Below are 65,743 nucleotides of genomic sequence, written 5' to 3'. Positions count from 1 at the left end.
TAATATGTTTACTGAGAAATCAGTTCTATCATTAAACTTAAAAGAGAGAATGGATATTGACTCAGCACCATCACTGTGTTGTTTACAGATAAAGAAACTAAAACTTAGCGAGGTGAATGACCTGCTGGAGGCAACACAGCCAGAAAGAGGTAGAGCTTGGATCTTCAGTCCCTGGGCCCTTTGGAGCACCCGTGGGATCCCCACGACGTCTTGGCAGCCGAGGTCTCAAAGGTCCCCTTCGGCTTGGCTTCCTAATAAGGCAAGACCCAGCCCCCGCCCAAAGGCCAGAGCGTGAGTGTGTGAGAGTGTGTGTGTGAGAGTGTCAGGGGGCAAGGGTGTGGGCGGGCCGACTGGGGTCGGGGGGGGGGGGTGGGGGGGGCGGGGAGGGGGGGGAGGCCGGGGCGGGATACCCAGAATGGAGGGGGAAGGGTGTGGAGCTGGGGGGTTGCATATCATGTGGGGTCCAAGCATACCGGACGGTCATCTTGTTTCTTGCAATCCGAATGCGGAGTGGCCCTCCGGCCTCTTGGAGGCAACCCAGGTCTGCGTTGGGAGTCGGGGCCCCCGTCATCCTCCCGCAGAGGGGCTATGGCCGTGGCGATCCAAAAGTTGGCACGCTGCTACCCGCCATGCCCGCTGACTGGCTGGCCGGCTGGCCGGCTGGCCAAAGGCCCTGTTGGCTGGAAGATAGGCTACGGCTTGAGGGCGTTCGGGTCATATCTGGTTTTATTCCGATGGTGTGCCTCATCCTAGTGTTACTTGGTTGATGATAGGAGAATCTCTGAGTGACACTATTTCCTTGCTTTTCAATGGATCCCTTTTGTTGCAGAACCTTTCCCTTGAAAGTGAAGGAACCTATGTCTGCACAGGCACTAATGCTCTTGCAAAGGCAAAAGCAATTCCGTCCTCCACTAGCTTGGTAAGCACCAAGTCCTTCTTGTCTTCAAGTGCTTCCTATAATACGTGCAAAGGAGGACCCGGTTTTGTGGATTCTGGAGTCAAGGAGTTAACAAGTGGACGTTACATGGTTTTAAGCATTGCTGTCACTGCCCACTTACAAACCGCCTCTAAATTTAACCCTCTGTCTTACCTGTTCTTCTCTCAGAAGGCTGTGACTGCCTTGCTGCTGCTTGTCTGCCTAAGAACCCACAATGAGATATTAACTTTCTGCCCAGAATCAAGATCCTTCATACTCTGCCTCTGTGTGCATGCTTGTGTGCCACGTTGCTTCAGTCCTGCCTGCCTGACTGTTGTGACCCCATGGGCTGTAGCCCGCCAGGCTCCTCTTACTGTAGGAGCCTCCAGGCAAGCATGCTGAAGTAGGTTGTCATGTCGTCCTCCAGGGGATCTTCCCAACCCAGGTATCAAACCCACATCTCCTTCATTCCCTGCATGGGCAGACAGGTTCTTTACTGCTAGCACCACCTGGGAAGCGCATTCTGGCTCTACATCTCCTTAATTTATAACTAAACTCTCTTCTAGGCAACGCAGCTTCCCGCACTCTGATCCAACACCACACACACGCGCGCGCGCGCGCACACACACCCACACACACACAGAGGGAGACACAGCGACTGACGGACAGAAGACGGGAGGCAGACACAGGAGCGAGGATGGCATCCGATCCGAGACAGACACAGTGGCACAGTCCCTGACCCACCTCAGAGAGAGGCCAGGCTGAAGAAGCAGCTTCCCCAAGGGAGGGGGCGTCAGCCTTGGGCCCCGGGCCCCAGCTGCACGCGGTGCCCTGGGGCTGGCAGAGCGCCCCCGTCCCCCACCGTGGCGTCCCCAAGACGTCTTGGCAGCCGAGGTTTCAAAGGTCCCCTTCGGCTTGGCTTCCTAAGGCAAGACCCAGCCCCCGCCCAAAGGCCAGAGGGTGAGTGTGTGAGAGTGTGTGTGCGAGTGTGTCAGGGGGCAAGGGTGTGGGCGGGCCGACTGGGGTCCAGGGGGACACCCAGAATGGAGGGCCGAGGGTGTGGAGGCCGTGGGTTGGGAAGCCTGTGTGGTTCTCTTGCTGTTTCTCTCTCCCTCTTTCTCCATCTCCCTTACCTGTGGTTTCTGGCTCCTGACCTGTCTCGGCGGCGGGGTGGGTGTGTGGGTGTGTGTGGGGTGTGTGTGTGTGTGTGTGTGTGTGTGTGTGTGTGTGAGCCCGCGGGAGAGCACGCGCAGTCGCGTGCGAGGATGGCACTAGGGTTGCGGGTGGGGCTGGGGCGTGGGGCAGCCGCCCCCCCCCCCCCCAGGATTACCTGAGGCTTGCCTAGGGAGCCCCAGACGGAGACTGGCAGGTCATCTGGTTTTTTGGAAGGCGAAAGCGGAGGGGCTCTCGGGCCGCACGGAGGCAGCCCAGGTCTGTGGCGGGCGTCGGACCCCGCCCCCCAGGCCCGGGTCACCCACCCGCGGAGGGGCTGGGGCCGGGGGGATCCAAGAGATGGGACGCCCGCTGCTGCCTGCGAGGGCCGCCGGCTGGAAGGCAGGCGACCGACGGCTGTGAGCGCGGTGGGGTGCGAGGGGCCAGGGTTGGGGCGGGGGCTTGCGGTGCAGGCCACGCCAGGGGTGGGGCTGGGGGAGGTGTGGGGCGGGAGAGGGGGCGGGGGCTAAAGGAGAGGGGAGGCAAAAAGCCTACAGCACCCGGTATTCCCAGGCGGTCTCCCATCCAAGTACTAACCAGGCCCGACCCTGCTTAGCTTCCGAGATCAGACGAGATCGGGCGCGTTCAGGGTGGTATGGCCGTAGACGGAGGCGGCTGCCTCCAAGCGCCCTAAGGGCCCCGCGCCGCGCCGCGCCTCCCTTTCGCTGTGACCTGCCTGCCGGGCGGGCCAGCCGGCCGCACCTCTCCAGGGGCCGCGCGCTGTACCTGAGCCGGACGACCCGCCACCGGACTCCGGCCGGCCAGGGCCGGCAGCCCGGCGGCCGGCCGACGCCGCCCCGCCCCCGCCCACCATCCCCGTGCGTGCGTGCGGGGGCGGGACGGGCGCGGAGGTCTCGGCGCTCTCCCACCCCGGGCCTCTGCAGGCCCGCCCCCGCTGGGCGGCGCCCCACAGGGCCAGGTGGCCCCGGAGGTCTCTGGCTTCCGGGCCCGCCGCTGCCCGCTGCCCGCTGCCCGCCGCCCGCGGGCCTCTGAGCCTCCTCTGGGCCTCCTGCGCAGCCCAGCTGGAGCCCTGAGCGCCCATCCTGCCCGGCACCTGCCCGGTGCCCAACCCCACGGGGAGCCAGCAGCGCGGCCGACAGGAGCGCGTCAGCCCCGCCCCTTCGCCCTATCCAGGCCCCACTTGCCCCCACGCCGCCCGCCAAGCACAGGACCGTCCTGAGAGAGCAGACGGCCGACAGGCAGGCACACGGACAGACACACAAGACACTCGCCTCACGCCCCCACGCCAAGTGAGACAAGCCGGCTGGCGCAAGCTCGTCAGCCAGAGCCAGGGCCCCAGCAACCTGTGAGAGGCCGGGTGTCAGGAGACACAGAGGCAGAGAGAGACTGAGGTTCAGAGACAGACTCGAAGACAGGGAGAGGGAGATGCAGCCGGACAGACAGTCGGGCGCGCGCGCGCACGCAGACACACACAGACACACACACACACACACACACACACACACACACAGAGGGAGACACAGCGACTGACGGACAGAAAACGGGAGGCAGACACGGGAGAGAGGATGGCATCCGATCCGAGACAGACACAATGGCACAGTCCCTGACCCACCTGAGAGAGGGGCCAGGCGGAAGCAGCAGCTTCCCCAAGGGAGGGGGCATCAGCCTTGGGCCCCGGGCCCCAGCTGCACGCGGTGCCCTGGGGCCGGCAGAGCCCCGTGGGATCCCCAAGACGTCTTGGCAGCCGAGGTCTCAAAGGTCCCCTTCGGCTTGGCTTCCTAATAAGGCAAGACCCAGCCCCCGCCCAAAGGCCAGAGCGTGAGTGTGTGAGAGTGTGTGTGTGAGAGTGTCAGGGGGCAAGGGTGTGGGCGGGCCGACTGGGGTCGGGGGTGGGGGGGCGGGGGGGGGGGCGGGGAGGGGGGGGGGAGGCCGGGGCGGGATACCCAGAATGGAGGGGGAAGGGTGTGGAGCTGGGGGGTTGCATATCATGTGGGGTCCAAGCATACCGGACGGTCATCTTGTTTCTTGCAATCCGAATGCGGAGTGGCCCTCCGGCCTCTTGGAGGCAACCCAGGTCTGCGTTGGGAGTCGGGGCCCCGGTCATCCTCCCGCAGAGGGGCTATGGCCGTGGCGATCCAAAAGTTGGCCCGCTGCTACCCGCCATGCCCGCTGACTGGCTGGCCGGCTGGCCGGCTGGCCAAAGGCCCTGTTGGCTGGAAGATAGGCTACGGCTTGAGGGCGTTCGGGTCATATCTGGTTTTATTCCGATGGTGTGCCTCATCCTAGTGTTACTTGGTTGATGATAGGAGAATCTCTGAGTGACACTATTTCCTTGCTTTTCAATGGATCCCTTTTGTTGCAGAACCTTTCCCTTGAAAGTGAAGGAACCTATGTCTGCACAGGCACTAATGCTCTTGCAAAGGCAAAAGCAATTCCGTCCTCCACTAGCTTGGTAAGCACCAAGTCCTTCTTGTCTTCAAGTGCTTCCTATAATACGTGCAAAGGAGGACCCGGTTTTGTGGATTCTGGAGTCAAGGAGTTAACAAGTGGACGTTACATGGTTTTAAGCATTGCTGTCACTGCCCACTTACAACCCGCCTCTAAATTTAACCCTCTGTCTTACCTGTTCTTCTCTCAGAAGGCTGTGACTGCCTTGCTGCTGCTTGTCTGCCTAAGAACCCACAATGAGATATTAACTTTCTGCCCAGAATCAAGATCCTTCATGCTCTGCCTCTGTGTGCATGCTTGTGTGCCACGTTGCTTCAGTCCTGCCTGCCTGACTGTTGTGACCCCATGGGCTGTAGCCCGCCAGGCTCCTCTTACTGTAGGAGCCTCCAGGCAAGCATGCTGAAGTAGGTTGTCATGTCGCCCTCCAGGGGATCTTCCCAACCCAGGTATCAAACCCACATCTCCTTCATTCCCTGCATGGGCAGACAGATTCTTTACTGCTCATTAGCACCACCTGGGAAGCGCATTTCTGGCTCTTATCATTTCTTCCTAATTTATAAACTAACTCTGTTTCTAGCAACGCAGCTTCCCGCACTCTGATCCAACACCACACACACCGCCCGCGCTGCGCGCAACACACACACCACACAGCAGGGAGACCACAGCGGACTGACGGACAAAGACGGGAGGCAGACACAGGAGCGGAGGATGGCAATCCGATCCGAGACTAGGGACACAGTGCGCACGGTCCCTTGACCCACCTCAGAGGAGAGGCCAGGCTGAAGAAGCCAGCTTCCCCAAGGGACGGGGGCGTCAGCCTTGGGCCCCGGGCCCCAGCTGTGCACGCGGGGTGCCCTGGTGGGCTGCAGAAAGCCCCCCCCCCACGTGGCGCGTCCCCAGACGTCTCGGCAGCAGGTCTCAAAGCCCCTTCGGCTTGGCTTCCTAATAAGGCAAGGACCCAGCCCCGCCCAAAGGCCAGAGCGTGAGTGTGTGAGAGTGTGTGTGTGAGAGTGTCAGGGGGCAAGGGTGTGGGCGGGCCGACTGGGGTCGGGGGGGGGGGGGGGGGGGGGCGGGGAGGGGGGGGAGGCCGGGGCGGGATACCCAGAATGGAGGGGGAAGGGTGTGGAGCTGGGGGGTTGCATATCATGTGGGGTCCAAGCATACCGGACGGTCATCTTGTTTCTTGCAATCCGAATGCGGAGTGGCCCTCCGGCCTCTTGGAGGCAACCCAGGTCTGCGTTGGGAGTCGGGGCCCCGGTCATCCTCCCGCAGGGGGGCTATGGCCGTGGCGATCCAAAAGTTGGCACGCTGCTACCCGCCATGCCCGCTGACTGGCTGGCCGGCTGGCCAAAGGCCCTGTTGGCTGGAAGATAGGCTACGGCTTGAGGGCGTTCGGGTCATATCTGGTTTTATGCCGATGGTGTGCCTCATCCTAATGTTACTTGGTTGATGATAGGAGAATCTCTGAGTGACACTATTTCCTTGCTTTTCAATGGATCCCTTTTGTTGCAGAACCTTTCCCTTGAAAGTGAAGGAACCTATGTCTGCACAGGCACTAATGCTCTTGCAAAGGCAAAAGCAATTCCGTCCTCCACTAGCTTGGTAAGCACCAAGTCCTTCTTGTCTTCAAGTGCTTCCTATAATACGTGCAAAGGAGGACCCGGTTTTGTGGATTCTGGAGTCAAGGAGTTAACAAGTGGACGTTACATGGTTTTAAGCATTGCTGTCACTGCCCACTTACAAACCGCCTCTAAATTTAACCCGCTGTCTTACCTGTTCTTCTCTCAGAAGGCTGTGACTGCCTTGCTGCTGCTTGTCTGCCTAAGAACCCACAATGAGATATTAACTTTCTGCCCAGAATCAAGATCCTTCATACTCTGCCTCTGTGTGCATGCTTGTGTGCCACGTTGCTTCAGTCCTGCCTGCCTGACTGTTGTGACCCCATGGGCTGTAGCCCGCCAGGCTCCTCTTACTGTAGGAGCCTCCAGGCAAGCATGCTGAAGTAGGTTGTCATGTCGTCCTCCAGGGGATCTTCCCAACCCAGGTATCAAACCCACATCTCCTTCATTCCCTGCATGGGCAGACAGGTTCTTTACTGCTAGCACCACCTGGGAAGCGCATTCTGGCTCTACATCTCCTTAATTTATAACTAAACTCTCTTCTAGGCAACGCAGCTTCCCGCACTCTGATCCAACACCACACACACGCGCGCGCGCGCGCACACACACCCACACACACACAGAGGGAGACACAGCGACTGACGGACAGAAGACGGGAGGCAGACACAGGAGCGAGGATGGCATCCGATCCGAGACAGACACAGTGGCACAGTCCCTGACCCACCTCAGAGAGAGGCCAGGCTGAAGAAGCAGCTTCCCCAAGGGAGGGGGCGTCAGCCTTGGGCCCCGGGCCCCAGCTGCACGCGGTGCCCTGGGGCTGGCAGAGCGCCCCCCCCCCCACCGTGGCGTCCCCAAGACGTCTTGGCAGCCGAGGTCTCAAAGGTCCCCTTCGGCTTGGCTTCCTAAGGCAAGACCCAGCCCCCGCCCAAAGGCCAGAGGGTGAGTGTGTGAGAGTGTGTGTGCGAGTGTGTCAGGGGGCAAGGGTGTGGGCGGGCCGACTGGGGTCCAGGGGGACACCCAGAATGGAGGGCCGAGGGTGTGGAGGCCGTGGGTTGGGAAGCCTGTGTGGTTCTCTTGCTGTTTCTCTCTCCCTCTTTCTCCATCTCCCTTACCTGTGGTTTCTGGCTCCTGACCTGTCTCGGCGGCGGGTGTGTGGTGTGTGTGTGTGTGTGTGTGTGTGTGTGTGTGTGTGTGTGTGTGTGTGTGTGTGTGTGTGTGAGCCCGCGGGAGAGCATGCGCAGTCGCGTGCGAGGATGGCACTAGGGTTGCGGGTGGGGCTGGGGCGTGGGGCAGCCGCCCCCCCCCCCCCCAGGATTACCTGAGGCTTGCCTAGGGAGCCCCAGACGGAGACTGGCAGGTCATCTGGTTTTTTGGAAGGCGAAAGCGGAGGGGCTCTCGGGCCGCACGGAGGCAGCCCAGGTCTGTGGCGGGCGTCGGACCCCGCCCCCCAGGCCCGGGTCACCCACCCGCGGAGGGGCTGGGGCCGGGGGGATCCAAGAGATGGGACGCCCGCTGCTGCCTGCGAGGGCCGCCGGCTGGAAGGCAGGCGACCGACGGCTGTGAGCGCGGTGGGGTGCGAGGGGCCAGGGTTGGGGCGGGGGCTTGCGGTGCAGGCCACGCCAGGGGTGGGGCTGGGGGAGGTGTGGGGCGGGAGAGGGGGCGGGGGCTAAAGGAGAGGGGAGGCAAAAAGCCTACAGCACCCGGTATTCCCAGGCGGTCTCCCATCCAAGTACTAACCAGGCCCGACCCTGCTTAGCTTCCGAGATCAGACGAGATCGGGCGCGTTCAGGGTGGTATGGCCGTAGACAGAGGCGGCTGCCTCCAAGCGCCCTAAGAGCCCCGCGCCGCGCCGCGCCTCCCTTTCGCTGTGACCTGCCTGCCGGGCGGGCCAGCCGGCCGCACCTCTCCAGGGGCCGCGCGCTGTACCTGAGCCGGACGACCCGCCACCGGACTCCGGCCGGCCAGGGCCGGCAGCCCGGCGGCCAGCCGACGCCGCCCCGCCCCCGCTCACCATCCCCGTGCGTGCGTGCGGGGGCGGGACGGGCGCGGAGGTCTCGGCGCTCTCCCACCCCGGGCCTCTGCAGGCCCGCCCCCGCTGGGCGGCGCCCCCACCCCCAGCCCGTTCGCTGCACAGGGCCAGGTGGCCCCGGAGGTCTCTGGCTTCCGGGCCCGCCGCTGCCCGCTGCCCGCTGCCCGCCGCCCGCGGGCCTCTGCGCCTCCTCTGGGCCTCCTGCGCAGCCCAGCTGGAGCCCTGAGCGCCCATCCTGCCCGGCACCTGCCCGGTGCCCAAACCCACGGGGAGCCAGCAGCGCGGCCGACAGGAGCGCGTCAGCCCCGCCCCTTCGCCCTATCCAGGCCCCACTTGCCCCCACGCCGCCCGCCAAGCACAGGACCGTCCTGAGAGAGCAGACGGCCGACAGGCAGGCACACGGACAGACACACAAGACACTCGCCTCACGCCCCCACGCCAAGTGAGACAAGCCGGCTGGCGCAAGCTCGTCAGCCAGAGCCAGGGCCCCAGCAACCTGTGAGAGGCCGGGTGTCAGGAGACACAGAGGCAGAGAGAGACTGAGGTTCAGAGACAGACTCGAAGACAGGGAGAGGGAGATGCAGCCGGACAGACAGACGGGCGCGCGCGCGCAGACACACACACACACACGCACACACACACACACACACACAGAGAGGGAGACACAGCGACTGATGGACAGAAAACGGGAGGCAGACACGGGAGAGAGGATGGCATCCGATCCGAGACAGACACAATGGCACAGTCCCTGACCCACCTGAGAGAGGGGCCAGGCGGAAGCAGCAGCTTCCCCAAGGGAGGGGGCATCAGCCTTGGGCCCCGGGCCCCAGCTGCACGCGGTGCCCTGGGGCTGGCAGAGCCCCCCCCCCCCCACCGTGGCGTCCCCAAGACGTCTCGGCAGCTGAGGTCTCAAAGGTCCCCTTCGGCTTGGCTTCCTAAGGCAAGACCCAGCCCCCGCCCAAAGGCCAGAGGGTGAGTGTGTGAGAGTGTGTGTGCGAGTGTGTCAGGGGGCAAGGGTGTGGGCGGGCCGACTGGGGTCCAGGGGGATACCCAGAATGGAGGGCCGAGGGTGTGGAGGCCGTGGGTTGGGAAGCCTGTGTGGTTCTCTTGCTGTTTCTCTCTCCCTCTTTCTCCATCTCCCTTACCTGTGGTTTCTGGCTCCTGACCTGTCTCGGCGGCGGGGTGGGTGTGTGGGTGTGTGTGGGGTGTGTGTGTGTGTGTGTGTGTGTGTGTGTGTGTGTGAGCCCGCGGGAGAGCACGCGCAGTCGCGTGCGAGGATGGCACTAGGGTTGCGGGTGGGGCTGGGGCGTGGGGCAGCCGCCCCCCCCCCCCCCAGGATTACCTGAGGCTTGCCTAGGGAGCCCCAGACGGAGACTGGCAGGTCATCTGGTTTTTTGGAAGGCGAAAGCGGAGGGGCTCTCGGGCCGCACGGAGGCAGCCCAGGTCTGTGGCGGGCGTCGGACCCCGCCCCCCAGGCCCGGGTCACCCACCCGCGGAGGGGCTGGGGCCGGGGGGGATCCAAGAGATGGGACGCCCGCTGCTGCCTGCGAGGGCCGCCGGCTGGAAGGCAGGCGACCGACGGCTGTGAGCGCGGTGGGGTGCGAGGGGCCAGGGTTGGGGCGGGGGCTTGCGGTGCAGGCCACGCCAGGGGTGGGGCTGGGGGAGGTGTGGGGCGGGAGAGGGGGCGGGGGCTAAAGGAGAGGGGAGGCAAAAAGCCTACAGCACCCGGTATTCCCAGGCGGTCTCCCATCCAAGTACTAACCAGGCCCGACCCTGCTTAGCTTCCGAGATCAGACGAGATCGGGCGCGTTCAGGGTGGTATGGCCGTAGACGGAGGCGGCTGCCTCCAAGCGCCCTAAGAGCCCCGCGCCGCGCCGCGCCTCCCTTTCGCTGTGACCTGCCTGCCGGGCGGGCCAGCCGGCCGCACCTCTCCAGGGGCCGCGCGCTGTACCTGAGCCGGACGACCCGCCACCGGACTCCGGCCGGCCAGGGCCGGCAGCCCGGCGGCCGGCCGACGCCGCCCCGCCCCCGCTCACCATCCCCGTGCGTGCGTGCGGGGGCGGGACGGGCGCGGAGGTCTCGGCGCTCTCCCACCCCGGGCCTCTGCAGGCCCGCCCCCGCTGGGCGGCGCCCCCACCCCCAGCCCGTTCGCTGCACAGGGCCAGGTGGCCCCGGAGGTCTCTGGCTTCCGGGCCCGCCGCTGCCCGCTGCCCGCTGCCCGCCGCCCGCGGGCCTCTGAGCCTCCTCTGGGCCTCCTGCGCAGCCCAGCTGGAGCCCTGAGCGCCCATCCTGCCCGGCACCTGCCCGGTGCCCAAACCCACGGGGAGCCAGCAGCGCGGCCGACAGGAGCGCGTCAGCCCCGCCCCTTCGCCCTATCCAGGCCCCACTTGCCCCCACGCCGCCCGCCAAGCACAGGACCGTCCTGAGAGAGCAGACGGCCGACAGGCAGGCACACGGACAGACACACAAGACACTCGCCTCACGCACCCACGCCAAGTGAGACAAGCCGGCTGGCGCAAGCTCGTCAGCCAGAGCCAGGGCCCCAGCAACCTGTGAGAGGCCGGGTGTCAGGAGACACAGAGGCAGAGAGAGACTGAGGTTCAGAGACAGACTCGAAGACAGGGAGAGGGAGATGCAGCCGGACAGACAGTCGGGCGCGCGCGCGCACGCAGACACACACAGACACACACACACACACACACAGAGGGAGACACAGCGACTGACGGACAGAAAACGGGAGGCAGACACGGGAGAGAGGATGGCATCCGATCCGAGACAGACACAATGGCACAGTCCCTGACCCACCTGAGAGAGGGGCCAGGCGGAAGCAGCAGCTTCCCCAAGGGAGGGGGCATCAGCCTTGGGCCCCGGGCCCCAGCTGCACGCGGTGCCCTGGGGCTGGCAGAGCCCCGTGGGATCCCCAAGACGTCTTGGCAGCCGAGGTCTCAAAGGTCCCCTTCGGCTTGGCTTCCTAATAAGGCAAGACCCAGCCCCCGCCCAAAGGCCAGAGCGTGAGTGTGTGAGAGTGTGTGTGTGAGAGTGTCAGGGGGCAAGGGTGTGGGCGGGCCGACTGGGGTCGGGGGTGGGGGGGCGGGGGGGGGCGGGGAGGGGGGGGGAGGCCGGGGCGGGATACCCAGAATGGAGGGGGAAGGGTGTGGAGCTGGGGGGTTGCATATCATGTGGGGTCCAAGCATACCGGACGGTCATCTTGTTTCTTGCAATCCGAATGCGGAGTGGCCCTCCGGCCTCTTGGAGGCAACCCAGGTCTGCGTTGGGAGTCGGGGCCCCGGTCATCCTCCCGCAGAGGGGCTATGGCCGTGGCGATCCAAAAGTTGGCACGCTGCTACCCGCCATGCCCGCTGACTGGCTGGCCGGCTGGCCAAAGGCCCTGTTGGCTGGAAGATAGGCTACGGCTTGAGGGCGTTCGGGTCATATCTGGTTTTATTCCGATGGTGTGCCTCATCCTAATGTTACTTGGTTGATGATAGGAGAATCTCTGAGTGACACTATTTCCTTGCTTTTCAATGGATCCCTTTTGTTGCAGAACCTTTCCCTTGAAAGTGAAGGAACCTATGTCTGCACAGGCACTAATGCTCTTGCAAAGGCAAAAGCAATTCCGTCCTCCACTAGCTTGGTAAGCACCAAGTCCTTCTTGTCTTCAAGTGCTTCCTATAATACGTGCAAAGGAGGACCCGGTTTTGTGGATTCTGGAGTCAAGGAGTTAACAAGTGGACGTTACATGGTTTTAAGCATTGCTGTCACTGCCCACTTACAAACCGCCTCTAAATTTAACCCTCTGTCTTACCTGTTCTTCTCTCAGAAGGCTGTGACTGCCTTGCTGCTGCTTGTCTGCCTAAGAACCCACAATGAGATATTAACTTTCTGCCCAGAATCAAGATCCTTCATACTCTGCCTCTGTGTGCATGCTTGTGTGCCACGTTGCTTCAGTCCTGCCTGCCTGACTGTTGTGACCCCATGGGCTGTAGCCCGCCAGGCTCCTCTTACTGTAGGAGCCTCCAGGCAAGCATGCTGAAGTAGGTTGTCATGTCGTCCTCCAGGGGATCTTCCCAACCCAGGTATCAAACCCACATCTCCTTCATTCCCTGCATGGGCAGACAGGTTCTTTACTGCTAGCACCACCTGGGAAGCGCATTCTGGCTCTACATCTCCTTAATTTATAACTAAACTCTCTTCTAGGCAACGCAGCTTCCCGCACTCTGATCCAACACCACACACACGCGCGCGCGCGCGCACACACACCCACACACACACAGAGGGAGACACAGCGACTGACGGACAGAAGACGGGAGGCAGACACAGGAGCGAGGATGGCATCCGATCCGAGACAGACACAGTGGCACAGTCCCTGACCCACCTCAGAGAGAGGCCAGGCTGAAGAAGCAGCTTCCCCAAGGGAGGGGGCGTCAGCCTTGGGCCCCGGGCCCCAGCTGCACGCGGTGCCCTGGGGCTGGCAGAGCGCCCCCCCCCCCACCGTGGCGTCCCCAAGACGTCTTGGCAGCCGAGGTTTCAAAGGTCCCCTTCGGCTTGGCTTCCTAAGGCAAGACCCAGCCCCCGCCCAAAGGCCAGAGGGTGAGTGTGTGAGAGTGTGTGTGCGAGTGTGTCAGGGGGCAAGGGTGTGGGCGGGCCGACGGGGGTCCAGGGGGACACCCAGAATGGAGGGCCGAGGGTGTGGAGGCCGTGGGTTGGGAAGCCTGTGTGGTTCTCTTGCTGTTTCTCTCTCCCTCTTTCTCCATCTCCCTTACCTGTGGTTTCTGGCTCCTGACCTGTCTCGGCGGCGGGGTGGGTGTGTGGGTGTGTGTGGGGTGTGTGTGTGTGTGTGTGTGTGTGTGTGTGTGTGTGTGTGTGTGAGCCCGCGGGAGAGCATGCGCAGTCGCGTGCGAGGATGGCACTAGGGTTGCGGGTGGGGCTGGGGCGTGGGGCAGCCGCCCCCCCCCCCCCCAGGATTACCTGAGGCTTGCCTAGGGAGCCCCAGACGGAGACTGGAAGGTCATCTGGTTTTTTGGAAGGCGAAAGCGGAGGGGCTCTCGGGCCGCACGGAGGCAGCCCAGGTCTGTGGCGGGCGTCGGACCCCGCCCCCCAGGCCCGGGTCACCCACCCGCGGAGGGGCTGGGGCCGGGGGGATCCAAGAGATGGGACGCCCGCTGCTGCCTGCGAGGGCCGCCGGCTGGAAGGCAGGCGACCGACGGCTGTGAGCGCGGTGGGGTGCGAGGGGCCAGGGTTGGGGCGGGGGCTTGCGGTGCAGGCCACGCCAGGGGTGGGGCTGGGGGAGGTGTGGGGCGGGAGCAGGGGGCGGGGGCTAAAGGAGAGGGGAGGCAAAAGCCTACAGCACCCGGTATTCCCAGGCGGTCTCCCAATCCAAGTACTAACCAGGCCCGACCTGCTTAGCTTCCGAGATCAGACGAGATCGGGCGCGTTCAGGGTGGTATGGCCGTAGACGGAGGCGGCTGCCTCCAAGCGCCCTAAGAGCCCCGCGCCGCGCCGCGCCTCCCTTTCGCTGTGACCTGCCTGCCGGGCGGGCCAGCCGGCCGCACCTCTCCAGGGGCCGCGCGCTGTACCTGAGCCGGACGACCCGCCACCGGACTCCGGCCGGCCAGGGCCGGCAGCCCGGCGGCCGGCCGACGCCGCCCCGCCCCCGCTCACCATCCCCGTGCGTGCGTGCGGGGGCGGGACGGGCGCGGAGGTCTCGGCGCTCTCCCACCCCGGGCCTCTGCAGGCCCGCCCCCGCTGGGCGGCGCCCCCACCCCCAGCCCGTTCGCTGCACAGGGCCAGGTGGCCCCGGAGGTCTCTGGCTTCCGGGCCCGCCCTGCCCGCTGCCCGCTGCCCGCGCCCGCCGCCCGCGGGCCTCTGAGCCTCCTCTGGGCCTCCTGCGCAGCCCAGCTGGAGCCCTGAGCGCCCATCCTGCCCGGCACCTGCCCGGTGCCCAAACCCACGGGGAGCCAGCAGCGCGGCCGACAGGAGCGCGTCAGCCCCGCCCCTTCGCCCTATCCAGGCCCCACTTGCCCCCACGCCGCCCGCCAAGCACAGGACCGTCCTGAGAGAGCAGACGGCCGACAGGCAGGCACACGGACAGACACACAAGACACTCGCCTCACGCACCCACGCCAAGTGAGACAAGCCGGCTGGCGCAAGCTCGTCAGCCAGAGCCAGGGCCCCAGCAACCTGTGAGAGGCCGGGTGTCAGGAGACACAGAGGCAGAGAGAGACTGAGGTTCAGAGACAGACTCGAAGACAGGGAGAGGGAGATGCAGCCGGACAGACAGTCGCGCGCGCGCGCGCGCACGCAGACACGCAGACACACACACACACACACACACACACACACACAGAGGGAGACACAGCGACTGACGGACAGAAAAACGGGAGGCAGACACGGGAGAGAGGATGGCATCCGATCCGAGACAGACACAATGGCACAGTCCCTGACCCACCTGAGAGAGGGGCCAGGCGGAAGCAGCAGCTTCCCCAAGGGAGGGGGCATCAGCCTTGGGCCCCGGGCCCCAGCTGCACGCGGTGCCCTGGGGCTGGCAGAGCCCGTGGGATCCCCAAGACGTCTTGGCAGCCGAGGTCTCAAAGGTCCCCTTCGGCTTGGCTTCCTAATAAGGCAAGACCCAGCCCCCGCCCAAAGGCCAGAGCGTGAGTGTGTGAGAGTGTGTGTGTGAGAGTGTCAGGGGGCAAGGGTGTGGGCGGGCCGACTGGGGTCGGGGGGGGGGGCGGGGAGGGGGGCGAGGCCGGGGCGGGATACCCAGAATGGAGGGGGAAGGGTGTGGAGCTGGGGGGTTGCATATCATGTGGGGTCCAAGCATACCGGACGGTCATCTTGTTTCTTGCAATCCGAATGCGGAGTGGCCCTCCGGCCTCTTGGAGGCAACCCAGGTCTGCGTTGGGAGTCGGGGCCCCGGTCATCCTCCCGCAGAGGGGCTATGGCCGTGGCGATCCAAAAGTTGGCACGCTGCTACCCGCCATGCCCGCTGACTGGCTGGCCGGCTGGCCAAAGGCCCTGTTGGCTGGAAGATAGGCTACGGCTTGAGGGCGTTCGGGTCATATCTGGTTTTATTCCGATGGTGTGCCTCATCCTAATGTTGCTTGGTTGATGATAGGAGAATCTCTGAGTGACACTATTTCCTTGCTTTTCAATGGATCCCTTTTGTTGCAGAACCTTTCCCTTGAAAGTGAAGGAACCTATGTCTGCACAGGCACTAATGCTCTTGCAAAGGCAAAAGCAATTCCGTCCTCCACTAGCTTGGTAAGCACCAAGTCCTTCTTGTCTTCAAGTGCTTCCTATAATACGTGCAAAGGAGGACCCGGTTTTGTGGATTCTGGAGTCAAGGAGTTAACAAGTGGACGTTACATGGTTTTAAGCATTGCTGTCACTGCCCACTTACAAACCGCCTCTAAATTTAACCCTCTGTCTTACCTGTTCTTCTCTCAGAAGGCTGTGACTGCCTTGCTGCTGCTTGTCTGCCTAAGAACCCACAATGAGATATTAACTTTCTGCCCAGAATCAAGATCCTTCATACTCTGCCTCTGTGTGCATGCTTGTGTGCCACGTTGCTTCAGTCCTGCCTGCCTGACTGTTGTGACCCCATGGGCTGTAGCCCGCCAGGCTCCTCTTACTGTAGGAGCCTCCAGGCAAGCATGCTGAAGTAGGTTGTCATGTCGTCCTCCAGGGGATCTTCCCAACCCAGGTATCAAACCCACATCTCCTTCATTCCCTGCATGGGCAGACAGGTTCTTTACTGCTAGCACCACCTGGGAAGCGCATTCTGGCTCTACATCTCCTTAATTTATAACTAAACTCTCTTCTAGGCAACGCAGCTTCCCGCACTCTGATCCAACACCACACACACGCGCGCGCGCGCGCACACACACCCACACACACACAGAGGGAGACACAGCGACTGACGGACAGAAGACGGGAGGCAGACACAGGAGCGAGGATGGCATCCGATCCGAGACAGACACAGTGGCACAGTCCCTGACCCACCTCAGAGAGAGGCCAGGCTGAAGAAGCAGCTTCCCCAAGGGAGGGGGCGTCAGCCTTGGGCCCCGGGCCCCAGCTGCACGCGGTGCCCTGGGGCTGGCAGAGCCCCCCCCCCCCCCACCGTGGCGTCCCCAAGACGTCTCGGCAGCCGAGGTCTCAAAGGTCCCCTTCGGCTTGGCTTCCTAAGGCAAGACCCAGCCCCCGCCCAAAGGCCAGAGGGTGAGTGTGTGAGAGTGTGTGTGCGAGTGTGTCAGGGGGCAAGGGTGTGGGCGGGCCGACTGGGGTCCAGGGGGATACCCAGAATGGAGGGCCGAGGGTGTGGAGGCCGTGGGTTGGGAAGCCTGTGTGGTTCTCTTGCTGTTTCTCTCTCCCTCTTTCTCCATCTCCCTTACCTGTGGTTTCTGGCTCCTGACCTGTCTCGGCGGCGGGGTGTGTGTGTGTGTGTGTGTGGGGTGTGTGTGTGTGTGAGCCCGCGGGAGAGCACGCGCAGTCGCGTGCGAGGATGGCACTAGGGTTGCGGGTGGGGCTGGGGCGTGGGGCAGCCGCCCCCCCCCCCCCCAGGATTACCTGAGGCTTGCCTAGGGAGCCCCAGACGGAGACTGGCAGGTCATCTGGTTTTTTGGAAGGCGAAAGCGGAGGGGCTCTCGGGCCGCACGGAGGCAGCCCAGGTCTGTGGCGGGCGTCGGACCCCGCCCCCCAGGCCCGGGTCACCCACCCGCGGAGGGGCTGGGGCCGGGGGGATCCAAGAGATGGGACGCCCGCTGCTGCCTGCGAGGGCCGCCGGCTGGAAGGCAGGCGACCGACGGCTGTGAGCGCGGTGGGGTGCGAGGGGCCAGGGTTGGGGCGGGGGCTTGCGGTGCAGGCCACGCCAGGGGTGGGGCTGGGGGAGGTGTGGGGCGGGAGAGGGGGCGGGGGCTAAAGGAGAGGGGAGGCAAAAAGCCTACAGCACCCGGTATTCCCAGGCGGTCTCCCATCCAAGTACTAACCAGGCCCGACCCTGCTTAGCTTCCGAGATCAGACGAGATCGGGCGCGTTCAGGGTGGTATGGCCGTAGACGGAGGCGGCTGCCTCCAAGCGCCCTAAGAGCCCCGCGCCGCGCCGCGCCTCCCTTTCGCTGTGACCTGCCTGCCGGGCGGGCCAGCCGGCCGCACCTCTCCAGGGGCCGCGCGCTGTACCTGAGCCGGACGACCCGCCACCGGACTCCGGCCGGCCAGGGCCGGCAGCCCGGCGGCCGGCCGACGCCGCCCCGCCCCCGCTCACCATCCCCGTGCGTGCGTGCGGGGGCGGGACGGGCGCGGAGGTCTCGGCGCTCTCCCACCCCGGGCCTCTGCAGGCCCGCCCCCGCTGGGCGGCGCCCCCACCCCCAGCCCGTTCGCTGCACAGGGCCAGGTGGCCCCGGAGGTCTCTGGCTTCCGGGCCCGCCGCTGCCCGCTGCCCGCTGCCCGCCGCCCGCGGGCCTCTGAGCCTCCTCTGGGCCTCCTGCGCAGCCCAGCTGGAGCCCTGAGCGCCCATCCTGCCCGGCACCTGCCCGGTGCCCAAACCCACGGGGAGCCAGCAGCGCGGCCGACAGGAGCGCGTCAGCCCCGCCCCTTCGCCCTATCCAGGCCCCACTTGCCCCCACGCCGCCCGCCAAGCACAGGACCGTCCTGAGAGAGCAGACGGCCGACAGGCAGGCACACGGACAGACACACAAGACACTCGCCTCACGCACCCACGCCAAGTGAGACAAGCCGGCTGGCGCAAGCTCGTCAGCCAGAGCCAGGGCCCCAGCAACCTGTGAGAGGCCGGGGCCAGAGGAAGGGACGGGAGGCCGGGTGTCAGGAGACACAGAGGCAGAGAGAGACTGAGGTTCAGAGACAGACTCGAAGACAGGGAGAGGGAGATGCAGCCGGACAGACAGACGGCGCGCGCGCGCACGCAGACACACACAGACACACACACACACACACACACACACACACACACACAGAGGGAGACACAGCGACTGACGGACAGAAAACGGGAGGCAGACACGGGAGAGAGGATGGCATCCGATCCGAGACAGACACAATGGCACAGTCCCTGACCCACCTGAGAGAGGGGCCAGGCGGAAGCAGCAGCTTCCCCAAGGGAGGGGGCATCAGCCTTGGGCCCCGGGCCCCAGCTGCACGCGGTGCCCTGGGGCTGGCAGAGCCCCGTGGGATCCCCAAGACGTCTTGGCAGCCGAGGTCTCAAAGGTCCCCTTCGGCTTGGCTTCCTAATAAGGCAAGACCCAGCCCCCGCCCAAAGGCCAGAGCGTGAGTGTGTGAGAGTGTGTGTGTGAGAGTGTCAGGGGGCAAGGGTGTGGGCGGGCCGACTGGGGTCGGGGGGGGGGGCGGGGAGGGGGGCGAGGCCGGGGCGGGATACCCAGAATGGAGGGGGAAGGGTGTGGAGCTGGGGGGTTGCATATCATGTGGGGTCCAAGCATACCGGACGGTCATCTTGTTTCTTGCAATCCGAATGCGGAGTGGCCCTCCGGCCTCTTGGAGGCAACCCAGGTCTGCGTTGGGAGTCGGGGCCCCGGTCATCCTCCCGCAGAGGGGCTATGGCCGTGGCGATCCAAAAGTTGGCACGCTGCTACCCGCCATGCCCGCTGACTGGCTGGCCGGCTGGCCGGCTGGCCAAAGGCCCTGTTGGCTGGAAGATAGGCTACGGCTTGAGGGCGTTCGGGTCATATCTGGTTTTATTCCGATGGTGTGCCTCATCCTAATGTTGCTTGGTTGATGATAGGAGAATCTCTGAGTGACACTATTTCCTTGCTTTTCAATGGATCCCTTTTGTTGCAGAACCTTTCCCTTGAAAGTGAAGGAACCTATGTCTGCACAGGCACTAATGCTCTTGCAAAGGCAAAAGCAATTCCGTCCTCCACTAGCTTGGTAAGCACCAAGTCCTTCTTGTCTTCAAGTGCTTCCTATAATACGTGCAAAGGAGGACCCGGTTTTGTGGATTCTGGAGTCAAGGAGTTAACAAGTGGACGTTACATGGTTTTAAGCATTGCTGTCACTGCCCACTTACAAACCGCCTCTAAATTTAACCCTCTGTCTTACCTGTTCTTCTCTCAGAAGGCTGTGACTGCCTTGCTGCTGCTTGTCTGCCTAAGAACCCACAATGAGATATTAACTTTCTGCCCAGAATCAAGATCCTTCATACTCTGCCTCTGTGTGCATGCTTGTGTGCCACGTTGCTTCAGTCCTGCCTGCCTGACTGTTGTGACCCCATGGGCTGTAGCCCGCCAGGCTCCTCTTACTGTAGGAGCCTCCAGGCAAGCATGCTGAAGTAGGTTGTCATGTCGTCCTCCAGGGGATCTTCCCAACCCAGGTATCAAACCCACATCTCCTTCATTCCCTGCATGGGCAGACAGGTTCTTTACTGCTAGCACCACCTGGGAAGCGCATTCTGGCTCTACATCTCCTTAATTTATAACTAAACTCTGTTCTAGGCAACGCAGCTTCCCGCACTCTGATCCAACACCACACACACGCGCGCGCGCGCGCACACACACACACACACAGAGGGAGACACAGCGACTGACGGACAGAAGACGGGAGGCAGACACAGGAGCGAGGATGGCATCCGATCCGAGACAGACACAGTGGCACAGTCCCTGACCCACCTCAGAGAGAGGCCAGGCTGAAGAAGCAGCTTCCCCAAGGGAGGGGGCGTCAGCCTTGGGCCCCGGGCCCCAGCTGCACGCGGTGCCCTGGGGCTGGCAGAGCCCCCCCCCCCCCACCGTGGCGTCCCCAAGACGTCTCGGCAGCCGAGGTCTCAAAGGTCCCCTTCGGCTTGGCTTCCTAAGGCAAGACCCAGCCCCCGCCCAAAGGCCAGAGGGTGAGTGTGTGAGAGTGTGTGTGCGAGTGTGTCAGGGGGCAAGGGTGTGGGCGGGCCGACTGGGGTCCAGGGGGATACCCAGAATGGAGGGCCGAGGGTGTGGAGGCCGTGGGTTGGGAAGCCTGTGTGGTTCTCTTGCTGTTTCTCTCTCCCTCTTTCTCCATCTCCCTTACCTGTGGTTTCTGGCTCCTGACCTGTCTCGGCGGCGGGGTGTGTGTGTGTGTGTGTGTGGGGTGTGTGTGTGTGTGAGCCCGCGGGAGAGCACGCGCAGTCGCGTGCGAGGATGGCACTAGGGTTGCGGGTGGGGCTGGGGCGTGGGGCAGCCGCCCCCCCCCCCCCCAGGATTACCTGAGGCTTGCCTAGGGAGCCCCAGACGGAGACTGGCAGGTCATCTGGTTTTTTGGAAGGCGAAAGCGGAGGGGCTCTCGGGCCGCACGGAGGCAGCCCAGGTCTGTGGCGGGCGTCGGACCCCGCCCCCCAGGCCCGGGTCACCCACCCGCGGAGGGGCTGGGGCCGGGGGGATCCAAGAGATGGGACGCCCGCTGCTGCCTGCGAGGGCCGCCGGCTGGAAGGCAGGCGACCGACGGCTGTGAGCGCGGTGGGGTGCGAGGGGCCAGGGTTGGGGCGGGGGCTTGCGGTGCAGGCCACGCCAGGGGTGGGGCTGGGGGAGGTGTGGGGCGGGAGAGGGGGCGGGGGCTAAAGGAGAGGGGAGGCAAAAAGCCTACAGCACCCGGTATTCCCAGGCGGTCTCCCATCCAAGTACTAACCAGGCCCGACCCTGCTTAGCTTCCGAGATCAGACGAGATCGGGCGCGTTCAGGGTGGTATGGCCGTAGACGGAGGCGGCTGCCTCCAAGCGCCCTAAGAGCCCCGCGCCGCGCCGCGCCTCCCTTTCGCTGTGACCTGCCTGCCGGGCGGGCCAGCCGGCCGCACCTCTCCAGGGGCCGCGCGCTGTACCTGAGCCGGACGACCCGCCACCGGACTCCGGCCGGCCAGGGCCGGCAGCCCGGCGGCCGGCCGACGCCGCCCCGCCCCCGCTCACCATCCCCGTGCGTGCGTGCGGGGGCGGGACGGGCGCGGAGGTCTCGGCGCTCTCCCACCCCGGGCCTCTGCAGGCCCGCCCCCGCTGGGCGGCGCCCCCACCCCCAGCCCGTTCGCTGCACAGGGCCAGGTGGCCCCGGAGGTCTCTGGCTTCCGGGCCCGCCGCTGCCCGCTGCCCGCTGCCCGCCGCCCGCGGGCCTCTGAGCCTCCTCTGGGCCTCCTGCGCAGCCCAGCTGGAGCCCTGAGCGCCCATCCTGCCCGGCACCTGCCCGGTGCCCAAACCCACGGGGAGCCAGCAGCGCGGCCGACAGGAGCGCGTCAGCCCCGCCCCTTCGCCCTATCCAGGCCCCACTTGCCCCCACGCCGCCCGCCAAGCACAGGACCGTCCTGAGAGAGCAGACGGCCGACAGGCAGGCACACGGACAGACACACAAGACACTCGCCTCACGCACCCACGCCAAGTGAGACAAGCCGGCTGGCGCAAGCTCGTCAGCCAGAGCCAGGGCCCCAGCAACCTGTGAGAGGCCGGGTGTCAGGAGACACAGAGGCAGAGAGAGACTGAGGTTCAGAGACAGACTCGAAGACAGGGAGAGGGAGATGCAGCCGGACAGACAGTCGGGCGCGCGCGCGCACGCAGACACACACAGACACACACACACACACACACACACACACACAGAGGGAGACACAGCGACTGACGGACAGAAAACGGGAGGCAGACACGGGAGAGAGGATGGCATCCGATCCGAGACAGACACAATGGCACAGTCCCTGACCCACCTGAGAGAGGGGCCAGGCGGAAGCAGCAGCTTCCCCAAGGGAGGGGGCATCAGCCTTGGGCCCCGGGCCCCAGCTGCACGCGGTGCCCTGGGGCTGGCAGAGCCCCGTGGGATCCCCAAGACGTCTTGGCAGCCGAGGTCTCAAAGGTCCCCTTCGGCTTGGCTTCCTAATAAGGCAAGACCCAGCCCCCGCCCAAAGGCCAGAGCGTGAGTGTGTGAGAGTGTGTGTGTGAGAGTGTCAGGGGGCAAGGGTGTGGGCGGGCCGACTGGGGTCGGGGGTGGGGGGGCGGGGGGGGGCGGGGAGGGGGGGGGAGGCCGGGGCGGGATACCCAGAATGGAGGGGGAAGGGTGTGGAGCTGGGGGGTTGCATATCATGTGGGGTCCAAGCATACCGGACGGTCATCTTGTTTCTTGCAATCCGAATGCGGAGTGGCCCTCCGGCCTCTTGGAGGCAACCCAGGTCTGCGTTGGGAGTCGGGGCCCCGGTCATCCTCCCGCAGAGGGGCTATGGCCGTGGCGATCCAAAAGTTGGCACGCTGCTACCCGCCATGCCCGCTGACTGGCTGGCCGGCTGGCCAAAGGCCCTGTTGGCTGGAAGATAGGCTACGGCTTGAGGGCGTTCGGGTCATATCTGGTTTTATTCCGATGGTGTGCCTCATCCTAATGTTACTTGGTTGATGATAGGAGAATCTCTGAGTGACACTATTTCCTTGCTTTTCAATGGATCCCTTTTGTTGCAGAACCTTTCCCTTGAAAGTGAAGGAACCTATGTCTGCACAGGCACTAATGCTCTTGCAAAGGCAAAAGCAATTCCGTCCTCCACTAGCTTGGTAAGCACCAAGTCCTTCTTGTCTTCAAGTGCTTCCTATAATACGTGCAAAGGAGGACCCGGTTTTGTGGATTCTGGAGTCAAGGAGTTAACAAGTGGACGTTACATGGTTTTAAGCATTGCTGTCACTGCCCACTTACAAACCGCCTCTAAATTTAACCCTCTGTCTTACCTGTTCTTCTCTCAGAAGGCTGTGACTGCCTTGCTGCTGCTTGTCTGCCTAAGAACCCACAATGAGATATTAACTTTCTGCCCAGAATCAAGATCCTTCATACTCTGCCTCTGTGTGCATGCTTGTGTGCCACGTTGCTTCAGTCCTGCCTGCCTGACTGTTGTGACCCCATGGGCTGTAGCCCGCCAGGCTCCTCTTACTGTAGGAGCCTCCAGGCAAGCATGCTGAAGTAGGTTGTCATGTCGTCCTCCAGGGGATCTTCCCAACCCAGTATCAAACCCACATCTCCTTCATTCCCTGCATGGGCAGACAGGTTCTTTACTGCTAGCACCACCTGGGAAGCGCATTCTGGCTCTACATCTCCTTAATTTATAACTAAACTCTCTTCTAGGCAACGCAGCTTCCCGCACTCTGATCCAACACCACACACACGCGCGCGCGCGCGCACACACACCCACACACACACAGAGGGAGACACAGCGACTGACGGACAGAAGACGGGAGGCAGACACAGGAGCGAGGATGGCATCCGATCCGAGACAGACACAGTGGCACAGTCCCTGACCCACCTCAGAGAGAGGCCAGGCTGAAGAAGCAGCTTCCCCAAGGGAGGGGGCGTCAGCCTTGGGCCCCGGGCCCCAGCTGCACGCGGTGCCCTGGGGCTGGCAGAGCGCCCCCCCCCCACCGTGGCGTCCCCAAGACGTCTTGGCAGCCGAGGTCTCAAAGGTCCCCTTCGGCTTGGCTTCCTAAGGCAAGACCCAGCCCCCGCCCAAAGGCCAGAGGGTGAGTGTGTGAGAGTGTGTGTGCGAGTGTGTCAGGGGGCAAGGGTGTGGGCGGGCCGACTGGGGTCCAGGGGGACACCCAGAATGGAGGGCCGAGGGTGTGGAGGCCGTGGGTTGGGAAGCCTGTGTGGTTCTCTTGCTGTTTCTCTCTCCCTCTTTCTCCATCTCCCTTACCTGTGGTTTCTGGCTCCTGACCTGTCTCGGCGGCGGGGTGGTGTGTGTGGTGGTGTGTGTGTGTGTGTGTGTGTGTGTGTGTGTGTGTGTGTGTGTGTGTGTGTGTGTGTGTGTGTGTGTGTGTGTGTGTGTGTGTGTGTGTGTGTGTGTGTGTGTGTGTGTGTGTGTGAGCCCGCGGGAGAGCATGCGCAGTCGCGTGCGAGGATGGCACTAGGGTTGCGGGTGGGGCTGGGGCGTGGGGCAGCCGCCCCCCCCCCCCCCAGGATTACCTGAGGCTTGCCTAGGGAGCCCCAGACGGAGACTGGAAGGTCATCTGGTTTTTTGGAAGGCGAAAGCGGAGGGGCTCTCGGGCCGCACGGAGGCAGCCCAGGTCTGTGGCGGGCGTCGGACCCCGCCCCCCAGGCCCGGGTCACCCACCCGCGGAGGGGCTGGGGCCGGGGGGATCCAAGAGATGGGACGCCCGCTGCTGCCTGCGAGGGCCGCCGGCTGGAAGGCAGGCGACCGACGGCTGTGAGCGCGGTGGGGTGCGAGGGGCCAGGGTTGGGGCGGGGGCTTGCGGTGCAGGCCACGCCAGGGGTGGGGCTGGGGGAGGTGTGGGGCGGGAGAGGGGGCGGGGGCTAAAGGAGAGGGGAGGCAAAAAGCCTACAGCACCCGGTATTCCCAGGCGGTCTCCCATCCAAGTACTAACCAGGCCCGACCCTGCTTAGCTTCCGAGATCAGACGAGATCGGGCGCGTTCAGGGTGGTATGGCCGTAGACGGAGGCGGCTGCCTCCAAGCGCCCTAAGAGCCCCGCGCCGCGCCGCGCCTCCCTTTCGCTGTGACCTGCCTGCCGGGCGGGCCAGCCGGCCGCACCTCTCCAGGGGCCGCGCGCTGTACCTGAGCCGGACGACCCGCCACCGGACTCCGGCCGGCCAGGGCCGGCAGCCCGGCGGCCGGCCGACGCCGCCCCGCCCCCGCTCACCATCCCCGTGCGTGCGTGCGGGGGCGGGACGGGCGCGGAGGTCTCGGCGCTCTCCCACCCCGGGCCTCTGCAGGCCCGCCCCCGCTGGGCGGCGCCCCCACCCCCAGCCCGTTCGCTGCACAGGGCCAGGTGGCCCCGGAGGTCTCTGGCTTCCGGGCCCGCCGCTGCCCGCTGCCCGCTGCCCGCTGCCCGCCGCCCGCGGGCCTCTGAGCCTCCTCTGGGCCTCCTGCGCAGCCCAGCTGGAGCCCCGAGCGCCCATCCTGCCCGGCACCTGCCCGGTGCCCAAACCCACGGGGAGCCAGCAGCGCGGCCGACAGGAGCGCGTCAGCCCCGCCCCTTCGCCCTATCCAGGCCCCACTTGCCCCCACGCCGCCCGCCAAGCACAGGACCGTCCTGAGAGAGCAGACGGCCGACAGGCAGGCACACGGACAGACACACAAGACACTCGCCTCACGCACCCACGCCAAGTGAGACAAGCCGGCTGGCGCAAGCTCGTCAGCCAGAGCCAGGGCCCCAGCAACCTGTGAGAGGCCGGGTGTCAGGAGACACAGAGGCAGAGAGAGACTGAGGTTCAGAGACAGACTCGAAGACAGGGAGAGGGAGATGCAGCCGGACAGACAGTCGGGCGCGCGCGCGCACGCAGACACACACAGACACACACACACACACACACAGAGGGAGACACAGCGACTGACGGACAGAAAACGGGAGGCAGACACGGGAGAGAGGATGGCATCCGATCCGAGACAGACACAATGGCACAGTCCCTGACCCACCTGAGAGAGGGGCCAGGCGGAAGCAGCAGCTTCCCCAAGGGAGGGGGCATCAGCCTTGGGCCCCGGGCCCCAGCTGCACGCGGTGCCCTGGGGCTGGCAGAGCCCCGTGGGATCCCCAAGACGTCTTGGCAGCCGAGGTCTCAAAGGTCCCCTTCGGCTTGGCTTCCTAATAAGGCAAGACCCAGCCCCCGCCCAAAGGCCAGAGCGTGAGTGTGTGAGAGTGTGTGTGTGAGAGTGTCAGGGGGCAAGGGTGTGGGCGGGCCGACTGGGGTCGGGGGTGGGGGGGCGGGGGGGGGCGGGGAGGGGGGGGGAGGCCGGGGCGGGATACCCAGAATGGAGGGGGAAGGGTGTGGAGCTGGGGGGTTGCATATCATGTGGGGTCCAAGCATACCGGACGGTCATCTTGTTTCTTGCAATCCGAATGCGGAGTGGCCCTCCGGCCTCTTGGAGGCAACCCAGGTCTGCGTTGGGAGTCGGGGCCCCGGTCATCCTCCCGCAGAGGGGCTATGGCCGTGGCGATCCAAAAGTTGGCACGCTGCTACCCGCCATGCCCGCTGACTGGCTGGCCGGCTGGCCAAAGGCCCTGTTGGCTGGAAGATAGGCTACGGCTTGAGGGCGTTCGGGTCATATCTGGTTTTATTCCGATGGTGTGCCTCATCCTAATGTTACTTGGTTGATGATAGGAGAATCTCTGAGTGACACTATTTCCTTGCTTTTCAATGGATCCCTTTTGTTGCAGAACCTTTCCCTTGAAAGTGAAGGAACCTATGTCTGCACAGGCACTAATGCTCTTGCAAAGGCAAAAGCAATTCCGTCCTCCACTAGCTTGGTAAGCACCAAGTCCTTCTTGTCTTCAAGTGCTTCCTATAATACGTGCAAAGGAGGACCCGGTTTTGTGGATTCTGGAGTCAAGGAGTTAACAAGTGGACGTTACATGGTTTTAAGCATTGCTGTCACTGCCCACTTACAAACCGCCTCTAAATTTAACCCTCTGTCTTACCTGTTCTTCTCTCAGAAGGCTGTGACTGCCTTGCTGCTGCTTGTCTGCCTAAGAACCCACAATGAGATATTAACTTTCTGCCCAGAATCAAGATCCTTCATACTCTGCCTCTGTGTGCATGCTTGTGTGCCACGTTGCTTCAGTCCTGCCTGCCTGACTGTTGTGACCCCATGGGCTGTAGCCCGCCAGGCTCCTCTTACTGTAGGAGCCTCCAGGCAAGCATGCTGAAGTAGGTTGTCATGTCGTCCTCCAGGGGATCTTCCCAACCCAGGTATCAAACCCACATCTCCTTCATTCCCTGCATGGGCAGACAGGTTCTTTACTGCTAGCACCACCTGGGAAGCGCATTCTGGCTCTACATCTCCTTAATTTATAACTAAACTCTCTTCTAGGCAACGCAGCTTCCCGCACTCTGATCCAACACCACACACACGCGCGCGCGCGCGCACACACACCCACACACACACAGAGGGAGACACAGCGACTGACGGACAGAAGACGGGAGGCAGACACAGGAGCGAGGATGGCATCCGATCCGAGACAGACACAGTGGCACAGTCCCTGACCCACCTCAGAGAGAGGCCAGGCTGAAGAAGCAGCTTCCCCAAGGGAGGGGGCGTCAGCCTTGGGCCCCGGGCCCCAGCTGCACGCGGTGCCCTGGGGCTGGCAGAGCGCCCCCCCCCCCACCGTGGCGTCCCCAAGACGTCTTGGCAGCCGAGGTTTCAAAGGTCCCCTTCGGCTTGGCTTCCTAAGGCAAGACCCAGCCCCCGCCCAAAGGCCAGAGGGTGAGTGTGTGAGAGTGTGTGTGCGAGTGTGTCAGGGGGCAAGGGTGTGGGCGGGCCGACTGGGGTCCAGGGGGACACCCAGAATGGAGGGCCGAGGGTGTGGAGGCCGTGGGTTGGGAAGCCTGTGTGGTTCTCTTGCTGTTTCTCTCTCCCTCTTTCTCCATCTCCCTTACCTGTGGTTTCTGGCTCCTGACCTGTCTCGGCGGCGGGGGGTGTGTGTGTGTGTGTGTGTGTGTGTGTGTGTGTGTGTGTGTGTGTGTGTGTGTGTGTGTGTGTGTGTGTGTGTGTGTGTGTGTGTGTGTGTGTGTGTGTGTGTGTGTGTGTGTGTGTGTGTGTGTGAGCCCGCGGGAGAGCATGCGCAGTCGCGTGCGAGGATGGCACTAGGGTTGCGGGTGGGGTTGGGGCGTGGGGCAGCCGCCCCCCCCCCTCCCCAGGATTACCTGAGGCTTGCCTAGGGAGCCCCAGACGGAGACTGGAAGGTCATCTGGTTTTTTGGAAGGCGAAAGCGGAGGGGCTCTCGGGCCGCACGGAGGCAGCCCAGGTCTGTGGCGGGCGTCGGCCCCCGCCCCCCAGGCCCGGGTCACCCACCCGCGGAGGGGCTGGGGCCGGGGGGATCCAAGAGATGGGACGCCCGCTGCTGCCTGCGAGGGCCGCCGGCTGGAAGGCAGGCGACCGACGGCTGTGGGCGCGGTGGGGTGCGAGGGGCCAGGGTTGGGGCGGGGGCTTGCGGTGCAGGCCACGCCAGGGGTGGGGCTGGGGGAGGTGTGGGGCGGGAGAGGGGGCGGGGGCTAAAGGAGGGGGGAGGCAAAAAGCCTACAGCACCCGGTATTCCCAGGCGGATCTCCCATCCAAGTACTAACCAGGCCCGACCCTGGCTTAGCTTCCAGATCAGACGAGATCGGGCGCGTTCAGGGTGGTATTGGCGTAGACGGAGGCGGCTGCCTCCAAGCGCCCTAAGGCCCCGCGCCGCCGCCGCGCCTCCCTTTCGCTGTGACCTGCCGCCCGGGCGGGCCAGCCGAACCCGGCCCACCTCTCAGGGGGCCGCGCGCTGTTACCTTGAGCCGGGACGACCCGCCACCGACTCCGGCCGGCCAGGGCCGGCAGCCCCGCGCCGGCCGACGCCGCCCCCGCCCCAGCTCACCATCCCGTGCGTGCGTGCGGGCGGACGGCGCGGAGGGTCTCGGCGCTCTCCCACCCCGGGCTCTTGCAGGCCCGCCCCCGGATTAAGTAATTGACTGGGCGCGCCCCCACCCCAGCCGTTTCGCTGCACAGGGGAGGTGGCCCCGGAGGTATCTCTGGCTTCCGGGGCCCGCCGCTGCCCGCTGCGCTGCCCGTCATGCCCGCGCCCGCGGGCCTCTGAGCTCCCTCATGGGCCTCTGCGCAGCCCAGCTGGAGCCCTGAGCGCCCATCCTGCCCGGCACCTGCCCGGTGCCCAAACCCACGGGGAGCCAGCAGCGCGGCCGACAGGAGCGCGTCAGCCCCGCCCCTTCGCCCTATCCAGGCCCCACTTGCCCCCACGCCGCCCGCCAAGCACAGGACCGTCCTGAGAGAGCAGACGGCCGACAGGCAGGCACACGGACAGACACACAAGACACCCGCCTCACGCACCCACGCCAAGTGAGACAAGCCGGCTGGCGCAAGCTCGTCAGCCAGAGCCAGGGCCCCAGCAACCTGTGAGAGGCCGGGTGTCAGGAGACACAGAGGCAGAGAGAGACTGAGGTTCAGAGACAGACTCGAAGACAGGGAGAGGGAGATGCAGCCGGACAGACAGTCGGGCGCGCGCGCGCACGCAGACACACACAGACACACACAGACACACACACACACACAGAGGGAGACACAGCGACTGACGGACAGAAAACGGGAGGCAGACACGGGAGAGAGGATGGCATCCGATCCGAGACAGACACAATGGCACAGTCCCTGACCCACCTGAGAGAGGGGCCAGGCGGAAGCAGCAGCTTCCCCAAGGGAGGGGGCATCAGCCTGGGGCCCCGGGCCCCAGCTGCACGCGGTGCCCTGGGGCTGGCAGAGCCCCGTGGGATCCCCAAGACGTCTTGGCAGCCGAGGTCTCAAAGGTCCCCTTCGGCTTGGCTTCCTAATAAGGCAAGACCCAGCCCCCGCCCAAAGGCCAGAGCGTGAGTGTGTGAGAGTGTGTGTGTGAGAGTGTCAGGGGGCAAGGGTGTGGGCGGGCCGACTGGGGTCGGGGGGTGGGGGGGGGGGCGGGGAGGGGGGGGAGGCCGGGGCGGGATACCCAGAATGGAGGGGGAAGGGTGTGGAGCTGGGGGGTTGCATATCATGTGGGGTCCAAGCATACCGGACGGTCATCTTGTTTCTTGCAATCCGAATGCGGAGTGGCCCTCCGGCCTCTTGGAGGCAACCCAGGTCTGCGTTGGGAGTCGGGGCCCCGGTCATCCTCCCGCAGAGGGGCTATGGCCGTGGCGATCCAAAAGTTGGCACGCTGCTACCCGCCATGCCCGCTGACTGGCTGGCCGGCTGGCCAAAGGCCCTGTTGGCTGGAAGATAGGCTACGGCTTGAGGGCGTTCGGGTCATATCTGGTTTTATTCCGATGGTGTGCCTCATCCTAATGTTACTTGGTTGATGATAGGAGAATCTCTGAGTGACACTATTTCCTTGCTTTTCAATGGATCCCTTTTGTTGCAGAACCTTTCCCTTGAAAGTGAAGGAACCTATGTCTGCACAGGCACCAATGCTCTTGCAAAGGCAAAAGCAATTCCGTCCTCCACTAGCTTGGTAAGCACCAAGTCCTTCTTGTCTTCAAGTGCTTCCTATAATACGTGCAAAGGAGGACCCGGTTTTGTGGATTCTGGAGTCAAGGAGTTAACAAGTGGACGTTACATGGTTTTAAGCATTGCTGTCACTGCCCACTTACAAACCGCCTCTAAATTTAACCCTCTGTCTTACCTGTTCTTCTCTCAGAAGGCTGTGACTGCCTTGCTGCTGCTTGTCTGCCTAAGAACCCACAATGAGATATTAACTTTCTGCCCAGAATCAAGATCCTTCATACTCTGCCTCTGTGTGCATGCTTGTGTGCCACGTTGCTTCAGTCCTGCCTGCCTGACTGTTGTGACCCCATGGGCTGTAGCCCGCCAGGCTCCTCTTACTGTAGGAGCCTCCAGGCAAGCATGCTGAAGTAGGTTGTCATGTCGTCCTCCAGGGGATCTTCCCAACCCAGGTATCAAACCCACATCTCCTTCATTCCCTGCATGGGCAGACAGGTTCTTTACTGCTAGCACCACCTGGGAAGCGCATTCTGGCTCTACATCTCCTTAATTTATAACTAAACTCTGTTCTAGGCAACGCAGCTTCCCGCACTCTGATCCAACACCACACACACGCGCGCGCGCGCGCACACACACACACACACAGAGGGAGACACAGCGACTGACGGACAGAAGACGGGAGGCAGACACAGGAGCGAGGATGGCATCCGATCCGAGACAGACACAGTGGCACAGTCCCTGACCCACCTCAGAGAGAGGCCAGGCTGAAGAAGCAGCTTCCCCAAGGGAGGGGGCGTCAGCCTTGGGCCCCGGGCCCCAGCTGCACGCGGTGCCCTGGGGCTGGCAGAGCCCCCCCCCCCCACCGTGGCGTCCCCAAGACGTCTCGGCAGCCGAGGTCTCAAAGGTCCCCTTCGGCTTGGCTTCCTAAGGCAAGACCCAGCCCCCGCCCAAAGGCCAGAGGGTGAGTGTGTGAGAGTGTGTGTGCGAGTGTGTCAGGGGGCAAGGGTGTGGGCGGGCCGACTGGGGTCCAGGGGGATACCCAGAATGGAGGGCCGAGGGTGTGGAGGCCGTGGGTTGGGAAGCCTGTGTGGTTCTCTTGCTGTTTCTCTCTCCCTCTTTCTCCATCTCCCTTACCTGTGGTTTCTGGCTCCTGACCTGTCTCGGCGGCGGGGTGGGTGTGTGGGTGTGTGTGGGGTGTGTGTGTGTGTGTGTGTGTGTGTGTGTGTGTGTGTGTGAGCCCGCGGGAGAGCACGCGCAGTCGCGTGCGAGGATGGCACTAGGGTTGCGGGTGGGGCTGGGGCGTGGGGCAGCCGCCCCCCCCCCCCCCAGGATTACCTGAGGCTTGCCTAGGGAGCCCCAGACGGAGACTGGCAGGTCATCTGGTTTTTTGGAAGGCGAAAGCGGAGGGGCTCTCGGGCCGCACGGAGGCAGCCCAGGTCTGTGGCGGGCGTCGGACCCCGCCCCCCAGGCCCGGGTCACCCACCCGCGGAGGGGCTGGGGCCGGGGGGATCCAAGGGATGGGACGCCCGCTGCTGCCTGCGAGGGCCGCCGGCTGGAAGGCAGGCGACCGACGGCTGTGAGCGCGGTGGGGTGCGAGGGGCCAGGGTTGGGGCGGGGGCTTGCGGTGCAGGCCACGCCAGGGGTGGGGCTGGGGGAGGCGTGGGGCGGGAGAGGGGGCGGGGGCTAAAGGAGAGGGGAGGCAAAAAGCCTACAGCACCCGGTATTCCCAGGCGGTCTCCCATCCAAGTACTAACCAGGCCCGACCCTGCTTAGCTTCCGAGATCAGACGAGATCGGGCGCGTTCAGGGTGGTATGGCCGTAGACAGAGGCGGCTGCCTCCAAGCGCCCTAAGAGCCCCGCGCCGCGCCGCGCCTCCCTTTCGCTGTGACCTGCCTGCCGGGCGGGCCAGCCGGCCGCACCTCTCCAGGGGCCGCGCGCTGTACCTGAGCCGGACGACCCGCCACCGGACTCCGGCCGGCCAGGGCCGGCAGCCCGGCGGCCGGCCGACGCCGCCCCGCCCCCGCTCACCACCCCCGTGCGTGCGTGCGGGGGCGGGACGGGCGCGGAGGTCTCGGCGCTCTCCCACCCCGGGCCTCTGCAGGCCCGCCCCCGCTGGGCGGCGCCCCCACCCCCAGCCCGTTCGCTGCACAGGGCCAGGTGGCCCCGGAGGTCTCTGGCTTCCGGGCCCGCCGCTGCCCGCTGCCCGCTGCCCGCCGCCCGCGGGCCTCTGAGCCTCCTCTGGGCCTCCTGCGCAGCCCAGCTGGAGCCCTGAGCGCCCAGCCTGCCCGGCACCTGCCCGGTGCCCAAACCCACGGGGAGCCAGCAGCGCGGCCGACAGGAGCGCGTCAGCCCCGCCCCTTCGCCCTATCCAGGCCCCACTTGCCCCCACGCCGCCCGCCAAGCACAGGACCGGCCTGAGAGAGCAGACGGCCGACAGGCAGGCACACGGACAGACACACAAGACACTCGCCTCACGCACCCACGCCAAGTGAGACAAGCCGGCTGGCGCAAGCTCGTCAGCCAGAGCCAGGGCCCCAGCAACCTGTGAGAGGCCGGGGGTCAGGAGACACAGAGGCAGAGAGAGACTGAGGTTCAGAGACAGACTCGAAGACAGGGAGAGGGAGATGCAGCCGGACAGACAGTCGGGCGCGCGCGCGCACGCAGACACACACAGACACACACACACACACACACAGAGGGAGACACAGCGACTGACGGACAGAAAACGGGAGGCAGACACGGGAGAGAGGATGGCATCCGATCCGAGACAGACACAATGGCACAGTCCCGGACCCACCTGAGAGAGGGGCCAGGCGGAAGCAGCAGCTTCCCCAAGGGAGGGGGCATCAGCCTTGGGCCCCGGGCCCCAGCTGCACGCGGTGCCCTGGGGCTGGCAGAGCCCTGTGGGATCCCCAAGACGTCTTGGCAGCCGAGGTCTCAAAGGTCCCCTTCGGCTTGGCTAGCTAAGGCAAGACCCAGCCCCCGCTCAAAGGCCAGAGGGTGAGTGTGTGAGAGTGTGTGTGCGAGTGTGTCAGGGGGCAAGGGTGTGGGCGGGCCGACTGGGGTCCGGGGTGGGGGGGCATACCCAGAATGGAGGGGGAAGGGTGTGGAGCTGGGGGGTTGCATATCATGTGGGGTCCAAGCATACCGGACGGTCATCTTGTTTCTTGCAATCCGAATGCGGAGTGGCCCTCCGGCCTCTTGGAGGCAACCCAGGTCTGCGTTGGGAGTCGGGGCCCCGGTCATCCTCCCGCAGAGGGGCTATGGCCGTGGCGATCCAAAAGTTGGCACGCTGCTACCCGCCATGCCCGCTGACTGGCTGGCCGGCTGGCCAAAGGCCCTGTTGGCTGGCAGATAGGCTACGGCTTGAGGGCGTTCGGGTCATATCTGGTTTTATTCCGATGGTGTGCCTCATCCTAATGTTGCTTGGTTGATGATAGGAGAATCTCTGAGTGACACTATTTCCTTGCTTTTCAATGGATCCCTTTTGTTGCAGAACCTTTCCCTTGAAAGTGAAGGAACCTATGTCTGCACAGGCACTAATGCTCTTGCAAAGGCAAAAGCAATTCCGTCCTCCACTAGCTTGGTAAGCACCAAGTCCTTCTTGTCTTCAAGTGCTTCCTATAATACGTGCAAAGGAGGACCCGGTTTTGTGGATTCTGGAGTCAAGGAGTTAACAAGTGGACGTTACATGGTTTTAAGCATTGCTGTCACTGCCCACTTACAAACCGCCTCTAAATTTAACCCTCTGTCTTACCTGTTCTTCTCTCAGAAGGCTGTGACTGCCTTGCTGCTGCTTGTCTGCCTAAGAACCCACAATGAGATATTAACTTTCTGCCCAGAATCAAGATCCTTCATACTCTGCCTCTGTGTGCATGCTTGTGTGCCACGTTGCTTCAGTCCTGCCTGCCTGACTGTTGTGACCCCATGGGCTGTAGCCCGCCAGGCTCCTCTTACTGTAGGAGCCTCCAGGCAAGCATGCTGAAGTAGGTTGTCATGTCGTCCTCCAGGGGATCTTCCCAACCCAGGTATCAAACCCACATCTCCTTCATTCCCTGCATGGGCAGACAGGTTCTTTACTGCTAGCACCACCTGGGAAGCGCATTCTGGCTCTACATCTCCTTAATTTATAACTAACCTCTGTTCTAGGCAACGCAGCTTCCCGCACTCTGATCCAACACCACACACACGCGCGCGCGCGCGCACACACACCCACACACACACAGAGGGAGACACAGCGACTGACGGACAGAAGACGGGAGGCAGACACAGGAGCGAGGATGGCATCCGATCCGAGACAGACACAGTGGCACAGTCCCTGACCCACCTCAGAGAGAGGCCAGGCTGAAGAAGCAGCTTCCCCAAGGGAGGGGGCGTCAGCCTTGGGCCCCGGGCCCCAGCTGCACGCGGTGCCCTGGGGCTGGCAGAGCGCCCCCCTCCCCCACCGTGGCGTCCCCAAGACGTCTTGGCAGCCGAGGTTTCAAAGGTCCCCTTCGGCTTGGCTTCCTAAGGCAAGACCCAGCCCCCGCCCAAAGGCCAGAGGGTGAGTGTGTGAGAGTGGGTGTGCGAGTGTGTCAGGGGGCAAGGGTGTGGGCGGGCCGACTGGGGTCCAGGGGGATACCCAGAATGGAGGGCCGAGGGTGTGGAGGCCGTGGGTTGGGAAGCCTGTGTGGTTCTCTTGCTGTTTCTCTCTCCCTCTTTCTCCATCTCCCTTACCTGTGGTTTCCAGCTGAGCTGTCTGGATGGAGTGGTGTTTTTGTGTGTGTGTGAGCATGTGTGTGTGTGTGTGTGTGTCCATGTGTGTCTGTCTGTGCGCGCAGGCACATGCGGTCAACTACGAGGCTGGGGGTGGGGACATTTTGAAATATATGTGCAACCAAGCATGCACTGGACTACACTTTACAACCACATAAAGATATTTTTTATTGGGAGATAAATGGATAAAGAAAAAGAGACCTATGTACACAATGGAACTTGACTCTGCCAGAAGAAAATGACATAATGTGATTTTCAGGAACATTGAGAAAGCCAGGTTGATCAAACCACGTGAATAAAATCAAAATAAAAAAAGATATATGTCTTTAGATATCATTTATAGCTGGAATTAATAAACACCCACCAATTTATTCACTGAGAAACATGAAGACTCAGAGACCTAGAGAACAATCTTCTGATTATTAAGGAGAAAGCAAGTGGAAAGGGATAAAATAGAAGGTTAGAGTAAGCAATTATAATCATTCCATGTAAAAAAGGTAATCATCAAAGACCTAGGTATAACAAAGGATTTCTGTGAACACACTGTAATGAATTCCATGGGGAAAAATGCAAATATGAATATATATATATATATATATATATATGTATTCGTGTGTGTGTGTAAAACTGAAAACACTGTTTTTTGGGGTTTTTTTTTTTTTTGGTTGGATGAGGTAATTTGGCCTAAAGGCTTAAGGAAATCTGTGTAATATCTAGTGGAGTCCCTTGCTTCAGTTTATTAGATGTCAGGGTTTCCTGCATAATAAACCCTCCTGGCCTCTAACGTAGAACTCACCTATGAATCCTGTCTGACTTGAGCTTTTCTGTATGTCAACATGATGTGGTTTTGTTTGTTTGCTTGCTTGTTTTTGATTAAAATATTGAAGTGTTGGCTTTACAAAAGAACTTTATAAAATGCAGAGACACAAATACGAAAGAAGTAAAATAGCTCAGTATCCTTCCACCTAAAGGTAGCGGCTGCAAACATTTTTATTAATTTCTGATTCCCTTCCTAGGCATGGACACACTTACCTGCATTAAATGTGGTTAAGGCTTACATTCTTCTCTAATTATTGCCTTTTATCCCCAAATTTTTAAAAAGAAATTTCAAAATCCATAGAAGTTCGGAGAAAACTAACATCCATCTGACTTCATCAAATTGAACGTTTTGTCTTGTTTGTGTCAGATTTTTTTAAGGGAGGGGTGGGAGGAGAATAAAATAGTCCGTTGGTATTCCTTTTGTGTGTTTCCCTAACAGCCTTCACTCCTTGTCCTGTTCCCTCCATCCTTAGAGGCACTTTGGTGTGTTTTCTTCCAGTTCATATGCTTGTGGTTTTACTACTGCATTTTCGCATGGATATTCACATTTGTTGGTGTTGTTTAGTCCCTAAGTCATGTGTGACTTTTTGCAACCACATGGACTGTAGCCTGCCTGGCTCTGTCCATGGGATTTCCCAGGCAAGACTATTGGAGTGAGTAGCCATTTCGTTCTCTAGGGGATGTTCCTGAGCCAGGGATAGAACCTGTCTCTCTTATGTCTCCTGCATTGGCGGGCAGATTCTTTAACACTAGTGCCACCTGGGAAGTCTGGATATTCACATACTTATCCCTTTATCTATAGGTGAGATAGAAAATGCTATGTGTGTTTCTTTTAATGTAATTAAATCTGTCAGTCTTTTCCTTTAGGATTTCTACCTTGGTTGATGTATACAGTACAATCTTTGTTGCATCAAGTCTGTGTGACTTTTAATCTATAACTTTTTTACTATTTTACAGTGGTCAAACAACTCCATTTCCAGAAGACATGTCTTTTCTATGGTTTAAAAAAAAATGGGCATTTACAAGATACACGATTTTCTAACTTGACTTTATCATACTTCAGCAACCTCTTTGTATCTAAAAGGCCTAGATATAGCGCGAGTTTCCTTTTGCAAGGTTGAGTGAAAAGTTGAGAGCAGCTTTTTCATATTATAAACATAGGCCTTCTATAAATGGACAGTAAGTCTTCCCAAAGGGCGATGGGCAGTTCCTATTGGCTGCATGCGGTAAGTTATTCCACCATTTCTGTTAATATCTTTTGAACCGTTCATTTCTACCTGTCGCCCACGACGGCCCCGCTCACCTTCCGGGCCGTTAAGGTCTTTGTCAGTCTTCATGCGTGAGCGGTCACCTCAGGTACCGGATCTGCACGGGTCCAAGGCGTCCACACCCACCCGCGGGGGCCTGGCGGAGGCTTGGCCTAAGCCCTGCAGCCTTGGGCCAAGAAACCCGGTGGTTGGTCAGCGAGATCCAGGCTCTGAGCGGCCGCCGCCATTAGGCGGCAGAGGTGAGGGTGAGGGTGAGGTTTGCTGCGACTTCCAGTGGGTGGCGGTGGTGAGAGCTCTGAGGCCTCGCAAGACGGAACCCAAGCTGAGTGAGTGCGCCGCCAGTTCACCTACCCTCCGGGGTCCTGGCCCAGGGGCCCCCAGTTCACCCGCCCGCAGGAGGTGCCGTCCGGGGCCCCTGTTCACCTGCCCACCGGAGGCCAGAGGACCTGGAGGGTCCCCGGGTTGAAGGCTGCCATCCGCTTCTCACCGTGCTCCCTGCCGGAACTGTATGTAATGTTCTTCAAATGCAAAGATTATAGACATGTAGAACAGATCAGTAATTGCCTGGTATTAAAGAAGCAGTGGGGTGGGTGGAAAGGAGATACAACTGTAAAAAGCAACTTGAGGGATCCTTGTGATAGAAGTGTTCTCTATTGACTAAACTCTTTGCGACCCCATGGATTGTGGCCTACCAGAAACCTCAGTCCGTGGGATTTTCCAGGCAAGAATACTGGAGTGGGTTGCCATTTCCTTTTCCAGAATTAATGTCAACTATACCGCAATTTAAAAATTGGTGGAGAAAGGGTGAACATTCAATACATGGGGTTCAAATATGATTATTAATATCCAAAGGAAAAATATTAGAAAATGTCAATCCATTAAAGAATAAATTCCAGGTGGATTAAAATCTACTTATGAAAAGTAAATCTTAAAGCATTTAGAAAAAGAATATATAGAATATCTGTATGATCTCTGGGTGATGTTTGTGTCCTTAACTAAGATACAAAGGGCATAAATTACGAAGGAAAATATTTATAAATTCAAGCAGGTTAAGCAAACACCTTTGTGTCATACAAATGTATACTATGGGGACTTACCCTGGTGGTCCAGTGGTTAAGACACTGCGCTTCAACTGCAGGGGTCGGGGTTTGATCCCTCGTGGGGGAACTAGGATCCTGCATGCATGTCCTGTGATGTCAGCACAAAAAAAAAAAGGAAAAAAGAAGAAAAGCGCATAGAGTGTGAGAAAATCCCAATAATTGCAATTATAACCAATAAGAATTTAGTTGTATGAGAGTACTTGAAATACAATAAAACAAATAGCAAATAGCTTAATAGAAGAATGGGAAAAGGATATGAAAATGGAATTCAGCAGAACGGAGAATCTGCCATAGTCTAAACGTGAAAAATACTAACCTCACTAACAACAAATGCCAAAAAAATATAAAGATATTTCATATTCTTTATTTTTTTTCTTTATTTGTTATTATTATATTATTTATTATTTTTTCTGTCATACCACTTGATGAATCAGCCATAGATTTAACGTTATTCCCATCCCGCATCCCCCCTCCCACCTCCCTCTCCACGAGTCCCTGGGTCTTCCCAGTGAGGAGTCGGCCAAATTCTTTTACGTTTAAAAATGCCAAATATTGGCCTGATGTGTAAAAACCAAGAACCTTTTCCTGCCACTTACTAAAGGGAATGAAAATGGGTTTATTACAACCTTAAAATTGACAGTTTGTCATTATCTGCTACTAGTGAAGCTCTCAATGTCCACAACAGAGCAGTCTCACTAGAGTACGTATCCCAAAAAATGAGTGCAAATGTACCCTTTGTTGGAGTTGTTCAGTCACTCAGTTGAGTCCGACTCTTTGCAACTCCATGGACTGTGGCCTACCAGGTTCCTCTGTCCATGGATTTCCCAGTCTAGAATGCTGGAGTGGGTTGCCATTTCCTTTGGGGATCTTCCTGACACAGAGATTGAACCCATGTCTCCTGCATTACAAATGTATTCTTTAACACTGAGCCACCAAGGAATCCTGGAATTGTAGTACCGTAGGTGACAGTAAAAGATTGCTCATTGCAGAACCAACGTAAATCTTCATAGGCTTTTAAGAAAATTGATCAATAAAAAAATGAAAAGAATTGATGAATCAGGCTATATTTATAAATTGGATTACTCTGGAGTCGTAAGATTGAATGGGTTAGAACTGCATCTATCAACATGGATTTTCAGAAACATAGTGTTGAGACAAAAAAATCAAGCTGTGAAAGGTTAGGCAAACTATGATACTGTTTACTTTGTTACTTGTCACCAAGGGGAAGGAGGCCGGGGAATAGGATTGAGGAAGTTTGGCAGGGGGCTTCCACCATGTTTGTAACGACACGTTTCTTAAATCTGAAGAAAACTTTTAAGAAATGATGAAGCTTACTGGTGTGTACAAGAGTTTGCATTGTCCTCCTGACCTTTTTTGGATCTAAAATATTTCACAGTAAAGTAATTGTAGGGACCCCAAAACAGGTCTGTCCTAAATATTGCTACTGTATTTAGAGTCACCATTCCTGAAGTAGTCCCCCCCCCCCCGCTTTTTAAAGTATTTATGCAGTATTATTTAGTCTGTTTTGTCCATATCTTAGCCTATATTTTAAAATTTACTTTTGGGCCCAAGAATCTCCAAATTTTTTCTTGCTCCCTGAGCTCATCTAATTTGAATACATATTTGAAGATAGGGAAGATTCTATACCAAATATAAAAAAAAAAAATTAAATGAGAGTGTAGTGTGTTCTGAGGTATTTACAGGAAAACAAGTGTGTGGTGGAGGTGATCTATGTTCTCAGCTTAGCTCCTGATACAAGGTCAGGCCTGTGATACACCCTCTCTTTCCATGATTCTGATAAGAAACAGGGGTAGTAATGTTTTTTCTCTGCATAAAAGTTAGATTATTTTAGAGGAAAGGCATCAAGATCATTAATAATTTTCTCATCCCTGCTCCCCATCTTTTAGGCAGCCCTAGGCCTTACGTACCCCCTCCCATATTGAGATGTTTCACTGTAACTTGGGAAGTACTCTGAGATTATTAGGAAGGACATCTACTTCCCCTGGAAAGCTTATCAGGTCTTCTTAACCTTGAACAGCCTTGAAAGTGAAAGTTGCTCAGTTGTGTCCAATTCTTTGGGACCCCATGGACTGTATAGTCCATGGTATTCTTCAGGCCCAAGCAGGGATCTTACCGGGGTCTCCCTCATTGAACAGCCTTAGAGACTCATTGAGGTCGCTTAGTCGTGTCCGACTCTTTGCAACCCAATGGACTGTAGCCTACCATGCTCCTCCATCCATGGGATTTTCCAGGAAAGAGTACTGGAGTGGGTTGCCATTTCCTTCTCCAGGGGATCTTCCTCACCCAGGGCTTGAACCCCAGGTCTCCCGAGTTGTAAGCAGATGCTTTACCGTCGGAGCCACTAGGGAAGTCCTGTTAAATCTTCATAAATATTGAGCTTTTGTGGTCAGCTTTTCTTGGAAGAGGTATGCGGAGGGGGGGTTACATAAAAACCAAGGAGAAAGCTATTCCAAAGCTTTAGAAACCTTTTCAGTGCCTTCTCTTTTTATTGTTATGCTCCTTTAAATTCATGATTTAGGAGAGGGCATGAGCATGGCTCTTTTGCTCATGTGTTTCTTTGTGGAGAAATTTATTTCAGAATTTGATTACATTTAAATCCACACTCAGTTCTCTTGCACTGTGGACCATACACCAGCCAGAATGTCTCTTTAGCTTGCAGAAATTTGCAATTTGATATTCTAGTCAAGTGCCAGTCATGGGAAAGATAGGTTTAAGTTAACTACTATTTTAAAAGATTAATATATTTCTTTTCTTCAAAACATATGCTTCTCAGTTTTTAAGACACTAGCATTTGAGTCAATATATCAGCAAGTGAATGCAATAAATTATAAACTCTAGGGAAAAATTATTAATGTGTTCTTATGTGGAATCAACATTTTTTTATATATTTATAAAATTTATGGCTTCAAAAATCTTCAATTTCAGGGTATTATGAATGTTGTAATAGAAAATATATAATTATGAAACAATGTTCTTGAATTTTCATATACTACTGATAATCATTAGCTCTTGCAAATAATAATTAGAATGAAATTAAAAACTTATAAGTCATATTTCTGAAGCTCAGCTGCTTTGAGCCAAAATAATTGTTTCCACAATAAGCTGGCAGGTTCCTGCTTGGAGAATTAGGACTTCAGTGTCCTTAGCTTTAAAATAACTTGTGTTTCATTTCATGCATGCTTCATAAAGTGGCCATTCATTTTTGTGCTAAATTGTAAGCAAAGCATGCCACATCAATAGAGGCTAGTCAGTGGGTTCAATGTGTGTTGTTAGGTTGGACAAAGTGAAGTAGGGTGTGAAAAATGTCTGCCAGATGCTTGGGTTAAGAAACCCTTACTACTGACTTATTAAGGGAACTGAGAGATAACCTTCCTGTATCCTTATGTCCACATCCTAGTACATGATAGGTTCACCATAAAAAGTCACTGGAGAAGGAATGTGTCCAAAATGGTACTTTATATTTTGAGAATCCATGAAATGAAATGCTCTTCTTTTTCATATCACTTTGCTGCAGTTGTAGTGGGAATTTTAGTAGAGATATATTTACATTTTAGGTTTAGATTTTCAGGCCCAACACTCAAGATGCAAGTTAGTGCCTCATAGTTAGGATATAGCAGATGGCATTGGGGTATAGACCCCAACCAAGTGGTTATGAGACATAACCATAGCTGCCTGTCAGCAAATGTATGTTTTCCTTTTAGTGTTAAGTTTTTCAATATTAGTTTTGTTTTTCATTTAAATCATTAAAATGAAACAATTACTAAAAATGCATCTGAAAAATTATTTCTGAAGTTCTAACACACTATTAAAAAAATATCATCCTTTTTAAGTTTCCACAGTTTTTGTGTTACTGTATTTAGATGAACTCAAATACAGTCTTAAGCCATGTTTTTGTAACTTGCCTGCCTTTTGAAATTAGAATCAAAAGCTTTTTAGGGTTATAAGTCAGCATGATACAAGAAGATTTTGGTCATCACTTCCCTAATCTGTTAGTTGCTTTCCTCAGTTGGGGCCTTTCCAAAAAAAATCAGAGTACTTCAAATTACTCTTTCACTTTTTCTGTAATCCATTTTCTTCCTTTATCCACACATAATAAGCACAATGAAATAAGTCATGTAAATAGATGACCTTGTCCACTGGCAAGGCTGTTGTTTCCCAGGAGAATGGAGCTGTATCCTTTTGACCAAGAGAGAGAGAGTTCTCCACCCTCATAACTTTCCCCTGCCAGACTCCCAGTTTGGTTTAAAATTTAATGTAGCCTGGCTGGGAGTTTAATAAATTTTAATTTATACCTTTGATGAGTCACAAAGATGGAATTACACAGTGTTAGAAAATACTAAGCCTGGGTCAGCCTATTGTGATAATATAGAAAGATGTTCTCAGTGAACAGTCAAGAGAACTGTATACCTGGATACTTGTTTCTATAAGTCCCATGTAAGCTTATCATGAAACTTGCCACATCAATTTGGAGCTGTATCTTTGTATCTTAAAACTAATTTGCTTTCATTTCTGTATCACCAGCACTCAGCCCTGTGCCTAATACATACATTGTACTCAAATAGTTTTGATTAATGAATGATTGTACATACATTGTACATACATTGTACTCAAATAGTTTTGATTAATGAATGATTGTATAACTCAAAATAAAATATATCCTAATTCATTGTTTAAAAATCAGAACAGACTCAGATACTCAGGAGTGTCACACTAGTTTAATTTGTTGCTAGTTTAATTTGAACTAGTTCAATTTGTTACCTCCATATACCTCAAGGACAACTAAATCTTATCTTTGTTGAATTCTGATATTTGGACGTTAAATTGGTGATTCTCAACCAGTATGAGGTCTGTAACTCTAATGTTATGGGTTTAGTTTTATAACATTCATCTTCATAATGTATAAGGGAATGAACGCATGTATAAATTTTTAATATAAATATTTGTATACATTTATATATGTTTTATATACTATATTATATATGTATATGTTTTACATATATTTTATTTATAGACATATTTATATATATTCAAATATAATAAATTAAATACAAAAAATTTTAAAAATAAAAAGGGGAAACTAATTGGGTACCTCGTCTGTATTTCAGTTAAGAAATGTAACTATCATTTAGGTTATGCTTTCAGAGGCAGCCGTAATACTGTTCATTTCACTCCAAAAAGTCTTTCCTGCCTTATATTTTCTAACTCCCATTAGGGATTGCACCTCCCAGAAAATAGTTATGAAGAGACTAGGATATAAACTGCAATTGGAACGGAAATAAGGTGAGGATAGTTTGAGACGGAGATGGAGAAGGGTGAGTTCATGAAGGAGTACAAAGAAAGAAAAAGTGTATCAGAGTTGTTCCCTGGTGACCTTGCAGTTAGGATTCCAGGCTTTCAATTTCACTGCTGTGACCCAGGTTCAATCCCTGGTCAGGGAACTGAGATCCCTCATGCTGCACAGTGTGGCAAAAAAAAAAAAAAAAATTGTATCAGATAATAAAATACAAGATAACCACTACTGCTGCTGCTAAGTTGTTTCAGTCGTGTCCGACTCTTTGCAACCCTATGGACTGTAGCCTGCCAGGCTCTATGTCCATGGGATTGTCCAGGCAAGAATACTGGAGTGGACTGCCATGAAGAAAAGCAGTCATGTGGAGGGATGTCTGTAGGAAATTTCTTGGAAGTATAAGAGAAGGTCAAATGAATGAGATATAAATTAGAAAAAAATCATAGATCAATAATAGTAGCAGAGAAAAGGAACTCTAACTTAAGAATTACAGATATTCTTGGAACAAGAGCAGTAATCAAAATTATAATCTGAGAATAATATACAGTGCTGAAAATAAAGACCTTGAGTATCCAGTCAAAAAGGCCAACCATTTTGGGCAAAATAAATGAAAATAAACAAACAACTATTAACAGGTACACCCTGATTGCAGTTTTTACTTCAAGTGCTAACAAGCAAAACCCTATATGTTTCCATGCAGAAAAATAAAATACATGTTAAAAAGTATAAAACTCAGACTTCTGCAAATTTAAATGTCAAAGGTCAGTGATGCATGTCTACAGTTTTGAGGGGAAAGGATCATGAAAAAAAAAGTAATGTATCTTGCAGTATTGCCTTTCCTCTGTGAAGTACAAAGGTCAGTAATGTGGGAGACATTTACCCTTCTTGAAGAAACAACCAATCAAATAATACTTAGCCAACCAAGAGTTAAAAATGCATGCACGAAAAAGTTGTAAAATGAAAAGACTGGTATTTGTTATCCATTTCTAGATATGTATCCTAAATTTGAACAAAAATGAAAGCATAAAAATGTTTAGCAAAAAATTATTATGTAAAATAAGGAGACTCAGCAATCCCTCTTCTGAGTATTTACCCAAGAGAAATGAAACGTTGTGTTCACACAAAACCCATATGTGAATGTTTATGGCATTTGTGTTTATAGTTGCTAGAAGCTGGAAACAACCCAAACATCCAGCTGGTGAATAGGTAAATAAACTGTGTGATACACACAGTGGAATACTGTTCAGCAATTAAGGAATGAACTACAGGTACAGACATCAACATGAATGGATTTCACATGCATTATTTTAAGTGACAGGAGTTAGTCTCAAAAGACTATGTACTGTATGATTCCATTTACAGGACAAGGCAAAATTAATGGGCGCAGAAAATAAGTCAGTGGTTGCCAAGGGCTGAGGGTGGAGAGAAGTTGGCTACAAGGGGCAACCTGAGGGCATTTATGGGATGATGGATCCGTTCCACATGTTGATTGTGGTAGTGCTTACACAACTGTATGGGTTTGTTAAATCTCATGGAATTGAGCACCCCCCCAAAATTTTACTGTACGTAAATTTTAAAAGTAGAGAAAATGAAGAGACAGCACAGGTGCCCACAAAAGGTAATGTCTGTGTATGTGTGTGTGTATTAGTTACTCAGTCATGCCCGACTCTTTGCAATCCCATGGACTGTAGCCTGCCAGGCTCCTCTGTCCATGGGATTCTCGAGGCAAAAATACGGAGTGGGTTGCCATTTCCTACTCCAGGGGATCTTCCCTACCCAGGGGTCCAACCTGGGTCTCCTGCACTGCAGGCAGATTCTTTACCATCTGAGCCACCAGGGAAGCCCAGTGTCTGTACAGCAATGTGAACATACTTACAGTCTTGCATAGTATACTTAAAATTGGTCAGGATGGTAAATTTTATGTGATACATATTTTACCACAGTTTAAGAAAATTCAAAACTGTAAAACAGATATTATATATTTATTATGGATTATTGTGAAGTCCTTAAGCAATTTTTTCCAAGGAATTATTAATAAAATGGGAATGTGGTTATAATTTTAGATTAAACTGAATACAAAGTTGAATGGGCTATAAATAAATCATGGCAGAAACACTGGAAGAGGAATTGCTAAAATATTAAAGGTAAAGGTCTTGATGATGGGATTTTTTAATGATAGATTTTCCTCCTTTATACTTCTTGGCACATTGTTAGTTTTCACTAATTCTTGTTGTCAGTTCAATTCAGTCTCTCAGTCGTGTCCAACTCTTTGCGACCCCATGGACTGCAGCACACCAGGCTTTCCTTTCCATCAACAACTCCCAGACCTTGCTCAAACTCACGTCCATCGAGTCGGTGATGCCATCCAACCATCTCATCCTCTGTTGTCCCCTTCTCCTCCCACCTTCAATCTTTCCCAGCACCAGGGTCTTTTCAAATGAGTCAGTTCTTTGCATCAAGTGGCCAAAGTATTGGAGTTTCAGCTTCAGCATCAGTCCTTCCAATGAATATTTAGGACTGATTTCCTTTAGGATTGACTGGTTGGCTCTCCTTGCAGTCCAAGGGACTCTCAAGAGTCTTCTCCAGCACCACAGCTCAAAAGCATCAATTCTTCAGCACTCAGCCTTCTTTATGGTCCAACTCTCACATCCGTCTATGTCTACTGGAAAAACCACAGCTTTGACTAGACGGACCTTTGTTGACAAAGTAATGTCTCTGCTTTTTAATATGCTGTCTAGGTTGGTCAAAGCTTTTCTTCCAAGGAGCAAACGTCTTTTAATTTCATGGCCACAGTCACCATCTGCAGTGATTGTGGAGCCCCCTAAATTAAAGTCTGTCACTGTTTCCATTGTTTCCCCATCTATTTGCCATGAAGTGATGGGACCAGATGCCATGATCTTAGTTTCCTGAATGTTAAGTTTTAAGCCAACTTTTTCACTCTCCTCTTTCAGTTTCATCAAGAGGCTCTTTAGTTGTTCTTCACTTTCTGCCATAAGGGTGGTGTCATCTGCATGTATGAGGTTATTGATATTTCTCCCGAATATCTTGATTGCAACTTGTGCTTCATCCAGCCTGGCATTTCTCATGATGTTCTCTGCATATAAGTTCCTTCCTAGCTGTTTTCTGTTAATTAAACATAGCTGATTTTGTAAAGCTTGATTGGTTTGGGGGGTTTAAGATGTTCAGGAGTCAGACAGCTAGCACTTGAAGTTCCTAGAGCATGCTTAGGATGGTAAGTGAGCCTGATGCAGGGGAAGTTATTTTTACCCTGCTCTTATACCCTCTGGTTTGGATTTCAAAGAATCAGATATCGAGAAAATTGGTTGAGAAAAGAGGTGAGATAATTTTATTACTGATAATCTTCTCTATGGCTAGATGGAAGACAAAACCCTTATTCCAAGAAAAAAATGTCATCCAACTTTAATCCTGTTTAATTTGATTCTTTCTTCCATAGGTGTGACCTTGGTTAAGGGTTAATCTTGCTAAAACAAAGAAAAATGTGGACACAATATAAGATTTTAGATTGATTCACAGTAAAGTAATACAACTAATTCCAGGGGAAAGTTTATTAATTATATTTTATTTATTCCCTACCTACATTTAAAAAGAATTTGAGGTTCTTTATGAAGGCCCAAAGCATAAGCACAATAAAATACAAAAATCAAGTAGGAAAGGGGGATAAATAAAATAAATTATATTTTAAAATTCTGGCTGGTAATCTGTTAATAACTATTTCCAAAAAAATAAAGTTTGAGTTCTACCTTACCCCATAGATCAAAATAAATTCCAAATGGAATAAAGAGTTATACTTAATCACTAAACTATAAAAGAACTAGAAAAATATATTTAAGTATTTATCTGTTTTCAGGTCAGGGTGGGAAAAGCATATCTCATTAGTAAAGAAAGCTTAAAATGACTACATAAAAATGTAATACTTCTTGACTTCACAAAGCACCAAAAACAAGAATTAAATGGGGAAAATATTTCCAGTACAGATGACAAAGAATTGATAACTTCACTATGAAATGTATGATATGTAATAGCTTTACCTGTTAAAATAATAAAAGCACAAACATTCCAATAAACAAATGAAGGGCAGAAAACAAGAAAATTTTGAAGACTTAATGCAAAAAAGCAAATTACATGAAAAGACATTAAACCTAAGTAAGAAAGAAATGCCAATTAAAGCATTGAAAATTAAAAAAAAAAAAACTGAAACTCTATTTAACACTTATGATTAGAAAAAATGTTAGAAAATTATATCCAAACTGAGAAGAGGTACTGAGAAAAGGGAACTTAGGTTGCCTGATGATAATAATATCAAGACCTTCCTGGAGGGCAATGAGGCAATATGTTGAAAAATCTCATGAAATATACCCTTTTTCTCAGAAATTTCACTTCCAGAAATTTGTCCTTGGGAAATAAAACATTTCTTCAAAGATTTATGTATAAGAATCTTTGTAATTTTTTTTAATAGAAACTATTCGCAGAGTTTTTACAATGAATGTCTATTTCTTTTACAATACAAAAAAAAATTACCTTTCTGTATCTGTTTCCTTTGATTAGGAAGTGAATTCATCCCCATTAATTGGGAAGTCTGTGCCAGTTTTGAAGAGTAAAGTGATGTTTTTGTCATTCAGCATCTTGCTTTGTAACTATCTGATGAGATCGGTTAGTGATTAAAGAAGATCTTTGAGTTACCGAGTCTTGTACAAACACTTCTTACTATTAGTATGAGAGCTCCTTGGGTGTGTTTCTTTGCTTCTGTTGTAGACAGGGTTTGAAAAAGCTATGTTATCTCTTCATGTTCTAGAGCCAGTGCCAGGCAGGCACTGGGTACCAGTAAAGAAAGAGTGATGGCTGGAGGCCTGAGAGCCAGAGACGAAAAGCGATGAACTAGACGACAAAGACAGTGAAACAAACACAAGTTCCCACATCAGTGCAGCGGTTTGGGGCCAGTTAAAATAATGGCTAATTATCATTTACGTTGAAATGGCTCCTGAGCATGAATGATGATTAATATTTCCTATGAAGACCTTAGATCACCTGGAAAACAAAAAAATCCCATTTCCCCTTGTTTCAAAAAGAAGGAGGTTGTGTAATGTATTTGAAAATTAATAATATGGTTGAAATAGAACAGAATTTGGCATTCATGTAGGGTAAGCTTTAATTATCTGGAAAAAACTACCTGAGTGGAAAAATAATCAGAATAAGTGAGGTGATCCCCTCCGTGATCAGAGAGGTACCAGTAGAATTCCACACTGAAGATTCTGTTTTGAAGTTAAAAAAAACAAATCGAAGGAACGAAATGACTTTCGGAGAGAAGCAGGTGGGGTCTGCTCTCATGGGGCTCGGGGAAACTTGCTCAGCCTTGCACTGGCCCAGCTCACCTTGAGATGTGCCTGTGGCCCTTTTTCTCTGCCTCAGGACTGCCCTCTGGATGCGGACAACTTCCGAGCCCAGCAGTGTTCAGCCTACAATGATGTTCAGTACCAGGGATGTTATTATGAATGGCTTCCACAGTACAACGACCCTGCCGCCCCCTGCATGCTCAGGTGTCAGGCACAGGGACAAAACTTTGTCCTGGACGGGACTTGGTGCACCGCTGACCCCTTGGACATGTGTATCAGTGGCATCTACCAGGTAAGCCACGCCGGCTTCCCAGACCCCTGGCTCCAGTCAGTCCCACGACCACCGTCAGTAAAGATAACCTTTCTCTTCTGTACTTCTGTTCATGCAGATGAAATATTATCTTTGAGAATTTTAATGTAAGATGTATTTTCAGGAGTATTACTTACCTGAAGATTATGTTTTACTTATTTAAAATACCATGATCAGACAGGTAACAGTAGAATTCCACACTGAAGATTCTGTTTTGAAGTTAAAATAAAGGCAAAGGAATGAAGTGACTTCTGGAGAGAAGCAGGTGGGGGTCTGCTCTCATGGGACTCAGGGGAACTTGTTCAGCCTTGTGCTGGCCCAGCTCACCTTGAGATGTGCCTGTGGCCCTTTTTCTCTGCCTCAGGACTACCCTCTGGATGCAGAGGACTTCTGAGCCCAGCAGTGTTCAGCCTACAATGATGTCCATGTTTTGGACATCATTTTGCCCACATAAAGTCAAAAGATTGTAATGTATGACTTGTGGATTTTTTTAGATCATTGGTTCTCCAACTCGAAAGTACATCAGAATCACCTGAAGGACTTGTTAAAAGCAGTGTTCTGGGCCTTAATTCCAGAGCTTCTGACCCAAAGGTTCTGGGAGAGGGTCTCAAAATTTGCTTTCTAGCAAGTTCCAAGGATATGCTGCTGATGCTGGCTCAGGGACCCCACTTTGAGAAACACTGGTTTATTGGTATCGATAGGTTCTCTGAATTCTCTTGTTAAATTTGTCATTTGAGGCCTGTGGGAGCAATAATTTATTTACTAAATAATTAGTGTGAATGTACTCCAGTAAACTTTTCAGAGTAGACTTTGCAGAGCTGTGATGAATGTGGCTGAGGTATAACCCCCACAGCTTGTAATGGGGGTGAGAACTCAGGGGACAATGACAGGTTGCTGAGAGAGTGTGGGGATCATAGGGAAAAGATCGAATTCTACTCCATTCCTTTGATCACTGGAAAAAATTGTAAGCATAGTGAATGCTTACTATTCCATCTACCCTATTTTGTTCATAACAAAAACAGCAGTAACAGTAGCAAATGACCCTAACCATCTACTAAGTGTCAGACCCTGCCGGGCACCTCTGACTTCATATGCTTAGAGGAAGTCATGGTCTTGCTCATCAGATGAGCTTCTCTTTCCCGCATCCTTCATCTAGAAAACAACCTCCAGTTGCTTACCACAAAACCTTGGAGTCATTCTTTTAAAAAAAAAAAAAACTTTTATTGGAGTATAGTTTATTTACAACGTTATGTTAGTTTCTGCTGGACAACAAAGTGAGTCAGCCATACATGTACATATATCCCCTCTTTTTTGGATTTCCTCCCCGTTTGTGTCACACAGAGCATTGAGTGGAGATCCCTGTGCTGGACAGTAGGTTCTCATTCAGTTCAGTTCAGTCACTCAGTCGTGTCCGACTCTGTGGCCCCATGAATTGCAGCACGCCAGGCCTCCCTGTCCATCACCAACTCCCGGAGTTTACCCAAACTCATGTCCATCGAGTCGATGATACCAACCAGCCATCTCATCCTCTGTCGTCCCCTTCTCCTCCTGCCCCCAATCCCTCCCAGCATCAGGGTCTTTTCCAATGAGTCAACTCTTCCCATGAGGTGGCCAAAGGACTGGAGTTTCAGCTTCAACATAAGTCCTTCCAATGAACACCCAGGACTGATCTCCTTCAGGATGGACTGGTTGGATCTCCTTGCAGTCCAAAGGACTCTCAAGAGTCTTCTCCAACACCACAGTTCAAAAGCATCCATTTTTTGGCACTCAGCTTTCTCTACAATCCAACTCTCACATCCAAATATGACCGCTGGAAAAACCACAGCCTTGATTAGATGGACCTTTGTTGGCCAAGTAATGTCTCTGCTTTTTAATATGCTGTCTAGGTTGGTCATAACTTTCCTTCCAAGGAGTAAGCATCTTTTAATTTCATGGCTCCAATCACCATCTGCAGTGATTTTGGAGCCCAAAAATAAAGCCTAACACTGTTTACACTGTTTCCCCATCTATTTCCCATGAAGTGATGGGACCAGATGTCATGATTTTAGTTTTCTGAATGTTGAGCTTTAAGCCAACTTTTTCACTCTCCTCTTTCACTTTCATCAAGAGGCTTTTTAGTTCCTTTTCTCTCTCTGCCATAGAGTGGTGTCATCTGCATATCTGAAGTTATCAATGTTTCTCCCGGCAATCTTGATTCCAGCTTGTGCTTCATCCAGCCGAGCGTTTCTCATGATGTACTCTGCATATAAGTTAAACAAGCAGGGTGACAATATACAGCCTTGACATACTCCTTTTCCTATTTGGGACCAGTCTGTTGTTCCCAGAGGTGCCTAACTGTTGCTTCCTGACCTGCATATAGGTTTCTCAAGAGGCAGGTCAGGTGGTCTGGTATTCCCATCTCTTTCAGAATTTTCCACAGTTTATTGGGATCTACACAGTCAAAGGCTTTGGCATAGTCAATAAAGCAGAAATAGATGTTTTTCTGGAACTCTCTTGCTTTTTTGATGATCCAGTGAATGTTGGCTCATTGGTTATCTATTTTATACATGGTAGTATATATGTGTCAATATCAGTTTCCCAATTCACCACACCCCCTTTTCCCCACATGGTGTCCATATGTTTGTTCTCTATGTCTCTGTCTCTGTTTTGCAGATAGGCTCATCTGTACCATTTTTAAAATAATTCTTGATTCTTCTCTTTTAATCTACACATCTAATCCATTACTGAGTCAATTCTACCCTCAGACAACATAGTTGGATCTTGTCTTTTGAACTACCGTGACATTCTTTATCTTTTTAACTTGTGCATTTCAACTCACTGCCATACCCCTGTACTCCCACAATGTCCCCATCAAAGGTCCTCGGTTAAAAACTGGTTGAATAAATGAGTCTTATCTACTTGCAGATGCAACGATTGTTCATATCTCTTGGTCTCTCTTTTATTTCTGTCTCGACCTCCAATCTTGAATTTTCTGGTTCAAGTTTGATGTCCATTTTGGGAGATTCCACAGATTCCTCCAATACAACATGGGAATTCCACCAGTCCTCACCCTTTCTCAAGTGAACTAGTATTGTTCTTCCCAGATCCACTAGTTATTCAAACTGCTATTTCTGTTCATTTCTGTTTATGACACCACAATTCTCAGTGTCACCTTCCTGAATTCATGTTGTGGTCACCGAGTGTATTTGCTTACATGTCCTTTATCCTGGTACTTCTATCAAATTTCTCACATTTCACTTTTCTTCCCCCCCCCCCCACTTTCACCTTTTTACCCCAAAACTAGGGTAGCCAATCTCCTTTGGTGGCCTAACCAATCACTCTTCCTTTCTCTTCTACTCTTAAACCATCTTATTTGATGTTTACTGTTGACTAATCTTCCCAAAGGTCAGAGTTTGACTTTATTCTTCTATTATATATGTTGTCAGTGATTTCCCTTTTTAACCACCAGTTAACTTTTGGGCTCTTCCACAAAATAATAATAATAGCTATTTTTGGTCAGTGAAATTATGCTTTTTAGTTTTCCAAGTTTTTGACAGTGAATTGTTGATTCACTAAAAACAATCTAGTCTGGGATAAAGAGGAGCAATGCAATCCAGGTAATGTTTGGACACTGAGGCTTTGAAGACTTGAGTAAAAGTTACATAAACCAAGATGAGGAAGAGAATACCAGGCAGAAGAATAGAGTTTGTAAAGAGATGTGACAGTAGCTGTGTTTAAGCATCTTTGACTCATTCTGTAGAGTTGAGGTGAAAAAATACCTGTGGGACAATGCTAGGAGTTGAGGTTGCAGATGTAGGTGGAAACCAATCATGAACTGATTCTCAAAGTTGTAAGAGGAGCCAGTGAAGAATTTTATAAGAAATAGCTTGGTTGGAATTGTCTCTGGGAAGGTCACTCAAGTAGCAGTGTGGCAGATTATCTGGGGAAGATGGGGTCAGAGCAGATAATAATAGGTTAAGTTGGGATAACAAGAGGGCTTCCCAGGTGGCTCAGTGGTAAAAAAAAAAAAAAAAAACCAAAACAAAAAATCTGCCTGTCAGTGCAAGAGACCTGGATTCAATCCCTGGGTCAGGAAGATCCCTTGGAGTAGGAAATGGCAATCCATTCCAGTATTCTTGCCTGTGAAATGCCATGGACAGAGGAACTTTGTGGGCTACAGTCCATGGGGTCACAAAGAGTTGGACACGACTGAGCGACTGAGCAGGTACATAGGATAAAGGTTGTTTTCAGTGCTGAATTAGTGCCTCTAGAATGTGTGCTTCCTGGGACTTCCCTGGCAGTTCAGGGGTTAAGACTCCACGCTTCCAATGCAGATGGTGGGGCGCAGGTTTGGTCCTTGGTTGGGGAACTAGGATCCAAATGAAAAAAAAAATAAGGTAGAATGTGGGCTTCCTAATATGTTTTTGTTAGTCTGTTGGACAAGCGGATTTTTGGGGCAGGTGGTACCTTGCTGAAAGCTGAGTGCTCTTCTGGCAAGGCCATTCAGGTCAAAAGAATTGTATGCACTTCTTCAGAAGTGACTCACATGCTTCTCAGTTGAATTCAGTATCTTGCTTTCCGCGGGATAGTGTTCACATAAATTCCCTTTCCTGGACAGTGTGGCCGTGGCCGTCCACAGTTGTCAGAATGGGAGAAAGTAAACTGTGTGGTTCTCTCTGATTGCCTCGGGATCAGTGAACTGAGCCCTGATGCTCACTTGGCAGAGACTACAAACAAACAATTTTTGCAAGTGTGTTTACAGTTTGTTCTCTTACATGACTGTGTCAACATGCTCCTAGCCTACCATGAGTCTGAGCACAGCATCTAGCATGAGACAACAAAACTCAATGAAATTTGCTTCTGCTTTGGGGCCCTGATTTTTACCCGAAACAGGACCTGGTTGGAACCAGATCTGCAGAGCAAGTCCATTCTATCTTTCAGGTTTAGTGAATTCCTTAACGACTGGGTAAATGAAGAAATCACTCTGTGTTTCTAGTAAAAAGAATAGCATCCAACACACACTGGATGCTTACTCAGGGTCAGGCACTGTCTAAGCCCTTGGCTGTGTTAGCACATCAGACACTCTGGGATAGTCATTATCCTCAGTCTGTTCATAAGGAAATTGGAATTTGAAGAGGCTAAGTGATTTGCCCTGATGATACAGCTAGAAAATGGTAGAGCTGGTATTTGAGCCTAGGAAGCTGAACTCTATTCAGGAAACCAAAATCTATTTTCTTAACTGTTGTGCTGTATTGATGATATTTGTACTTTTTGTGTTGCTACAAGTATTACTGAAGTTTGTAACTGGAAATGAGATGCAATTCTAGTAGACAACAGTCAGCACAATAGGTGTGTGATACTTAGACAGTTTAGGATAGAGGTTGAAACTCAAATATCTACGCCCCCCTCAGGGAGGAAGACTGCTCAGGTGTAGTCATAGTGAGTCACGAGGGCTGTCATGAGCTGGAGAATATATACCTGCTTGTTGATGTGCTCAAGGGATCAACCATGTAGAAACATGTATGTCAGGGCTTTTGTCAACAGGTGCCAGAAATCTTGATTTTAATGTGAACTGTCCAGTTTCAAACATCACCATGATGTTAATGACCTTGCTCTGTCCATTAATGGTTAAATAGAATTCCAGTATCATACAGGCTAGGTTTTCCTTCAGTAATAAGCAACCCCCCAAAAACTCTGAGCTTAAAACAACCAAAGATAACTTTTAACTCATGCTACTTGGTCAGTGTGGGTCAGCAAGGGTCTCTGCCCTTGCATGTCTCAGAGACCCAGTCTGAGGGAGGCTGTATTTGCACACACGTTTTGCATAATAAGTATAGTAGCGAGGGGGGGAATGTGTGACTTACGCACTGACCCTTGAAGCTTCTAACAGAAGTGACAGAGACACTTAGACTCATATTTCTTTAGCCAAAGATAGTCAATGATCACACTTAATTTCCAAGGGAGTGGGGAAGTGTAGTCCTCCATGGGCTGAATATTTATGGATATTCCTAATGACTACCATAGCTCCATATACTCTGATTTTGCAGGCAGAAATGTTAGAATTTTTTGTAATGTAGAATTCAATTTTCAGAGATCTCAAACAGAAGTTGACTCAAAAAATTATTTGTTTCTTGGAGGATTAAATTTGACTGATCTGGAAAATTCACACTTTGCTTCATCTGGAGTAAAGACCCTTATTTAAACACTGACTTCTATGAACAGATTAAGAAATCATAGGCCGAAACTATGAAATAATCCTTCGCTGAAGTGATGATTTATGTATCAGTATTTATTCCCCCAAAGCACTGCTCATATAGCTTAAGTTTTTATTTATATTATCCTCTATCTTGTGTAACTTGTCTCATCAACTGCACTGCAAAATAGGAATCCTGTCTTATCAATTTAGACTCTGTAATGCCTGGCTCTATACACATTGGCTACGTGGATGTTAATAAATTTTATTGATGTGTTTATCAATTAGTGATTTTTAAATCATTACAGCTAGCAATCTTGACTTTAGGAGAAGTCACTGAACTTGAAAATACTTCTGGCAATTCTTAAAAAGTTGCTCATCGTTGATTATGATGAGATCTGAGAGTCAATATTCAGTAGTCCCTCAATTTCAAGGGCAGTTTAGGCTTATCCCCTGTGAATCACAAGACAATCAGATATTTTCAGATATTATTTTTCTGTGATGTTTTCACATGCTTTTCTTGGCTGCAAGATTTGGATGAATTGTAACTTTAAAAATTATGAAATAAATGTCAGTGCTCAGGAAGGTATTTGATTGCCCAAGATCCTGCAAGGCTCTAAGCATCCTTCAAAATAAGCCCATCCTAGCTCCTAAACCCACACCCTTTCTGGATGACCAGATAAAGAGCGATTGTCATTCTCATGAAATGCAAAGTGCTCAGGGACTCGCGTGTATGAGGACAGAGCTTGGCCCAGGAACAGTGTTTCTATAATTTAATGGTAGAATTACTCCCCTTGGAGAAATTTGCCTGAACACAAATTACTCATTGATTGAATCTCAAGCATGCAAGTATGGTTCCAGGCTTTGCTGTCAGTTCCCTAGACTAGAAGCCTGCCATCATTCTTTGCCTCTTGCTCATTTTTACCCTGTCTGTAATTAACTACTGAGTTTTGAAGTCATATCTACTAAAATCTTTCTCCATTGCAGCTCCTTCTCTCCATCACCACTGCCATCCTTGTTCAGGTCCTGAGATCGCGTACCAGGACACCTACAATAGCCTTCTGATTCGCTCCCCACTCCATCTCCTCAAATCCACCCTCTAACCCAGAGTAGCCTGGCTAAGGCACAAGTCTGATCTTTCCTCATAATGTTCTGCATTTCCCGAAGACTAACGCTCATTCACCAGCCAACAAGTCATAGCGGGGTATCACCCTTCTTGGCTCCCAGCCTCATCTCTGGCTGCACACCCCGCCGCCCCCCGTCTCCTGCTTAGACTGGAATGGGGTGCTCCAGCACTCTCTGCTGTTGGCTGTTTCATGCCTGCAATGAGCTGCCACTCACCTCCTTTGCTTTAACCATGTTCTCCTCTCTGTTGGGAATGGCCTCCACCTGGATTTTAAAAATCTTTTTTTTTTGTTATAGAAAGTATCAAGCCTGTATGAAGGAGGAGAGAACAGTGTGGTGACCCTGCCCACCATGTGTCTGTCACTCAACTGCAACAGTTAACTCAGGGCCTCTCTTGTTTCCTTTTCACCACTGCCTCCACCCCAGTGGGGCATTTTTGAAACACACTCAGAGAGCATGTCAGTTCATTCATAAATAATTCAGTGTGTAGCTCTAAAAGAGAAAGGTCTGCTTTTGATAACCAGAATACCACTATAAAAAAATTTTTTTTTGGCCATGCCACACGACATGTGGGATTTTAGTTCTCAGACCTGGGATGGAACCTGTGCCGCTTGTATTGAAAGCTCAGAGTCTTAACCACTGGGCCACGAGGGAAGTCCCCACAATACCACTTTTTAAAGTGTGGTCCTCAGAGTTTCTTTAGAAGCACCTGTGGTGCTATTTAAAATACAGATTTCTGGACCTCACCAAGTCAGGCATTCTGGGAGTAGGTCCAATTGTGGTAAAATAGACATAACCTAAAATGGAGCATCTTAACCCTTTTTAAGTGTTCAGTCCACTGGTATTAAGTACATTGACACTGTTGTGCAACCCTCACCACCATCCATCTCCAGGAGTTTTCATCATCCCCACCACAAATTCTGTACCCAGGAAGCACTGACTCCCCATCCCCTGTCCCTTCCCCTGCAGCCCATGGTCATCTCTGTTCTACTTCCATCTCTATGGATTTGTCAGCAGCATGTTTTAGCAAACACCCTGGGTGACCAGCGGGGGCAGGGGTACATCCAAATTTGGGAACTATTGTACCAGATAATCTCTAGGGTCCCTCTTGGTGGTGATGGTTTTCGTCTCAGTCATATGCAACTATTTGGGCCAGGATCCCCTGTCCTTGGGATTTCCCAGGCAAGAATACTGGTGTGAGTAGCCATTCGCTTCTCCAGGAGATCTTCCCTATCCAGGGATTGAATTCATGTCTCCTGCATTGGCAGGTGGGTTACCGACTGAGCCACCAGGGAAGCCAGGGTCTTTCTTAAGCTTTACCTAACTGGAAAAGGGCCACATAGTGTAAGTTGCAGCGGGGTCCAGCCCCATGTTCATCCTCAAGCCTGCATGTTCTGTCAGTCCCACCTGACTTTGGTGGTGTCTCTTCCTGCTCACACTCACTGAGCAAAGCTGATCCGCCCTCTCCTCCTGTGGGACTGCTTCTTCCTCCCAGCGCCTGTTTCTGGTCCTGAGGGGCTGCTTCTCCCTACCTTCCCCCTCCCTCCCTCTGTGGTCTCTCTGCAGTTTTCCTTTATAATTCACCCTGCCTGGCAGTTTCTGCCCTATTCCCGCTGTCTAGTGTGAAGTTTATGGTTTCATCCCATCACCCTGACTCTAGTCATTCCCTTGATTTCCAAACAAAACCACAACACATCTCAGCTTCCAGTTCATCCTTTTACTCCCCCTGTCTTTTATGGTTTGGGGATGCTTGCCTGTTGATAGTGAGTGAGAAGATGAACATAGCTGTATTTTGGATTCCTTAAGGAATGTCTGCCAAAGCCACCTGGAGAAGAGAAATATTTCTGCCTCTGTGGTTTACCATGACCCGAGCTCTGAAGTTACATAGAGAGCAGATGTTCAAAAGGCTTTTCTTTTTAATTAGGAAAATAAAAATTGCAGCTTATAAAGTGAAGCCAGGGGAACTGCAGTTTTAACCTCCTTAGCTTTGAGCTGTGGAATGTGTCAGCAGTTGATTTGATTCATCATTGTTTTAAAAACTCTTCCCTGGATCCTTCCTAGTTTCTATGGGATTCAGAGTTTCCTTAGTCATGCTGCCTTCCCTTCCATTTTGCCTGTGTAAGAACCAAGGAAATGAAACAGATTCAGAACACTTTGTGTATTTTCTCCACTGCCATGTTAGCCTCTCCATTTGTACTTGCTCAAATTGAATCAGGTTAATTTGGGCCTGCTGGTTTTCTCACAACAACAGCCGTAACAGCTAATATTGGGGACTTTGTGCCAGACTGTGTCCTCAGTGTTGTATGTGGATTAATTCTGATTTAATTCTCACAATGACCCCATGAAGAGGCATTATTATTAGCTTAATTTTGGGAACAAGGAAACAAAGGTGTAGATTAAGGAATTATCTCCCAACATTTCAGATCTACTAAGTGGCAGATGGTGATGCTCTGGCCTGTGATATGAGGAAGAGCTCCAATTTTGTGTTAGGAGACCTGAATTTGAGGTTTTTCCATCCTTGGGTTGGTCTCATAGGGCAGACAGAGAAGTTAGCAATTAGATTGTTGTGTTGTGAGGCTTAAAGCTCAGGGATGGCTTTCTGGGAGAGCTGGTACATGAAGTGATGCCCTAAGATGTACATGGGTGTTAGAACAGCACATCAGGCATTGAGGTTGTGTGTAGGCCAGCTGGTCCATGGGGGCCACCACACCTGGACAGTGAGGGTACTGAATGTGGAGAGGGGGCTGGGGGCTGAGGAGGTGGTAATGGCAGCTGGGAAAGTGGGCAAGTCTTGGAGGCCTTTCATGGCTCATAAAGGAATTTGGACTTCATCTGGAGCCAGTGAGAGTCATTTAGGGATTTCTAACAAGTGATGTAATCATAATGATTGCATTTTTAGAAAGATCTTTCTGGCCTTCTGCAATTTGTATCTAATTATTCACTATGATAAACTGTAGCAAATCTCAAATTGCACCTCTCTACATCTCTAATTGTCTCCTTAGGACACATTTACTATGCTGGAAGTTGGGGGCCAGAGGATGGGTTCATTGAAGGCATTTAATTTCCATCACCAAATTTCCTTTTTAAAATTTAAGCAAAACATAATACAGTGTTCATGCAGTACTGAATCTTGTTTTGTTTTTGTTTTCTTCCCATAGTAATTTTTAAAATTCTCATTAAATGAGAGTGTATCTTTCTGCATTTTTTTCTGGGAGCTTATATAGATGGCATAATGTCTAAGACTCTCTATTTAAGAATGCCTTTCTTATACTCTCAAATGAGCAGAAGTATGAACTCTTGTTTAATAAACTGTCTTCTTTTTATCTTAAAACTCTGAACACATGGCTCTGAATAATGAAGAGGAAGTATTTGTGCCTAAACTGTCCTTTATCCTTTTGTTGTGAGCCTTTTCTTCCCGCTTAGAGATTAGGTTTTTCTTCATATACTTAAAATTAGAGGATTTTTCTAGAATAAGTCCAGGTATTATTTTCTTTTCAAAAATTTTGGTAAGCAGAATTTTTAGGACATAGACTCAAATCTTTCTTGGGTGCCTGAAAGTTTTCTCCTATTGTACGAGTGCCTCTTTTCTATTGTTCTTCTGTTATTTTAAAGGTTCACCAACTCTCTGTGTTGACTCTCTTCTCTGTTTTTAACACATGATACTTCCCTTGCCTGTTTGTGTTTTTTCCCTCTGTTTTGGATGCACATCTTCCCTTCAGACAAAACTACTTGCTGTCCTTATCATGAATGTATTTTCTATATTCGTTTGGATTTTCTTCTGTCATAGAGCAAACTTTGCATTATTTTGTATTTTTTAGTCTTTTCTCAATGAAGCCAGGGGTTTTTCCCAGCCGTGTTTTGGCTGGTTGTTTTTTTTTTCCTGCCTCGGTGTTTGTCGCTGTGTGCTCCTTCTCTAGTTGCGGTGAGCAGGGGCTCCTGTCTAGTTGTGGTGTTCAGGTTTCTCATTGCAGTGGCTTCTCCAATTGTGCAGCAGGCTCTGGGTGCACGGGCCTCAGTAGTTGTGGCACGTGGGCCTACTTGCTCTGCAGCATGTGGGATCTTCAGGAATTGAACCCTTGTCCCCTAAAACGGCAGGCAAATTCTTAACTCCTGGACCACCAGGGAAGTTCATGTTATGACTGTTTTAGTCTCATCATTTATCTTTTGTTTTATAGAACATTTCCTTGAATTTTATTGTCATTAAATTTTAAGGAGATGCTGTAACGTTTCCTTCTGTTTCTGATAATATTCTTCTTAAAATATGCTTTCCTTTCACTTATGTATGTTACATTCTTTGTCTTTAATAGCAAAGAATTATTTTAACAAGTGGATATTGCTGTTTGTTTATTCATTTTTGAAATCAGAAAAATACATGCCCCAAAATATTATTTTTGAATTTTCCTAGGATTCTTTGTCACCTTGGATGACCTTAAATTGCATCTCTCACCTGTGATATTGCTGAGGCAGGGTAAAAGAATGCCAGTAGTTACTATGTTATCCTTGATAAATTACCCTCCGTTTCCTCATCTCTGGGCTTCCCTTGTGGCTCAGCTGGTAAAGAATCCATCTGCAATGTGGGAGACTGGGGTTTGATCCCTGGATTGGGAAGATCCCCTGGAGAAGGGAAAGGCTATGCCCACTCCAGTATTCTGGCCTGGAGAATTCCATGGACTGTATAATCCATGGGGTCGCAGAGTCAGATACGACTGAGCAACTTGTACTCACTCTTCATCTGTAAAATGAGAATAATAATACTACTTTCCTAATGGGTTTGTTGCTAAGAGTAAATGATAAAATACATGTGAGGTACATAGAACAGTATCTCACACAAATAACAATGTAATGAATGTTAGTTGTTGTAATTGTTGAACTTTTTACTCTGACATCTCATTTAATCCTTACCGAACCCCATGAGGTTGCTACTATTACTGTTGCTATATGACAGGAAATTATTGCCTTTGTATTTGAATAACAATTTGGAGATAATATTCTTGGGACCCCAATTCTCTCTCTCAAAACTTCTGTTCCATCTTTTCCTGGTTTTGAATGTTGCTGTGTCTGAAGTCCACCTGGCTTTTTATTCTTATAAGGGACTTGATTTTTGTACCTAGATGCTTATACAATTCTTTTTTTCATCCTCAAAGTCTTAATTTTTGAGTTCATTCATTTACATAAACTTAGTGCTTTAAGACAGCACAAATGTATTATCTCACAGTTCAGTGGGTCAGAAACCCAGTAGATTCAGTGATTTCTATAGGTCCCACTAGGCTAAAATCACAGCATCTGTCAGCCTAATCTCTTCTCTGGAGGCCCAGGGTGGAATCCACTTCCAGGCTTATTCAGGCAGTTGACAGAGTACAGATCCATGCAGTTGCAGAGCTGACATCTCCATTTCCTTGCTGGCTCTTGGCCAGGAGCTGTTCCCCACTTCTGGAGGCCTCCTGCATTCCTTGGCTCCTTGCCCCTTCCATCCTGGAGCCAGCCACAGTGGGGTGAGTACCTCTCATGCTCACTCTTGCCTCTTGTTCTGCTGCATCTCTCTAACTCCAGCCAGAGAATTCTTTCTGTTTCTAAGGACTTGTGTGATTAGGCCCACTGGGATAATCACCCTATCTTGAGGTCCATAACCTTAATCACATCTGCAGAATCCCTTATGCCATGTAACAGCATATTCATATATTCTAGGCGTTAGGGTGTGGGCATCTTTAGGGAGGGCATTCTGCTGAAAGCTTGGGGTTTTTACGTTAAACATTTTTTATTGCTTTTTGTTGGAAGACAGTGTAACCTACCAAGCTGTATTTTAAGCACATTTTCACATATCTTATTTATCAACATTTTTTTCTGTTTCATGTGCTGAAACCTCTACGTGAATAACCCAGCTATCCTCAATATTGGATTCTCTCTCATTTTATCTCTAAATACTACATTAAAAATTGATTTTAGAGAGGTATTGTTTACAAACAAAAGCTGTGTCAATCTAAAGTGATGAGTTTTAACAGGTGGACCTGACCACAGAACCCCAGTCCCACTCATGATACAGAACATCTCCGTCACCCAGAAGCTTCCTTTATAGCCCAGCCCTCTGTTCACCCCTCTGATTGCCTTAAAACTTTTCTTTCTCCCAAACACTGCATTCACTTCCAAGTCTTGTTTCTGTGTCATTAATTTGACCTTCAGCCATGTTTCTTCTGTTTTTTTTTTTCTCTTAATTCTGTTAGTTTTTAATGATATTATGTTTCACAGTTTGTTTCCTCAACTCTGTAGTTTTCCATTTTATTCTGTGGTTTTATCATCTCATGGTTAAGCTCTCATATAAGTGAATTGTTGATCTTTTTGTGTGTTCTGGGGCTTCACTTGTGGCTCAGCTGGTAAAGAATGCAATTGCAATGCGGGAGACCTGGGTTTGATCCCTGGGTTGGGAAAATCCCCTGGAGAAGGGAAAGGCTACACATTCCAGTATTCTGGCCTGGAGAATTCCATGGACTGTATAATCCGTGGGGTTGCAAAGAGTCAGACACACTGAGCAATTTTCACTTTCACTGGGGTGGGGGGCAGCTAAAAATACGTTCTGTTCTACTTTGCAAATGATATCATACACCACTTAGGACAAATATTCCAAAATCAAAAGGAAGCACTGAAAAACAATGAAGTTAAAGGCATAGGTATACTCGGTGGAGTACAGCTGTGGACACAGCTGGTAACTACTACTTACTTGTGATTATTACGAAAATATGGCACTTTCTGTAAATCATACACAAATCGGTCTTCGTCATGTCCTACTTTATCTTTTTACCCAGTGTCAAAAGGGAAGGGAAAGGCTGCTTGGAACGAGGAGTAAAAGGAAAACAAGCCAGGATTACTGGAGCTGGTCAGTTTCAACTTTGCTAAAGGAAACTCCCATTTTCACCTTTCCTGAGGGCTCCATGACAAATTATTTATTCAGCTTCAGGACTCATCTGAAGTTGAGAAAAAGAATTAGTGGAGAAGTAAGAATGGAATTGAAATATATCTTGAACCTGTCTGCTTAATCCCTGCTCCCTGCTAAATCATCTTTCATCTCTCTTAGTCTGATCCACTTTTTTTTTCCATTTATTTTTATTAGTTGGAGGCTAATTACTTTACAATACTGTAGTCGTTTTTGCCATACATTGACATGAATCAGCCATGGATTTACATGTGTTCCCCATCCTGAACCCCCCTCCCACCTCCCTCCCCATCCCCTCCCTCTGGGTCATCCCAGTGCACCAGCCCTGAGCACTTGTCTCATGCATCCAACCTGGACTGGCGATCTGTTTCACACTTGATAATATACATGTTTTGATGCTGTTCTCTCAAATCATCCCACCCTCACCTTCTCCCATAGAGTCCAAAAGTCTGTTCTATACATCTATGTCTCTTTTTCTGTCTTGCATATAGGGTTATTGTTACCATCTTTTTAAATTCCATATGTATGCGTTAGTATACTGTATTGGTGTTTGTCTTTCTGGCTGACTTCACTCTGTATAATGGGCTCCAGTTTTATCCATCTCATTAGGACTGATTCAAATGTATTCTTTTTAATGGCTGAGTAATATTCCATGGTGTATATGTACCGCAGCTTCCTTATCCATTCGTCTGCTAATGGGCATCTAGGTTGCTTCCATGTCCTGGCTATTATAAACAGTGCTGCGATGAACATTGGGGTGCACATGTCTCTTTCAGATCTGGTTTCCTTGGTGTGGTTGCCTAGGAGTGGGATTGCTGGGTCACATGGCAGTTCTATTTCCAGTTTTTTAAGGAATCTCCACACTGTTCTCCATAGCGGCTGTACTAGTTTGCATTCCCAGCAACAGTGTAAGAGGGTTCCCTTTTCTCCACATCCTCTCCAGCATTTATTGCTTGTAGACTTTTGGATAGCAGCCATCCTGACTGGCGTGCAATGGTACCTCATTATGGTTTTGATTTGCATTTCTCTGATAATGAGTGATGTTGAGCATCTTTTCATGTGTTTGTTAGCCATCTGTATGTCTTCTTTGGAGAAATGTCTGTTTATTTCTTTGGCCCATTTTTTGATTGAGTCATTTATTTTTCTGGAATCGAGCTGCTGGAATTGCTTATATATTTTTGAGATTAATCCTTTGCCTGTTTCTTCATTTGCTATTATTTTCTCCCATTCTGAAGGCTGTCTTTTCACCTTGCTTATAGTTTCCTTTGTTGTGCAAAAGCTTTTAAGTTTCATTAGGTCCCATTTGTTTATTTTTGCTTTTATTTCCAATATTCTGGGAGGTGGGGCATAGAGGATCCTGCTGTGATTTATGTTGGAGAGTGTTTTGCCTATGTTCTCCTCTAGGAGTTTTATAGTTTCTGGTCATACATTTAGATCTTTAATCCATTTTGAGTTTATTTTTGTGTATGGTGTTAGAGAGTGTTCTAGTTTCATTCTTTTACAAGTGGTTGACCAGTTTTCCAGCACCACTTGTTAAAGAGGTTGTCTTTTTTCCATTGTATATTCTTGCCTCCTTTGTCGAAGATAAGGTGTCCATAGGTGTGTGGATTTATCTCTGGGCTTTCTACTTTGTTCAATTGATCTATATTTCTGTCTTTGTGCCAGTACCGTACTGTCTTGATGACTGTGGCTTTGTAGTAGAGCCTGAAGTCAGGCAGGTTGATTCCTCCAGTTCCATTCTTTCTCAAGATTGCTTTGGCTATTTGAGGTTTTTTGCATTTCCATACAAATTGTGAAATTATTTGTTCTAGTTCTGTGAAGAATACCGTTGGTAGCTTGATAGGGATTGCATTGAATCTATAGATTGCTTTGATCCACTTTGGAGAAAGAGAACCCACTAGGGCATTCCCTGGGAAGACCCTCCTCTTCTGTTCTCTTGTCTCTGCTTGCAGAGTCCTGAGGAGCTGGCCCAAGAGTATCTCCTCCTTTTCTGGGACTTTGCTGGCAGATCCAGCTGGTCTGTGACAGCCCCTCTCCCAGGCTATGGTCCAAGGGCTCCATCCTGGTTGCCCACCCACCCCCACCCCCGCCAGGTATTACAATGAGCTAGTCAGGGGAAAATGAGATTTAAAGGACCCCTTTGCACCATCTGATGGTGGATTCTCTGTGTGCTACTCAGAGAACTTGACGGGGGACTAACTAGAAAGCAGCTCGTGGTGGTCTTTGGCTGGGTTGTCTCCAGCCCATCATCCCTTCTCCTCCAGTGGCCATCTGTGACATTCCTTTTCTTTCTGCAGAGACTTTCTGGGAGCTTGGCAACTGGACTCATTGTTCTGACACATGCGGCCAGTTGGAATCCCGAATTCAGAGACCCCAGTGCCTGATGGCCAACGGGCAGGAAGTCATCGAGGCCTTCTGTGACCAGCTCTGGAAGCCACAGGCTGTGTTCCAGCCCTGTAACATCCGGAGCTGCCCCCCGAGGTGTGTGCAGTCACTCTTCTCTCCTTATCACCAGGGTTTGACTTGTTTTAAAA

General features: G+C 52.8%; 1 long non-coding RNA gene, 8 other non-coding genes and 1 pseudogene across 9 annotated transcripts; all 10 read right to left on the bottom strand.

Annotated features, from left to right (window-relative positions):
• Positions 1–2,616: 2,616 nt before the first annotated feature.
• LOC122446866 lies at positions 2,617–2,735 on the bottom strand. The gene has a single exon (XR_006271026.1). It is a non-coding gene; the product is annotated as a 5S ribosomal RNA (ribosomal RNA).
• Positions 2,736–7,844: 5,109 nt separating this feature from the next.
• On the bottom strand, positions 7,845–7,963 carry LOC122446855. The gene has a single exon (XR_006271015.1). It is a non-coding gene; the product is annotated as a 5S ribosomal RNA (ribosomal RNA).
• Positions 7,964–9,898: 1,935 nt separating this feature from the next.
• Positions 9,899–10,017, bottom strand: LOC122446972. The gene has a single exon (XR_006271102.1). It is a non-coding gene; the product is annotated as a 5S ribosomal RNA (ribosomal RNA).
• Positions 10,018–13,523: 3,506 nt separating this feature from the next.
• On the bottom strand, positions 13,524–13,642 carry LOC122446889. The gene has a single exon (XR_006271046.1). It is a non-coding gene; the product is annotated as a 5S ribosomal RNA (ribosomal RNA).
• Positions 13,643–17,123: 3,481 nt separating this feature from the next.
• LOC122446961 lies at positions 17,124–17,242 on the bottom strand. The gene has a single exon (XR_006271091.1). It is a non-coding gene; the product is annotated as a 5S ribosomal RNA (ribosomal RNA).
• Positions 17,243–20,750: 3,508 nt separating this feature from the next.
• LOC122446950 lies at positions 20,751–20,869 on the bottom strand. The gene has a single exon (XR_006271087.1). It is a non-coding gene; the product is annotated as a 5S ribosomal RNA (ribosomal RNA).
• Positions 20,870–24,447: 3,578 nt separating this feature from the next.
• Positions 24,448–24,566, bottom strand: LOC122446946. Its single transcript, XR_006271086.1, has one exon. It is a non-coding gene; the product is annotated as a 5S ribosomal RNA (ribosomal RNA).
• Positions 24,567–25,274: 708 nt separating this feature from the next.
• LOC122446715 lies at positions 25,275–34,500 on the bottom strand. Its single transcript, XR_006270983.1, has 7 exons — positions 34,404–34,500; positions 33,225–33,423; positions 30,824–31,000; positions 29,649–29,847; positions 29,264–29,429; positions 25,938–26,136; positions 25,275–25,712 (listed from the first exon to the last, which is right to left on the bottom strand). It is a non-coding gene; the product is annotated as an uncharacterized LOC122446715 (long non-coding RNA).
• LOC122446900 lies at positions 28,142–28,261 on the bottom strand (annotated as a pseudogene).
• Positions 31,782–31,900, bottom strand: LOC122446848. Its single transcript, XR_006271009.1, has one exon. It is a non-coding gene; the product is annotated as a 5S ribosomal RNA (ribosomal RNA).
• Positions 34,501–65,743: the final 31,243 nt, after the last annotated feature.

The sequence above is a fragment of the Cervus canadensis genome, chromosome 8, assembly GCF_019320065.1.
Source record: "Cervus canadensis isolate Bull #8, Minnesota chromosome 8, ASM1932006v1, whole genome shotgun sequence".
Taxonomy (NCBI): domain Eukaryota; kingdom Metazoa; phylum Chordata; class Mammalia; order Artiodactyla; family Cervidae; genus Cervus; species Cervus canadensis.
Note: the sequence above shows the minus strand (reverse complement) of the source record. Positions and strands in the feature narration are given on the sequence as shown.